At 41.3% G+C, this 71,622-nt stretch overlaps 2 protein-coding genes across 5 annotated transcripts; both read right to left on the bottom strand.

Moving 5' to 3' along the window:
- Positions 1-323: 323 nt before the first annotated feature.
- Positions 324-2,381, bottom strand: INSL3 (insulin like 3). Of its 2 annotated transcripts, none has more exons than XM_051972390.1 (2): positions 2,151-2,381; positions 324-860 (listed from the first exon to the last, which is right to left on the bottom strand). In XM_051972390.1, the coding sequence occupies exons 1-2, from the start codon at positions 2,317-2,319 to the stop codon at positions 619-621; spliced, it is 411 nt and encodes a 136-aa protein (XP_051828350.1). In that variant the 5' UTR covers positions 2,320-2,381; the 3' UTR covers positions 324-618. The 2 variants fall into 2 exon arrangements, with proteins under 2 accessions (XP_051828350.1, XP_051828352.1); XM_051972392.1 differs by lacking the exon at positions 2,151-2,381 and adding an exon at positions 1,974-2,096.
- Positions 2,382-31,159: 28,778 nt separating this feature from the next.
- JAK3 (Janus kinase 3) lies at positions 31,160-68,104 on the bottom strand. Of its 3 annotated transcripts, XM_051972382.1 has the most exons (26): positions 67,440-68,104; positions 66,926-67,037; positions 66,110-66,275; positions 65,606-65,802; positions 64,925-65,048; positions 63,856-63,967; positions 62,424-62,569; positions 51,288-51,582; positions 51,053-51,175; positions 48,522-48,679; positions 47,743-47,854; positions 47,063-47,249; positions 46,799-46,944; positions 46,410-46,541; positions 43,930-44,014; positions 43,636-43,763; positions 43,252-43,384; positions 42,915-43,066; positions 41,724-41,874; positions 40,331-40,470; positions 39,281-39,470; positions 37,074-37,198; positions 36,557-36,729; positions 34,101-34,218; positions 32,434-32,544; positions 31,160-32,232 (listed from the first exon to the last, which is right to left on the bottom strand). In XM_051972382.1, exons 4-26 carry the CDS (start codon positions 65,787-65,789, stop codon positions 32,125-32,127), a joined length of 3,333 nt encoding a protein of 1,110 aa, XP_051828342.1. In that variant the 5' UTR covers positions 65,790-65,802; positions 66,110-66,275; positions 66,926-67,037; positions 67,440-68,104; the 3' UTR covers positions 31,160-32,124. The 3 variants fall into 3 exon arrangements, with proteins under 3 accessions (XP_051828342.1, XP_051828341.1, XP_051828343.1); XM_051972381.1 differs by lacking the exon at positions 66,110-66,275; XM_051972383.1 differs by lacking the exons at positions 66,110-66,275; positions 67,440-68,104 and having other exon boundaries at positions 66,926-67,228.
- Positions 68,105-71,622: the final 3,518 nt, after the last annotated feature.

The raw sequence follows: 71,622 nt of genomic DNA, 5'->3' as shown, positions 1-71,622 counted from the left end.
CAGCTCCGCATAGGAAAAGGAACCCACTGTGGAGGCGGGAGACCCGTTTTAGAGGCCATTTTTGTGATTTTAAGTTCTTCCTTTACTTTGAGACGCACTCTCTTTATCTGTAAACGAGGGCCTTGGACTGTTCTGACCTGGGATGTTATCTTGGCTTTTCAGGGGCCTCATCTGCAAGCTGGGGGCTAAGAACGTTCCCAAAATCTCCACCCCCACATTAAAGGTTTTTCTTCTCCTTGAACTGGGAAGGACAATAATCCAACTTGCTGCTGCGAGAGAAAGCCAAAGTCTCCAGCCCATCCCCCAGCACAGCACAGACAAACAACCTTTTGCCAGTTTCTTAGGGGTTCTTCCCCCCGGGGACAATTACAGAGGACAAAATCTGGACATCTTAACTCACAATGTTAGAGCTCAGGCTTAGCGGAGGGAACCGGGCTTTCCTGGCTACAGGAACTACAGACCGGCCCGGGCGGGTTGCTCCAGGAAGACCGGGCCCACAGGCTTGAACCCAAATGTTAGTCCTTGGAGGGCTGAGATTGGCCCCAGGCTCTCTGCTCCCGTGGGAGCACTGGGAGAAGTCCATGGACTTCCGGGGCCTCAGTTTCCCAGTCCGGGAAACTAATGGGGGCAGAAGGCCAGCAGGTCTTGCTTGGTGCAGCCGTTGCTACAGCAGTGCTTGGCTGGGCTGGGGGCTCTTCGCCGGCGGGGGGCCCTCTGGATCCCCGAGGGAGGCTCCGGCTCCTCTGCATCCACAGCCAGGCCGGCTCTCGGCAGTAGCCCCACGTCCGACTCCTCACCCACGTTGGCATCCGGGGCCAATCCCCGGAAGGGTCTATTGTGGAGCCACTGAAGTATTTCTCCTGCGGGAGGGTGAGGAGACCAAGGACGTCAGCAAAATGTGTCTCCGCCCCCCCCCCCCCAATCCTCCCTCCCCAACTAAGGATCATCAATGTGGACACAGAAGCCCATGAATAATCTCTCTGAAATTCAATGTGGTACAGTATACTGTGATATAATGGGAAAGAACATTGGTTCTGGATTCAAATCTTGTTTTTTGGTTTGTTTATTGCTGAGGCAACTGGGGGTAAGTGACTTGCCCAGGGTCACACAGCCAGGAGTGTCTGAGGTGGGATTTGAACTCAGGTCCTACTGATTTCAGGGCTGGTGCTCTACCCACTGCGCCACCCAGCTGTCCCTCTGGATTCAAATCTTGACCTTGTTACTATCTGTTTGAGCCTGAGCAAGTCATTAACCTGTTTGGGGCCTCAGCCCCCTCCTTTATAAAATAACTGGATGACCTCTAAGATGTAAACCTCTAAATTCTATATTATCCATCATTAGCAACAATGTTATTAATATTGAAGTTAGTGATTACCAATATTTTATTAATTTATTATATTATGAATATTAACATTGATATTTATTATCTATTAATAATCAGCATTTGCTTGACTCTTTAAATTTTAGAAAGCACAACAATGGGGCGTGGGGATAACAGAGAGGGCTTCCTTGTTTGTTTTTCCTAGAAAAAGACACCAGGTTTGGAATCCAAAGACCTGGGTTTGAATTTCAGATCTGCCACAAGCTGTGTAATCTTGGGTAAACTGAGTCACTTTTTGGTTTTGTTTCCTCATCATTAAAATAAAGGTGTTGGACTCGATCAGGCATTCTTAACTTGGGGTTCCTGGACCTGCCTAGATTCCAGGAGTTAGTGAACTTGGACGGGGAAAAGTTGCGTCTTTATTTTCACTCACCTGTAACTGGAATTTGGCATTCCCTTCAATGACCATTTATTTAATCGTGATTCCCAGAAGGGGTCCCCAGGCTGGGACCCAAGAAAGGGTTAATGAAGCCCTGGCCTAGCTGGTCCCGTCCAATTCTAATCTGTGGTTTTATGAGGAGCAGACTGCGAGGTGGACCCAGATTATGGAAGGCCAAACCAGGCCCTCTTTCTATTATCCCATGATACTTACTTCCTATCCTCTGGGTCAGGGACCTAGTAAAGAACTGCAGAGCGATAGATGGACAAACAGACATAGTTGGAAACAGGTGTGAATAGACTGGAGACATGCTCATCAATCGCCTTAAAGATGCAGGGACCCAAACAGATGAGTAGCTGGGACCCCACCCACCCGGTCCCAAGGACTTACGGTCACCCCCGGTGCCCTGCCTTCCATCAGGGAGGGCCCAGCGGGGGCCGCCACAGGCCCTCACGAGGGCTCGGATGAAGTTGTGGGCACAGAGCTTCTGGGGTTCCTCCCTGGAGCATTCCCCAGCTGGCAGAAGCAGGAGCAGGAGGAAGGGCAGCAGGTGAGACATGGCGTGGACACGAGGTCAGAAGAGGCTGCTGTGGCTCCCTCCTCAAGTGAGACTGCTGAAGGGTATCTCCCTGCTCTTATAGCTTCCTTCTGCCCCTTCCCCCTCCCATCCTCTGCAGCTGCCGAGTCCCTGGGCATTTCTAGATCTGATTGGACTCAGTGCCCATGAAGCAGGAACAGGGAGCACCTTAGGGGCCAAGGGGAAGGCCAGGGGAACTGAGAGGCCCGGGAGAAGGGAATGAGGCAGGGAGATCTTGGAGGGGACCACAGAGAGTAAAAGGCTGGAGCAAAGGGATGACATGGGACCCCTGCCCGTGACGAGAGAAGGTCTCAAAGGCCCAGTGGTCACTCTTGTCCATACCTGAATGTCCCCTACGAGTGCTCCTCCAATCTCTACCTGAAGCTTTCCAGGGATGAGGAAGCCTCCCACCTGCATGTGGCCCAGGCCATTTTTTAATAGCTCTAAATATTCAGAAGATTTTTTTTTTTGCTTGTTTATTTTTGCTCAGGACAAATCTAAAGTTACATTTGCAATTTCTACCTCCAGCTCCTAATTCTGACCCCTGGTATCAAGCAGAACAAGTCAGAACCCACTTCACCTGTAAGCAACGAGCATTTATTAAGCACTTACTGTTTGCTGAGCCCTGTATCCTTGGGGATATATTTGCATATATATATATGTAAATATATGCAAAAAAGACAATCCCTGCCCTTATGTTCTAAAAGTAGGTGGATGACACAGTACATGGAGCCCTGACCCTGAAGAACTGGGTTCAAATCTAGCTTTAGACATTTATTAGTTGTTACCTACTGTATCCAAGGCCATCTCCAGTTGTCCTGACCCTGGGGGAAAGAGTAAAGCAAAAGTTTTGCACCAGCCCAAGTGTCATTTAAATCCAATTCTCTTGTAAATCAAGATAGCATCTTCCTGATGTCATCGGTCCTTTTGAAAAATGAGGGACAAATTGCAACAGCTGTGTGATCCTGGACGGTCATTTAAGTTCTATGTGTCTTAGTTTAAAATAGGGTTTAAAAAAACTTACAGTGTGAAGCCTAGAACTTCAGAAGCACAGCCAGGAGGGGAAGGAAGCCTGACCTGTCTTGGTCTCTTCTCAAGATGGAAGCACCAGGAGGAATTCACCAATGGAAAACGGGACTGATCGGGTTTGTTCTAGTGTGATGATGCTCCAGGGAAGGGCAGATGCTCCAGGGTGAGGGGGCCCAAGGGGGAAGGGAAGCTGCAGTTGAGCCAGGATACTAAAGACCCCAAAGTCACAAGCAGAGGAAGAGCCAGCAAGACAGACCTTTAAAGAAATCGATGTGAAAGCCGGAAGCCTTCTCTTCCCAAAGGCAAACATCCCCAGCTCCTGCCACCCATTCTCATATGATATTATTTGGGGCTTTTCATCATCTCGATCATCTTCCTCTGGACACTTTCCAGGTTATCAGTGTCAGTCCCAAATGGCAGTCAGAGTCACACAGTTAGTCAGCAAGCATTTATTAAGCACCTATTATGTGTCAGACACTGTTCTAAGTGCTGGGAATACAAATAAAGGCCAAAAAATCTTAAACAAACCCCACAATGCAACATTATAAAAATCTGTCTGTGCTCCTGAGTACTTCATAAGCTAATGAGAGATACAATGTGTAAACAGCTATATACAAACTCATGTGTAGATACAGATGGGAGGGGAGCAGACTCAGAAAGAAGGAACAGAGTTAAGAAAGTGGAGAGGGGGCAGTTAGATGGCAGAGTGGATAGAGTCAGGAACATCTGAATCAAATTTGGCCATAGACACTAACTGTGTGATTCTGGACAAGTCATTTAAGCCTGATTATTTCAAAAGAAAAGAGGGAGATGGTACTATAGCTGATACTTGAAGGAAGTCAGGAGAGCTAGGAAGAGAGGAAATGCTCCAGGCAGAGGGCATGGAGTATTGGGTTCAGGAATAGCGAGGAGGGCAACGTCACTGGATTGCAGAGTTCGGGAGTGAAACAAGATATAGAAAGACTGGAAGGAGAGGAAATGGCCAATTGATAAGGAACTTTCTGAACCATAGGATTTCCTTCTTTTTTTAAATATACATTTCCATTTTATTTAATTTATTAATGTTACAGGGTTCTTGCACTGCCAAAACCATGCCCAAGAATTCAAATAACTAAATAAAGCGCAATGGACAGTCTCATCTACCCATCTGACAGCATATTAAAACTTGATTAATGTGCATTTTGACAATTTCACAGTCTCTTTAAAAATGTTATAACAAGAATTGGGATTAAAAATCGACTTCAGTTCTTCAAATTTCTAGTACAATATACCATTAAATAACACTTCCACGTAATTATCAACCTGAGAATTTTCTATTTGACCCTGGAAGTAGAAGTGTATTGAATAAGGAGAGGGGGTGGTGATATGATATGGTAAGATGTGCATTTTGGGAAAGCCAAGTTGACAGCTAAGTAGAGGATAGATTGAGGGCTGAAGCTGGAGTTGAAAAAGATTTGAGTTCAAATCTAACCTCAAAGAGTTGCTAGGTGAAAGAACCTGGACAAGTCATCTAAACTTTTGTCTGCCTCTGTTTCCTCATCTGTAAAATGTGGTTAATAATAAAATCTACTCCATGAAATTATTGTGAGCATCAAATGAAATTTTTGCAAACATTGTAAATCTTAAAGTGTGATATAAATGCTATCTATGATGATGATGAAGGTGGTGTTGAGGATGAAGAGGATGAAGATGGATTCGAGTGGAAAGAGACTTCAGATAGAAAGGCTGACCAGAAGCTATGGCAATAGTCTTTTTTTGCTTATATTAGCATCTCCAGGGATACAGAGCTCAGCAAACAGTAAGTGCTTAATAAATGCTCATTGCTTACAGGTGGAAGTGGGTTCTGACTTGTTCTGCTTGATACCAGAGGTTAGAACTAGGAGCTGGAGGTGGAAATTGCAAATGTAACTTTAGGTTTGTCCTGAGCAAAAATAAACAAGCAAAAACAAAATCTTCTGAATATTTACAGCTATAAAAACAAAAAAGACAATCTCTATCCTTATGTTCTAAAGGTAGGTGGATGACACAGTAGATGGAGTGCATACCCTGAAGAACTGGGTTCAAATCTAGCTCCAGACATTTACTAGTTGTTTCCTACTGTATCCAAGGCCATCTCCAGTTGTCCTGACCCTGGGGGAAAGAGTAAAGCAGAAGCTTTGCACCAGCCCAAGTGTCATTTAAATCCAATTCACTTGTAAGTTAAGATAGCATCTTCCTGATATCATCGGTCCTCTTGAAAAATGAGGGACAAATTGCAACAGCTGTATGATTCCGAACTGTCATTTAAGTTCTATGTGTCTTAGTTTAAAATAGGGTTTAAAAAAAAGTTAAAAATAGGGATTGTTATGAGGATCAAATGAGAAAATATTAATGAAGTGCCCAGCACACAGTAGGTACTTTCTAAATGCTTATTCACTAAACAAAAAGAACATGATTTCTTAGTTCCAATTATTATCATAACAACACTCAAAATGTGATAGAATATATATGGTTTTGAAAATAGCAGAGATTTTTACCTCAGAAGTGGTCTTATTAAAATCACCAGAACAAATACGTACGCTTTTGTTCCTTTATAAGGTCTACACCAAAGAAAGAAACCTCAAAACAGGATAAAGAGTAGATGAATTCTGATTTTAGGCTCTTTCCTTTCGAAAAGATTGAAACTGGCCCATTAAGAGACCCCTCAGATGAGAATTCAAAAAGGAATAAGAATAAAAAGAAATTTGACATAAAAGTATGATCTTGCCCGATCATACTTTATCTCATTCTGTTTCCCAGGCCTCATTTTTCTAACTAGATAGGAGGTTTTCCCACAAAATGAAACCTGTATTTACTCTGTGATGACTGTCATGTTTTGGAGCTGCTATGTCCTTATTACTCAAATTACTTTTAATGGATTTTTAAAGTTTTGTGGAAGTCCCAAATAGGACTGACCGCAACCAAGGTGTAAAATTGTATATTGTAGAGCATTTATATCAATTACTTGAATTGTTATCTGGCACAGAATTATGTGCTATTTTCTACCAGGCTATATTATCTGATTTGCAGGTGCATTGGAAAATTTTAGGGCCATTCCTAATTCTTCCTATCCATTGTCTGTTGCATAAATTACTTGTCAAAAGTAGGAAAATATTTATAGCTGCTTTTCTGGTGGTGGCTAAGAATTGGAAGTTAAGGGGGTGCCCATCAACTGGGGAATGACTAAACAAGTTATGGTATATGTATATAATGGAATACTATTGTGCTATAAGAAATGATGAACAGGATAATTTCAGAAAAACTTGGAAAAACTTACATGAACTGATACAAAGTGAATTGAGCAGAACCAGGAGTTATACACAGTACCAGCAATATTATACGATGGAGGACTGTGAATAACTTAGCTATCCTCAGCAATATAATAATCCAAGACAATTCCAAAGGACTAATGATGAAGCATAATATTCCATTTCCAGAGAAAGAACTCATTGATTGAATACAGACTGAATTATGCTATTTTCACTTTATTTCTTTTATTCAAGTCTTGTACAAAATGACTAATATGGAGATATTTTACATGATTACACATGTGTAACATATCTGGTTACTTATCTCAGGGAAGGGGGTGGATACGGAGGGATAAAATTTGGAACTCAAAACTTTTTTAAAAAAAATATTAAGTGCTTTAACATGTAATTGGGGGAAAATACAATTATATATTAGGGAAAAGTACAGAACCAAAATAAAAATCTTAAAATAGAAACATTTCCAAAAAGAAAGAAATAAAGAAGGAAGGAAGGAAAGAAGAGAGGAAAGAAATTGAGGAAAATTCCCCCACCACAGGTGGGGAAATAAGGAAAGGCTTCATGAAGAAGATGGTACTTGATCTATCCAAGTGAGGGGAGAGAGCCTTCTATGAATAAGGGGAGGAGGGTCAGCTAGATTACACAGTGGATAAAGCACTGGCTCTCAGTCAGACAGACTTGACTTTGATCCCAGAGCCAGGTCCCTTTTCACTGTGCTATACTGGTCTCCTGCGAGCAATTCCTGGTGGAATTGTTCAGAACTTTAAATGTCAAGTCAAAGATTTTGGATGATGATGATGATGATGATGATGATGATGATGATGATGATGATGATGATGATGATTGTTGGAATCCTTACTAACTGCTAACTAATTAGAGTTGATCTAATCTTACAAGAAGATTTTGGCTAGAACCTGAAACAAGGTACTAAGTAGAACTAATTAATACAAGGCTTGTGTTCACACCTTTACTCATTGGAGTCCACAAGTATGCTAGCTTCACAAAGTACACTTTCTAACTTCAAGGGAGTCCACACCTCCCTTAAAGCTCTTTGGGCCAGAGAGCACTATGGGAATTCATAATCCCATTCTCTCAGAAGATTCACATATAAGGCGAGACAGCCATTCCAGAATACATTTTTTCCTCTTGGCTGGCTGGTGGCAGAGGAAGAGTTTACAGAGGAAGAAGCTACGAGTGGAAAGTTCAGTGGACAACCAGATTCATCTTCATCTCACACCACTGTAGTTGGTGCCTGGACTCCCTTGAAGTTAGAAAGTGTACTTTGTGAAGCTAGCATACCTGTGGACTCCAATGAGTAAAGGTGTGAACACAAGCCTTGTATTAATTAGTCCTACTTAGTACCTTGTTTCAGGTTCTAGCCAAAATCTTCTTGTAAGATTAGATCAACTCTAATTAGTTAGTAGTTAGTAAGGATTCCAACAGATGATGATAAATAGCTAGGATTTTTATATAGCACCTCTGTGCCAGGAACTATGGGAAGCACCTTACAAATATCATCTCATATCCAAGGGATGCTTATCAGCTGGGGAATAGCTGAACAATTTTCACTATAGGAAATGAGAAAGTGGTTGGAAAAACACAGCAAGATCTATAATGAACTGATGCAAAGTAAAGTAAGAAGAACTAGGAGATCGTTGTGCACATTAATAGCACTGTGATCAACTGTAAAAGCACTGATCAATACAATGATCCAAGACAATTTCAAAGGACTTATGCTGAAAAAATGCTATCCCCTTCCAGAGAGAGAACTGATAAACTCTTCAATAGAAGTGTAATTTTCTCACTTTATTTTTCCTGCTTTTAAAAATAATATGGTACATATTTTGCATGATTTCACATATATAATTGATTTTAAATTGGTTGCTTTCACAGTGGGTATGACAAGCAGGGGAGTGAGAGAGAGAATTTGGAACTCTCAACATTTTAAAAAGAAAGGATGCTTAAATTAAAAAAATCAATTAATTGTTTTATTTTTTCTGGTTATAGATATATTATTAAGTTTTTAAATGCATATTTTCATATGTAATAGTTTATTCACTCCTTAATTTATGGACAACCCCTCACATTACCATTTTTTACCGCCTGAAATATAGCCACAAATTAAATGCACATTTCTTTATAAATCATATTGGGAGAGAAAAATCAGTACAAAAGGGAAAAACCATGACAGAAAAACAAAACAAAACAGCAGAAAAAAAGTGAATATAGCATATGTCGATTTATATTCAATCTCCATAGTTATCTTTCTGGATGTAGATGATATTTTCTATGCAAAGTTTATTGGGATTGCCTTGAATCACTGAACTGCTGAAAAGAACCAAGTCTTTCATATTGATCATTGTAAATCTTGCTGTTACTGTGTACAATGTGTTCTTGGTTCTGCTTCAAAGACTTTCTAAAATCAATTTGTTCATCATTTTTATAGAACAATAATATTCCATTATTTTCATATACCATAGCTTCTTCAGTCATTCCCCAATGATGACATCTACTCATTTTCCACTTCTTTGCCACAATCAAAAGAGTAGCTACAAACATTTTTGTACATGTGGGTCTTTTCCCCTCCTTTATGATTCACTTGAGATACAGACCCAGTACTGACACTGTTGGATCAAAGGGTATGTATAATTTTACAGCCCTTTGGGCATAGTTCCACATTGCTCTCCAGAATAGTTGGATCATTTCACAGCTCCACCAACAATGCATTAGTGTCCCAGTTTTCTCACATTCCCTCCAACATTTATCAAATAAATAATATATTTCTCTTGATTCTCACAAGAATGCAGAAGGTAGGTGCTACTATCATCCCCATTTTACCAATTGGGAAAGATTAAGTGACTTGCCCAGTCACTTACACAGAGGCTGGATCTGAATTCAGGTTTTCCTGACTTTGTGCTGAGAGCCCTATCTTACTTTTTCACTTTTGGAGGCATGAAGCCATATATAACAGCCTGAGTGTCAAAGAAAAAAAAATTAAAACTAACATTGTGCTCTGTGATTTAGGTTTATGTCTGCTAAAAATAATTTTAATTTCAAAGGAAGGCCATGGCTTTTGCTCTTCTGACTTTCCTAAAGGGAAAAGTCTGGAGAAAGTTGTAGATTGGAGAAATATTATCTTAAATTTCTATAAAAACAAAAAAGGAGGTTTTTAACATATTTCCAGACAGGTGGAGCTGAGCTATTAACTGAGTCTAACTCCTCAACCGTTTCTGAAGCCATTTTAGACACTTTTCTCCATCTTGCCCAGTTAGGAGGTTCTATAGTGCATAGTGCCAGCCCTAGTCAGGCTGATTTCATCTTTCTGAGTTCAAATCCAGCCTCAGACACTTAGTAGCTGGGTGACTCTGGGCAAGTCTTTTCACCCTGTTTTAGTTTCTCCTCTGTAAAATGAGCTGGAGAAGGAAATGGCAAACCATTCCAATATCTGTGCCAAGAAAACCTCAAAGGGAGTCATGAAGAAATGGACATGACTGAAAAATGATTCAACAACAATAATAATACATTTGGGGAAAAGAGATTATAGAAATATATTTACCAATATTTTTTAAAGATCTTACATAACTTTTTATTGACTTCATTCCCCTGACCTACCAGTGATCCCATGATTTAAAAAAAAAAAAAAAAAAAAAAGGAACCCGATTATCTTGGTATGACCTGTTCTTGAAAAAAATAGCTGTCTTCTTGGAAACACTGTTTTAGTTGCTAGATGTATACTAATCTTCCTGGTAATGAAAAATTGTCGGAAGATTCCAAGAATTGCAGTCAAGGTCCACTACTTTACAATTTACAGTTTTCTAGGGGGAAAAAATCCACACAATATCTGTTCATTTTGAGTCTTATGGAGCATCTTTTAGAAAAACTATTTTTATCTATTTCTTTGTTTCTTTGATATATTTTTACATGAGTCGTTTCTTGATTACTTCTCTAACATTGAGATATTCCATTATAACAAAGAAAACCATTAAGGAAATATCTTTTTAAAAAACATTTTATATGTACTAAGTAGTTTTTCTTCTTTCTTTTTTAAAATTAAATTTTATTTATTTATTTTTGTATCAGTTGTTTTTCAAATATTATCTCATTTGAAACTGAAAAGAATGCCATTTTGCAAATGAGGAAGTTGAATAGAACAGGGTAAGTGACTTGCCCATGATCACAGGACTAGTAAAGGTCTGAGATGGGATTTAAATTTAGGTTTTCCTGATCCTGAGAGCAGCTAGGTAGCACAGTGGGCCTGGAATCAGGAGTTTCTGTTGTTTTTCAATTATTTTCAGCTGTGTCTGATTATTTTTTTAAATTTTTTTGTGCCAGTTGTTTTCCTTTTTCTTTTAATTAAATTTTCTTTCTTTCTTCCTTCCTCCCTCCCTCCCTGCTTTCCTCCCTTCCTTCAGTGAGGGATCAACACTGGGTTAAAGTCAAAAGGGAAAATGGAGAAAATTGTTAGATTTAACAATGAAGAGAATTCAGTACCTTGGAAGAGTTTGAAACATGCGAATGATGGGCTTGGAGCCAGGTTATGGAGAGTTAGAAGAGAATGAGAAAAGACCTACCCATGGTAGACAGTCTTCTCAAGGAGTTTAACTGACAAGGGACACAAGAAATACAGGACTACACGCAGACCCTGTTTTATTTTGCTACTCAAATATTGTAGTTTTGTTTTTTGTTTTTTACAAATGGAAGGTTTGTGCTAACCCTGCATTGAGTGAATCTGGTGATGACATTTTTCCAACAGCTCACATGGTGTCACATTTAGGTAATTCTTGCAATATTTTTAACTTTTTCACTGTTATTTTATCTATTTGTATGGTCTGGGATCGCTGATCTTTGATGTTATTGTTGTAATTATTTTGGGACACCATAAATCAAGCCCAAATAAGACAAAAAAGCTTAATTGATAAATGTTTGTATCCTCACTGCTTCAATGACCAGCTGTTCCCTATCTCTCCCCTTATCCTTGGGCCTCCCTATTCCCTGAGACCCAGAAATATTGAAGAATATTACATAACCTTAATTGATAAAGCAGTAGCAAGATTTGAGAAGACTGACTCCAAATTTTTTTGGGGATGGGGTGGAGGCAGTTTTGGGTTAAGTGACTTGTCCAAGGTCACACAGCTAGGAAGTATTAAGTGTCTGATTATAAATTCGAACTCAGGTCCTCCTGACTTCAGGGCTGGTGCTCTATCCATTGAGCCATCTAGCTGCCACTGAATGACTCCAAGTTTGAAAAAAGTTGTGCTATGGATAAAATGCTAGCAAATAGCACAGAGAAATCTATGATGAAAGGAAGAGTCAACTGATGTGGCAAATATCATTGTTGCCTTATTTTAAGAAACTGCCATAGTCACCCCAAACTTCAACAACTACCACCCTGATCAGTCAGCAACCATCAACATCAAGGCAAGACCCTCCTCTAGCAAAAGGATTACAACTTCACTAAAAGTGCAGATAATAGCACTTAAGTATTTTTAAAATTGTTAATGTACATTAACAATAATGTTGATTGTTATGTTATAATGTTAGTGTTAATAAGATAATCCTATTAATAGATTACTGCATAGTATAAACATAGCTTTTATATGTACTGAGAAATAAAAAAAAAATTGTGACTCATTTTATTGCTATATTTGATTTATTATCTGGAACTAAAACCACAATGTCACTGATTATACCTATGGTTATCAGAGAAGGAAGTATCAAGTGAAAGTTTTTATTTTTCCAGGGTTGGAGACATGGCACTGTTTGCACACAGTGGTGAAATAGCCAGTAGACAAAAGATTAAAAATTAGTCAGAATGGAGATAATACAGGGATAACCTTTGTAGGAGATAGGATCAATCTAAATTTTATCTTTTTCAAAGTTTTTTTTTTTTAAATATGGACTCATGCCAAATGCCATTTTTAATGCTAGCATACATTTTACGACTAGAAACAGTTTTACATGACATATTCCAGAAATGTTTTTATTTTAACTACACATTTTTTTCATTCAATTTTATGTTATTTTCAGTTCCAGATTTTTTCTGCCTGACCATTGAGAAGTCAAGAAATACAAAGCCCATGACAACTATCAACTATGAATTTCCATATTAGTCATGTGAAAAGAAGGAAGGAAGGAAAGAAGATAGGAAAAAAAAAAAGAAGGAAGATAGGAAAGAAGGAAGGAGGAAGAATGCATGGGAAAGAAGGAAGAAAGGAAGGAAGGAGGGAGGAAAGAAGGAAAAGAAAGGAAAAAAAGAACATACTTTAGTCTGTACTCTGAATCTATCAGCTTTCTACCTGGACATGGATAGAATGTTTCGTCATGAGTTCTTTGGTATTGTGATTGGTCATTGTATTTATCAAAGCTGATAAAGTCTTTCACAATTGGTTATCATTATAATATTACTATTACTATACAGAATATTCTCCTAGTTTTGCTCACTTTATGTTGTGTCGGTTCATATAAGTCTCCCCAAAATTTCTGAAACCATCCCTTACATCATTTTTTACAGTATAATAGTATTCAATAATATTCATTTATTATAACTGGTTCATCCATTCCCTAATTGATGGGTACACTCTCAGTGTCCAATTCTTTGCTACCACAAAAAAGCTACTATTAATATTTTTGTACATATGAATCCTTTCTCTTTTTCTTTGATTTTTCTGGGAAATAGACTGTGTAGCTGGGTCAAAGTCAAATAACTTTTTAGGCATAGTTCCAGATCATTTTCCAGAATGGTGAGGGTAGCTAAGGGATGCAATGGATGGAACATTCATCCTGGAGTGAGGAAGATGTGAATTCAAATGTTGCCTCAAACTCTTGACTCAATTTGCAACTTTACCAACAATGCATTGATATATCTATTTTCCCACATCCTTTCTAACATATATAATTTTACTTTTCCAGCACCTGAGCCAGTATGATTGATGTGAAATAGTCCCCCAAGTTGTTTAAATTGCATTTCTTTAATTATTAGTGATTTAAAGGATTTTTTCAGGATGACTGTTAGTATCTTTGATTTCTTCCTCTGCAAATTGCCTGTTCATATCCCTTGAGCATTTATCATTTGAGGACTGGCACTTAGTCTTATTTATTTGGCTCAGTTTCCTATATATTTGAGAAATGAGATCTTTATCATAGATTTCTTCCCAGTTTCTAGCTTTTCTTCTAATCCTAGTTGCATTGGTTTTATTTGTGCAAAAAAACTTTTTAAATTTTATGTAATCAAAAATTAAAGTTTTTTAAAAAAGTTTTTAATTAATTAAAAATTAAGTTCTAATTAAAATTTAAAAATTTAAGTTTAAAATATATTTTATGACTATATATTGCATTACAAAGTTACTCTGTGTCCCTTTTAGTACTTTTTTGTTTGTTTTCTTCTGTGTATTGGGGAGGCTTTTTAAAAATAAATTTTTATTGATATCTGTTGTTTTTATATTACCTATATTTCCTAATGCCTCCCCTTCTCTCTTTCCAGACAGTTATCCCTTATTAACAAAGAATAGAAAAGAGGAAGGGGGAAAGCAGTTCAGCAAAACTAAATCTTACAGTGTTGCACACCTCTTGTCTACCACTTTTGCAAAGAAGAGAGAGAGGTATCTTCTCTTCTCTTCTGTGAGGCAAAATTTGTCACTATAATTTTACAACTTCTGGTTTCTTTTTTTTTTTTTTAATTTGTATTTCAAAAAAGTATTTCCTGGATTTGCTCCCAGGGATCCATCCCTTATCAAAGATTTTATTTCTAAGCATAAGAAGGGGAGGGGTCTTAACAAAATTGATTTTTAATTGCATTTCTTTAATTATTAGTGATTGAAAAAAAATCTGATGTTTTATTTTCAAAGTTCCACTTCCAGGCCCCAACTTCCAGAATAATAATGATGATGATAATAGCAATCATAATAAAAACAATAGCAACAACAATAACAATAGTATTCACATGGCTCTTTCAGATTTGTAAAATGCTTGATTTATTAACTCATTTGATCTTGATAATTACTCCATGAAAAGTACTTCCCGTTGATGAAGAAACTGAGATAACAGAGATGTTAAGACGTCAAGGGTGGAGGATTGAAGATGAAACCAAGTGTTAGAACTTTCTGAGATTAGTAGCATAGTGTTGTTGTCTTTGGCGGGAAATTCATAGAAAGGGTGAATTTGTGTGTGTGTGGGGGAGAAAATAAGTTCTATTTTGTTGAGCTTGGGATTCCCATGAGATACTTAGTTCAAATTGTTCATTGGTCCTCATGAGAAGGCTATCACTAGAGAACTAGAGAACTAAATCTGAGAATAATCTACACAAAAATAATCATTGAACTCAAGTGGGTTAATGAGATTACCAAAGAAAATGGTATAGCGGAAAAAAGAGAAAAGGAACCAGGACATAGCCTTGGGTCATACTCACAATTGGGAAATAAGACTTGGATGATGATGCAGCAAAAGAGGCTGGGATAGACTGGTCAGATAGATCCAGAAAATATAAATCCAGAAAAGAGGGTAGCTAAGGGATGCAATGGATAGAACATTCATCCTGGAGTGAGGAAGATGTGAATTCAAATGTTGCCTCAAACTCTTGACATTTGTGCAACCCTGGGCTAGCTATTTAACCCCAATTGCCTTCCCCCAAAAAAGTTAACAATGAAAAAACCAAGAAAGGAACTTCTACCCAAGATGGCTGCCTGAATGGAGGCAGGTAACTGGGCTCCTGCCTACTGTACTTTAATATACAAACAAATAAAATCATACCCTGCTGAATAATGAACAAGAACTCAGAAACTATTAGTAAATGATTAAATTTTTTTTTATTTACAAAGTACATGCATGGGTAATTTTGTAAATGATTTTTTACACACAAAACACCAGCCAGAAGTCTAAAGGCAATAGGAAAGGGTGTTTCCAGAAAAACAATTTCAATACAATTGGACAAGGTTACAGAATAACTGGGCAGTGAGGTGGTACCCAGCGTGCACCAGGGGTGTGGAAATAACTAAGTTCAAAACTGACCTTAGTCACTTATGGGCTATGACCCAGGGCAAGTCACTCAACTCTATTTGACTCAGTTAAATGAGCTGGAGAAAGAAATGACAAAGTACGCCAGTATGGTTACCAAGAAACCCTCAAAAGGGGTCATGAAGAATCAGACATGACTTGAAATGGTTTCAACAATAGCAAAGGTATAACAGACAGTGCCTTCTGGGGAGAGAGAGAGAGAGAGAGAGAGAAAGAGAGAGAGAGAGAGAGAGAGAGAGAGAGAGAGAGAGAGAGAGAGATTGAGAGACAGAGACAAAGAGAGACAGAGACAGAGAGAGAGAGACAGAGGGAGAGAGAGAATGAGGGAAGAAAGGAGAGAGGGAGGGAGAGGAGGTGTAAGGGGAGAGGGAGACAGAGATAGAGACACACAGAGAGAAAATAGAAAGGTAGTAAAAGAGACAGAAAGAGGGGGAAGAGGAAGCAGAGATACAGAGACAGAGACACAGAGACACAGAGACAGAGAGAGACAGACACACAAAGAGAAACCATTGAGTCTTGTTAAAAGATGTACAAAAGGGAACAGAAAAGTGCAGAAGGAAGTACATATAAACAGAATACTTTTGAAAATAATGTATAGAATTAATCATGTGCCTTTAAAAAAAGCATTGTGAAATGGAGTTTTATGATTTCATCTAGAATCTTTTTGTGTTCTGCTGTGTTTATGGAAATTCTCACTTTTTTTGATGTTTCAGTCTAGAATTTATTTTTACTTTGAGAAAAAAAGAAAGAAAATGCGGAGAGGAGAAAATGTCCAGCAAGAAAGAGTGATCAACAATGTCAAATTATGGAGAGAAGTCAAGAAAGATGAGGACTGAGAAAGTGATTAGATTTGACAGTTAAGAAATTTTGAGAGCAGTTTCTGATGAGTAAAAAGGTCAGAAGTTCAGACTGCAAAAAGTGAAGAAGTGAGAGAGAGAGGAAAAAGAGCTGACAGGCTTTTCTTGAAGTTTAGCTAAGGAAGGAAGGAGAGATATGGGACAGCAGCCAGAAGGGATGAAAGGCATCCAGAAGATTTTTCAAGGATGTCAAGAGACTTGGGTGTGGTTGCAGGTAACAGGGAAGAAACTGTAGAAAGGGAGATACTGAAGAATGGGCAGAAAGAGGCTGATAATGGGGTCACCTCCTGGAGAAGATGAAAGGAAATAGAATCCAGGGTACCTGGAGAGGAGGTGAGTAGCAAGGACCACAGGGCAGGAGGAGGGCACTCTGGCCATTTTCTCAGCTTGGAGAACTGCCTTGCCCCTCCCCATCCCTCTTTTATCCCCTCAGTTATTGGGGATGACCAAATAAACTCTGCCATAGACTAAGGCTACCATTCTACTGCTTCAGGGTCCTAACTTTGCAAAGACTAAAATGTAGCCCAAATGTAGTCCATGGACGCCATTCCCTTGTGTGTGTTTGTCTCCACCATTAGAACATAATAATAAGCTCATTTAGGAGGCTGCGTTCCATATGGGGAACCATCAGTTACAGCAAATGGAGACGTTCTGAATAGGTTCGCTTACCTTGGCAGTGCACTTTCCAGGGACATCCACCTAGCTGATGAGATGGACATTCACATGGCCAGAGCTGGCTCAGTGCCGGGGAGGCTTCAAGGGAAAGTGGGGGAGAGGAAAGGTAGACTGAGGACCTCACAGACATGGGCTTCTTCTTTCAGTTAGTTCAGAGGAGGGGAAAGGCTTTATGTGGGAAATGAGAGGAGAATCTATACCCAGAGAGGAGACTTGGGAACTGAGGGAGGACCACAACATAGCATTTTTGCTTCTTTTGTTGTTTGCTCGAATTTTATTTTCTTTCTCATTTTTTCCTTTTTGATCTGATTTTTCTTGTACAGCAAGATAATTATGTAAACATGGATGCCTATATTAGATTTACATATATTTTTACCATGTTTGACATTTATTGGATTATTTGCCATCTGGAGAGGGGATGAGGTAAGGTGGGGGCGGAGGGGGCGGATTGGAACACAAGGTTTTGCGAGGGTCAGTGGTGAAAAATAAAAAATAAAAATAAAAAGCTCCAAAATAAATAAAATAAAATAATAACTTTAATTTTTAAAATATAATTCTTTTTTATTATAACTTTTTATTTACAAAGCATATGCATGGTTAATTTTTTTCAACATTGGCCCTTGTAAAACCTTCTGTTCCAAATTTTTCCCTCTTTCCCCATCCCCTCCCCTAGGTGGCAGGTAGTTATACATGTATACAATACATGTTAAATATGTTAAAATATATGAATAACAATTTTAAAATGTATATATAAAGAAAGAAAGAAAATAAAAAGATTCAATAAAAACTTTAAAAAAGGAATTAGAGGAGAGAATAAAGGAAAATAGAAGGTTAAAAAAGATCTTTTCAGGGAATCAGATGGAGAATCATTGAGGGAGTATTACTTTCACTTTGCTGTCCTGAAGGTCCAATGGACAGGAAAGAAATGAGAATGAGCATTTATAAGTTACCTGCTATGCACTAGACCTTGAGCTAAGCACCTTTTATACTTTTATAGTTATTATCAAATCCTTACAACATCTCCTTCCTCCTCCCCTGCAAATGTTACTATTTTACAGATGAGTAAAATGAAGCAAACAAAGATTAAATGATTTGCCAAGGGTCACACAGCTAATCTGAGGCTAGATTTGAACCCAAGGTCAGGTCCACCAGGGTGTGTATAATGGTGGGACCTGGAGATCAGGGATTTCTGAGGAAAGAATACAAGCAAAATAAAGTTATCATGTTATCGTCCAAGAGATTTAGTAAAAGCAAAAGTTAAGTTGTAAGGGCCACAAGCATTTATTGAGCACCTGTGTGCCAGACTAAGCACTGGAGATATATTAAAAAAGGCAAGAAACAGGCCTTGATTTCAAGGGTCTCACAGTCATAATGGGGTGGGGGGAAGAAGCAACCCATAAATACTTATTTTCAAATAAAATATTTAGAGGATAAACTGGAGAGAATTAACAAAGGAAAGGCAATGGCATTGCGAAGGATTAAAAAAGGCTTCTGGCAAAAGATAAGATCTTTATTTTATTTTATTTTTTATTTATTTTATATTTTTATTTTTTTAAATTTTATTTTTTATTATAGCTTTTTATATACAAAACATATGCATGGGTAATTTTTCAACATTGAGCCTTGCAAACATTTCTGTTCCAACTTTTCCCTTCCCTCCCTCCACCCCCTTCCCCTAGATGGCAGGTAATCCAATACATGTTAAATATGTTAAAGAATATGTTAAATACAATATATGCATATACATTTATACAATTATCTTGTTGCATAGGAAAGATTGGATTTAGAAAGAAGGTAAAAATAAACTGAGAAGAGAAAACAAAAATGCAAGCAAACAATAACAGAAAGAGTGGAAATGCTATGTTGTGGTCCATACTCATTTCCCAGTGTTCTTTCTCTGGGTGTAGCTGATTCTGTTTATTACAGATCAATTGGAACTGGTTTGAATCCTCTCATTGTTGAAGAGAGTCATGGAAGACAGGATTTTAAATGAGACTTAAGGAAGCCAGAGAAGACAAAGATAGAAATGAGGAGGGAGAACATTTTAGACATAGAAAAAGTCAGTGCAGAGGCAGGAGGGAGGAAATGGAGTGTAATGTATTCAGAATTTAGGAAAGTATTATTATGTAGCAGGGAGTGGCTTGGTGATACAGTGGATAGAGTACCAGCCCTGGAAGACCTAAATTCAAATGTGATCTCAGGCATTTACTAGCTGTATGACCCTGATCAAATCCCTTCACCCTGTTTGCCTCAGTTTCCTGGTCTGTAAAATGAGCTGGAGAAGGAAATGGCAAACTACTCGCTATCTCTGCCAAGAAAATCCCAAATGGGGTCACAACATGATGGAAAAACAACTATGTAAGAACACTGGAAAGGTTGAGGGGGATTGAGAAGAAGAGATATGGCCTTGAACTTCTCCTTCAACCCCCTTAAAAAAAAAAAAAAGGGAAGAGATCATATCATGTTCTCAGACTGGGTGACCATGGCAAAATGAGTAATCTTTGTCTGGCCAAGGTAAACAGAAAGAGATAGGACCGCATAGTGACGGCTTGGGAGCCCTTGGGGTGTGGGGGAAGGAAATTTAGTTTCAGCTAGGGAAGAATTTAGCTAGAGAGACTGTTACCAGCTGTAGTTAACTGGGATGGGGGAGGTTCCTGGCTCCCTCCCCACACCTGTGATTCACCCATCGTCCCAGACCCACACCCGCCTGGGTAACTAGCAGATGGGTGTTATTAGGGAGGCAAGGGCCTCTGGGGAGGAAGATAGGCAGTGTTCCTGAACCTCCTCTGCTGAGGTCCAGAATGTGGTCCATAGCTGGCCCTGACACCCACCGATAATGCTGAAGGCCAGGGAACATGGTGCCCTCCACAGAGTGGGAGAGTGAGAATTCCTTTGCAGGAGGGGGCATGAAGCCCCCTTATTCCTGGCCCTGGTTCTCCCCCCTCCATCAGGGCCTTCTCAGGGCCCCTTCTCTCCCTAGCCCCACAGTAGCCCCTCCTCTGCTTTCCCCCAGCTTCCAAGCCCCCCTAGCCTTTCCCTTGGAACTCGGTCCTTTCACAAGTCAGATCTCCCAGAAGCTGTATCTGGTTACTGGAAGGGGAAGAAGATGAGAAGAAAGGCAAATGAGGGGAAACAGAAGCCCCCTTCCCCTTGATCCCCAGGATTCCTGCAAAGCTTCCTTTGTCAGGACCCTGAAGACTTCATGTCTGCTGCCAAGCCATCGGTCAACAGACGCTTTTAAGTGCCTACTTGTGTTTGGGCACTGGCTACAACACTGGTACACAAGGAAAGGCAAAAACGGTCTGTGCCCCAGAAACTCATTCTACAGTGGTGGGGCCCGTGGGAAGAGCTTTGTTCAATAGGATAAATTGGAGGCGATCTCAGAGGGCATCAAGTCACTGATTGTTGTTCGGCCTTTTTTCTTGGAGTTGTCATGAAGTAGGTGATGTCACCTTTGAGCCTGGGGACTGGAAAGGCTTCTGGTGCGAGGTGGGACTGGCTGGGACTTGCAGGAAGCCAGCCAAGCCAGGAGATGAGGAGGGACAGCCAGGAGAAGTGCTCAGCTTGAGGCTCAGGCAGACTAAATGCAAGTTGGAGGTCCCCAGACCTCAGCCTCTGCTTTGCCCTGGGATTTTTCCCTCAGGAAGGCTTCTATTAGCCCTATTATCCCTCTATTCCAGTCCTTGGGGCGTTGAGGGCAGATTTTGAGCACTTTCGGGTATTTAACTTATATAGGGAACTTGCAGGTAAGGAAATTCTCTCTACCATTTCAGTTTCTCTCCCATTTATAGACCAGAATATTGTTATGGACTATTATATTATAGACCAGTGGTTCTCAAACTCTTTTTGTATCTTTACGGTATTAACAACTATTGAGAATATGTCCAAAGAGTTTTTGTTTATATGGGTTACATAATAGATATTTATCATAAATAGAAAAAAAAAGTTTTGAATTTGTAGACCTTCTGAAAGGATTTCAGAGACCCTCCAGGATTCACTGCACCACACTTTGAGAACCACTGTTATAGACTATTATTGCCTAGAACAGAGATGTCAAACATGGTGCCCTACACTCCTGAGTAAAGCTAGAACCAGATTGAAATATAGTTTAAAAAAAGAAAAAAAGAAATGTAATTGAAAAATACTTGACATAAACAAACAAGCAAATAATAAATGGATAAATGAATGAATGAATAGGTATGGCAGCTGAGCAAGCAGAATAAATATCAAAATATATGATAAAATAAATGAAAATACAATCTAACACAGATACTGTTGATCTGTGGTTTTCTAAGTCAATAAGTAGCCATTAGGTTCTGTTTCTATTTGATTTGGCACCACTGGCCTAGAACACCGAGATTAAGTAATTTGTCTAGGATCACCTAGCTAGTATGGGTCAGAGAAAAGATCTGGACCCTGAGTTTCTACCTCCCAAGCCAACTCTCTTATCTACTAATTACTAATTACTACCTTGCTTCCTTTCAGGAAGGATACCGGGATGTCATCTGTATTGAGATCATACTTGAACCCATGGGAATTGGTGAATCTATCAAGAAAAAGTGTTTGGAGAGAAGAGTTTCTGGGGTAGAGCTCCCAGAGAAAGCTAAAAATAAGAGTGGGGAACATATATGATGAGATTTCTGCAAAAGAGGCGGGAAAATATCTCAGGAAGGAGAAGAACCTTCTCTTTTTATGGGCAGACAGGTGGCTCAGGGGATAGAGTGCCAGACCTAGAGTCAGAAAAAGCTGAGTTCAAATCTCTATCCCTCTTACTGTTTGTGAGACCCTTATTATCTTTCTGCTTCAATTTCCTCATCTGTAAAATAGCACCTTTCTCATTGAGTTGTTGCCCAGTGGATCAATGAGATAATGCATGAAAAGTGCTTTGTTATAAAATAGGAGAGATCAAAGTCAGGAGAATGTGGGCTGAAGTGAGGAAAGAGAAGGATGCTGGGAAGCTAAGAAGGATGCTGCTCTTTGGAAACTGAGTGGATGCCCATCAATTGGGGAATGGCTGGATAAGTTATAGTGTATAAGGCTAATGAAATATTATCGTTCTATAAGAAATGATGAGCAGGCTGATTTCAGAAAAGCCTGAAAAAAACTCACATGAACTGAAGCTGAATGAATCATCATCATTTTTTTTTTGAGCAGAAACAAGAGAGGATTGTACACAGTAACAACAGCAACACAGTCAACTATAATAGACTTTGCTTTTCTCAGAAATAATTGACTTGAGATGGAAAATGCCATCTGCATCTAGAGAAAGAACTATGGAAACTGAATGTGGATTAAAGCATAGTATTTCACCTTTTTTTGTTTGTTTTTTCTTTCTCATGTTTTTTTCCCTTTTGGTTTATTTTTCTTGCGCAACATGACAAATATGGAAATATGTTTAAGAGGATTGCACATGTTCAACCTGTATCAGATTGCCTGCTGCTTCAGGGAGGAGGGAAATGGAGCAAGAAGGAAGAAAAAATCTGCAATACAAAATCTTACAGAAATGAATGTTGAAATCTATCTTTACATGTATTTGGGAAAGTAAAATATCATCACCTCCAATACTGACCAACCACTCCCAATGCAACTTTCTCTGATTTTCTATTTGTATTCCTGGTACTTGGCACCTTGTTCAGAACATAGTAAGTGCTTAATAAATGCTTTGTCATTCATTTGTGAATGGTTGTGACTAAGCCTTGCAAATAAAAGGAATTTAATACATGCTTATTAAATATGCTGAGCTGTTTAGCATTTTATATTCAAAATAGGAGCAAGAGAACTGTTACCCAACTCTCCTGATTCCTAAGGGCTCTTCCTACAGGGGTACTAGTATCTCTTGTCTTCTGAAGTTCATGTTCCTGGGACATTTCTTGTAAAGTTAGTCTTATTTTTCCCTTTGATCTCCATTGGGATATTGGCCATATGTATATGTCAGACAGTATTTGACACTATAGTCTTTCCAGGATCCTTATTTCAAATTAATCCAAATTCCACTTGCCATCTAGGGGAGGAATGAGAGGAAGAGGGGAAAATTTGGAACAGAAGATTTGAAAGGATCAACTTAAAAAAAATTATTCATGCATATGTTTTGTAAATACAAAGCTTTAATAAAATTTAAAAAAACCAAATTAGTCCAAATTTCTTCCTTAAGACTGGACAGGAGGATCAGTTAGGTGGTTCAGTGGAAACAGTGCCAGCTCTGAAATCAAGAGAACCTGAGTTCAAATCTGGCCTCAGACACTTACTAGCTGTGTAACCTTGGGAAAATCCTTAATCCCTATTGTCTGGATCCCCCTCAAAAAAAAGGGTTAGGCAGGAGGTCAAAATAGAGAAACCAGAGAAGTTCCTGAACCCACGGATCTTTACTATGCTTCCTGACTTTCCTAAAGATCAGATATCACTAGAATTTCTGTTATAGGTCCAAACCATTATTGTGATCTGTAGAATGCATAGATTTAATTTAATAATAATTTAATAGAATACATAGGTTATATTTTATATTTTAGAAATTAAAAATAAATGTTTACTATTAGCCATGTTATCTTTTGAAAGAGATTTTTTTCTGGGAAGATGTATATAAACTGATGTAAAGTGGAAGTGAAAAGAACCAGGAGAACATTGTATACAGCAATAGCAATACTGTATAATAATGTGAATGACTTAGCTATTTTCAGCAATATAATGCTCCAATTCCAAAGGACTCATGATGAAAAATGCTATCCACCTCCAGAGAAAGAACTGTTGTTGTCTGAATAAAGACTTTTAAAGCAAATTATTTTTCATTTTCTGTAACTTTTTCATTTTTTTTTCTTTTTCCCTTTGAGTATCTTTTTAAAAAAACTAATTTGGTAGTATGTTTTACATGATTGAACATGTATTTAATCTATAACAAATTGCTCATGGTCTCAGGAAGGAAGAGAGAAAATTTGGAACTCAATTTAAAAAATGATGTTAAAAATGATTTTAGATGTAACTGGAAGGAAATAAAGTATTATTAAAAAAGAGAGAAAGATCGTTTCATTCAGCAGCTGCTCTAGATACTAGCCACAATATGGAAGAAAGAAGGAACTCTAGTTTTAAAGATGTTTTTGTGGTGGGAAGTTGATGATGTGTTAAATAATTACAAAAGTGTCAGCTCAAAAAAAAAATCTGCGTATGTACGATCTAACTGTCCTATAGATTTAAATAATCACTTAATTTCCTAATCTGGTGGCCTTTCTTCAGTTCTTATCCCATTAAAAATATTTTTTATTTTTAATTTATAATATAAACAAGCATTTCTATTAAAAGTAAAAATTTTAAAAACCACAAATGAAACTACAAACCTATTATGTGTAACTTGCTATTCCTCTTAAATATATAATAAACTTACCATGTAAATTTCTTCCCCCCCTTTTTCTATCCTTTACTCACCCTAGAAATGCTTATCATTAGACATAAATATGCATATACATAAAATCATTCTTTACATACTTCTATTTAATAGTTATTTTTTCTGAATCGCAGATACCATTTCCTTTCATATGTCCTTTGTAGTTAATTTGAGTATTTATAATAGTCAAAATGACTTAGTAACTCAAAGTTCTTAAAATCATTTTTTAAAATTTTATACAATATTTTCTTGGTTTTCTATTCATTTCACTCTTCATTATTTCATGCAAATTTGCCCTTTAAAAAAAATCACCAAGCTCATTATTTCTTTTATTTTTTGGGGGGGTGGGGTGGGATGAGGAGGGGAAGCTCATTATTTCTTACAGCACACTAGTTCCACCACAATCACATACTTATTCAAGCCATTTCCCAACAGACAGGCATCCCGACAATTTCCAGTTCTCTGCCACTACAAAGAGACTTGCTATAAATATTGTATTTGTATAAATATCCTCATCCATCTTGACCACTCTGCTTCATCTGACAATGATGATTTCCCTCTCCTGGATCCTTCTGCCTAGATAATTTCTCTTCCTTCATTGTCTGGCAGCTTTTTCTCAGTATTTTGTTTTTATTTTTGTTTTTTTTTCTGGATCTTTATCCATATCACATCGTCTAATTAGCATTTTGATTTTAGGCAAGTCACTTAATCTCTGCCTGTATCAGTTTCCTCATCTATAAAAATGGGGATAAAGATAGCACCTACCTCCCAGAGTTGTGAGGGTCAAATGAAATCATATTTGTAAAGTGCTCTGCAAACTTTAAGGGGTTGTATAAATGCTAATTTTTCCCCTTCTTCTATACTTTCTCACTTGGACCTCACCAAATGCCATGATTTTAATTAACTCCCAAGACAATTCCCAGGTGTGTGTATACCTAAACTCTCTCTTGAACCACCTCACCAACTGCCCACTAAGCGTTTCAAACTGGATGATAGAAAGTCATCTACAAATCAAAGTACCCAAAACAGAATTCATTATCTTTCCCTCCAAAATCTCCTTTCTTCTGATCTTCATTATTTGTTAAGAAAACCCTGCCATCTTTCCAGTCACTCAGGTTTGCTACCTCAGTGTCCTGCTCAGCTCCTTATTCTTACTCATTCCTATGCAAGAATATTTAGTACTTTCTCCCTTCTCTATCCTCATGTGGCCACAATCCAGGTCTAGTCTCCTTCCCTCTTCAATCCATCTGCCACACAGGTGTCAAAGATATTTTCCTAAAACACAAATCTTATTATAATCTCTCTTTACTCAATAAATTTCAGTGACTCTGTTACTGTTATAGGATCAAATGTAGATTTGATCTCTACTCCGTTTGGCATTCGAAACCTTATATATGGGGTATGAGGCAAAATTAGTCTTACTTTCTCATTTTACAGATGAGGAAACTGAGGCACCGAGAGGCGATGACTTGCCGAGGGTTACAGAAATGCTGAGTGTCTGAGGTGGAATTTGAACCGAGGTCTTTTTATGGCAGTCTCCTTTGCTTCTTGTAAATAAAGTTCACTGCTTGCATTTTTGTTTTTCTTCCCGGGTTATTTATACCTTCTGAATCCAATTCTCCCTGTGCAATAAGAGAACTGTTAGGTTCTGCACACATATATTGTATCTAGAATATACTGTAACCTATTCAACATGTAAAGGACTGCTTGTCATCTGGGGGAGAGGGTGGAGGGAGGGAGGGGAAAAATCGGAACAGAAGTGAGTGCAAGGGATAATGCTGTAAAAAATTACCCTGGCATGGGTTCTGTCAATAAAAAGTTATTAAAAAAATAAATAAATAGAATTCACTACAATATATTGTCTTTCAAATACCTTCAATTTACTTTGTGTATTCATATTTTTTTGTGTTCCTTTGAATATAATGACACTCCTATAGAATGGAAGATCCTGCAGGGCAAGTGCGGTTTCAAACTTTACTTTTTATCCTAAAGCTGGATTTATCTACCTTCAAACCCAAGTAACTCCATCTTGGTTTTAAGAAATCAGTGGGGGCAGCTAGGTGGCGCAGTGGATAGAGCTTCATCCCTGAAGTCAGGAGAATCTGAATTCAAATCTGACCTCAGACATTTAATGCTTGCTTGCGCAAGTCACTTAACCCCAATTGTCTGAACTAAAAAAGGAAAAGAAAAAAAAGCAGTGGTTTGTTAAATCAACAAAATGTCTTGTAATGTTCACAATATATCCTGTGTTCATTTTGAATAGATGTTTCTTTGTATAGTTAATTGCCTGTACTATTTGATTGCTCTGTAGTAGTTGACACTGTTGATTGACTTTTCTTTTTGAATACTTTCTGCTCTCTTTGTTTTCTTGACTCCTGTCTATTAGTTCACCCCCTGCCTATCTTGTTCTCCTTTCTTTGCTTCTTCATCCATGTCATTCCCTTTAACCATAATTTCCATGTCTCTGATTCAATTCTTACCTGGCTTTAATCAGTGACTAGGTATTGCCTTTCAGTCAAACAGACCTGTTAAAGACTTTAAAAAGGTCAAATTTCCCATTCCATCCGGGGCTATAGCTGGCCACTGGACCCAAGTGGCTCTGGAGAATAAAGTGTGGGTTAAGTCTCTCACTTAAAAATCCAATTCACTTGCATGTAATCACATCATTTCCCTGATGTCATGTTTTTTGAAAACAAAGGACAAACAATAATAACGATAGTCTGTACTATAAGCCATTGACATCTTGCTTAAAATGTCTGTATCACATACCACCTATCTTGTAAGGGCGGATTTTTTTCCGTTTTAAAAAAATTTCTGTTAACTTTGGGTTTCTTTCTTTTTTTATTTTTCAAAACATATGCATGGACAATTCTTCAACCTTAGCTTTGCAAAACCTTGTGTTCCAATTTTCCCCCCTTCTCCCACACCCTCCCCTAAATGGCAAGTAATCCAACATATGTTAAACTTGATAAAAATATATGTTAAATCCAATATATGCTTACATATTTATTCAGTTATTATGCTGCACAAGTAAAATCAAATCAAAACAGAAAAAAATGAGAAATAAAATAAAATGCAAACAAACAACAACAAAAAGAATGAGAATGCTATGTTGTGAACCACACTCAGTTCCCAAAGTCCTCTTTCTGGGTGTAGATGGCTCTTTTCATCTTTAAACCATTGGAACTGATTTGGTTCATCTCATTGCTGAGGATGGCCATGCCCATCAGAATTGAGCATCATACAGTATTGTTGAAGTATATCATGATCTCCTGGTCCTGCTCATTTCACTCAGCATCAGTTCATGTAAGTCTCTCCAGACCTTTCTGAAATCATCCTGCTGATCATTTCTTAGGGAACATTAATATTCCATAACATTCTTTTACCACAATCTATTCAGCCGTTCTCCAATTGATGAGCATCCCTTCAGTTTCCAGTTTCTTGCCACTACAATAAGGGCTGGCAACTTTTTAAAATTCAACTAGGTGGCACAGAGAATAGAACTCTGGAACCGGAGTCAGGATGACCTGAGTCTAAACCTAGCTGTGTGACCCTGGGCAAGCCACTTAAATCTCTGTCAGCCTCAGTTTCCTTATTTGTAAAATGTAAAATGTAAAAAAAAAATCCAGATATTCATATGGATAATTTGTGTCTGACTTGTGGCAGAGCATTCTGAGCTCATATTGGTCTGATTAGCCAAAGTCAGACACGGTGTAACTTGATTCTGACTTAGAGATGCCATTTTGGTCCTCTTCAGAAAGAAGGACAACTGCTACTATTTCCAAATTAGCCTGTCCAGAATTCATCTGCAAATAGTTGTTTGCATGTTGTCTTCCATTAGACTGCAAGCTCTTTGGCTTTCTTTTTCTAGCTGTTAGATCCTAATAAATAGTAGACACTAAGATTATAAGCTCTTTGAAAGCAGGATCTGTCTTTTGCTTCTTTTTGCATTCCCAGCATCTAGCACAGCACCTGTCCCTTAATAAATGTTTATTGATTTTTGAATAAGTGCCAGGGAATATGCTCAAGAAGATATTAAACTGTGCAAGCCCTTTGACCCAGCAGTGTTTCTACTGGGCCTGTATCCCAAAGAGATCTTAAAGGAGAGAAAGGGACCCATATGTGTAAAAATGTTTGTGGCAGGTCTCTTTGTAGTGGCCAGAAACTGGAAACTGAGTGGATGCCCCTCAATTGGAGAATGGCTGAATAGATTGTGGTATATGAATGTGATGCAATATTATTGTTCTGTAAGAAACAATCAGCAGGATGATTTCAGAGATGCCTGGAGAGACTTACAGGAGCTGATGCTGAAGGAAATGAGCAGAATCAGGAGATCATACACATAAACAACAAGATTATATGATGATCAATTCTGATGGACGTGGCTCTTTTCAACAATGAGATGATTCAAACCAGTTCCAATTGTTCAGTAAAGAAGCGAGCCATCTACACCCAGAGACAGAGAACCATGGGAACTGACTGTGGTTCACAACATAGCATTCTCACTCTTTTTGTTGTTGTTTGCTTACATTTTTTTTTTTGCTTCTCTTTTTCTTCTTGTGTGGCATGATAATTGCATAAATATGTATACATATATTGGAATTAATATATTTCTACCATGTTTAAAATATATTGGATTACTTACCATTTAGAGGAGGGTGTGGGAGAAGGGGGAGGGAGGAACTGGAACACAGGGTTTTGCCAGGGCTAATTTTGAAGAATTGTCCACATATATGTTTTGAAAAATCAAAAGCTTTAATTTAAAAAAAAAAGTGCCAGGAACTATTGACTGAAAAGAAACCCTATAGGAAAATTGAGGTGAGTTTGTATTCAAATGTTGCTCTTTGTGCATCTCCCTTGCATTACAAATTTTAAAAAAAAATCTATTGACTAGATGATTGTTAATGAGTTTTTCTTTCAGGTGTCACTACAATCCACAGAATCTAAATAGCACATTGCCTGGCAAATAGCGGACCTTTTAATATGTGCTTGCTTGCTCATCGATAGATACTGGGATCTCTGAGGGTGGAACTATCATTTTTCACCCCCGTGTTTCTCACCGCTGAGCACCACAATCCTGCCCAAAGTTGGGGCTGAATGTTGGGCCATTGTTTGTCCACTGGCATTTTTGTTGTTGTAACTCCCAGGAGAAGCTACAACAAATTCCAACGACTACCTTGAGGTTGTTTCATTTGAGGATGAATCTGTAAACGAAATGTTAAACAAGCAAACAAAGGATCTAAAGAAGTTCCTAGGTATGGATCTCTTTCCCTTCCCCCACTGCCTCCCCTGGCATTTTCTGGTACATGGGAGGAACCTGAGAAACCAGAAAGTGCCATGTTCTTTCCTGGGTTCCCTCCCATTCCTTCCCGTGTTCTATGAATAATGTGGCTTGGATAGCTTATTGAAAGCAGCGAAAGAAGGCAGAGAAGGGATGTGTCCAAGGTTCTGAGCCGTACTAAGGCAGGAAGAGCGTTTCTGTCTCCAAATTCCCCATCAATCACTCCTGAGTTGGACCCTGGGCCTTTTGCTTATTATTAGTCATCGAAATTTCATCTGTGGCTCCCTCCCAAAGTAAAGAAAGTCTTTTGAAATATCTTGAGCTTTTCTTCTCAAAGGGCTTTATCCCTTTACAATGCACGCTGGTCTTCGAGTAGCTCTCGTCTGACCTGTTCGGGGCTCTGGGGATGTTTGTTTAGTATCTTCTGTCATCGGACCCTGGGAGGGGGGAGGAGAAGAGGATACTTCCTCCTTCTGGAGGGAATCTCATACAGGAGACACTTGGTCACCCCTCTGTCTCCTCTCCAGATTCTTCACCCTTACAAAGGGAGCCCTTTGATCTCAATGACTATCGGGAGGAATGGGGAATGAGACCCTCCGCCTTTCTAGATCTCACTATGGCTCTGACCCTTCTCCCTCTAAGGCCCCTGCTCCCCAAATAACAGGTTAGGAGTAAACCAAGCCGACATTAGCTCCCATTTCTGATGAACTTTATGATTTATAGCCTCCATGGGAGGCAGGCAGGGCAAAGATGTATCATCTGGAAGTTTGTTAGAAGGAAATGGTGGGAAAGGGGGCATTCTGGGCAGGAGATACAGCCTGTGCAAAGTCCAGGAATGTACAGGGAGTAACAAATAGAAGGGGAGCTAACTTGCTGAACATCACAAGGATAGTGAATAAACAGAGGTAGGATTGAAGTCCAAGCTTCCTGACTCCTAGACCAAGGCCTGATCATTCCCACCCTCACCCACCTCCCCAAGGTTCCTGTTATATAGAAAGGGGGGCTTCCAGTTTCAATGATCTTGTGATGAAGAGAGCAATCTGCACCCAGAGAGAGATGTGTGGCTCACAACATAGCATTTCACCTTTTTGTTGTCATTTGCTTGCATTTTGTTTTCTTTCTCATTTTTTTTTCTTTTTGATCTGATTTTCCTTGTGCAGCATGATAATGGTGGAAATATGTATGAAAGAATTGTCCATGTTTAATATATATTGGATTGCTTGCCATCTAGGGTAGAGGGTGAGGGGAAGGGAGGGAGAAAAGAAATTTGGAACACAGGGTTTTACACAAGTGAAGGTTAAAAACTGTCTATACATGTTTTTGAAAATAAAAAGCTTTATTAAAAATAGGATACACCCATAAAAAGAAAAGAATACTTCTGTAAACTTTGCCTAACTGTTTATCAATCTTTCAAGATCTGAGACAATTTAGAGGTCATTTAATCAAACTCATAGAGGAAGAATTGCCTCTAAAACAGCTGACACATCATCATCATCTGTCTGTCAGCCATTTAAGACACCTGCATCAACAGGGAGTTCGCTAACTCTCTTTGAAACAGTTTGGATACTGAACAAGCTACAAAGATCCACCCTTGTAACTGGAATGTCATTTAAGGAATTGAGGGGCCTGGAGGATGTTAGATGTATTTAAGGCAAACAGGACTGGTGGGAAACTTCTCTGGGGACACATGGTAGCCAATCAACAAGAGGTTAGCACAAGTAAGTGAGGAGGGCTGATGACCCAGATCCATGTGGGCAGAATAGGAATGTTTCAAAAGCAGACCCACCCTCAGTCTTCTCGTTAAATTTTATTTTAGTCTCCAAAGTGACAAAACTGAGCTTGGGAGTGGCAATGCCCTGTTAAAAGGTAGGTGGGGTAGGGTGGGACCCACATACTACCCAAACAGAGATCCCCTCTTGTCTCCTTTCAGGTCCAGTAGAGAGTGGAATTTCCCCAACAAGGAACCACAAGTGCTGAGCTTCTGTGGCCCATCTTAGGTTCCCTCGTCCCCTTTTTTGTCATTTGGGAGTTTGAAACAATCAGTCTGGCCCTTCAGCAAGATAAAAGGGAAAGAGGGAAGGAAGTTTTTCTCTTCTTAAGATTATTTAACTTCAAAATAAGAATTTTTAGGGTCAACCTGACCAGTGGAGAAATTGAGTTTAAGAGAATGGGAAAATAATTGCTCAAGATATGCTAAATCTATAGCAGAAACAGGATTTGAACCCAGGCCCTACAATTCCTAAATGGAAGACTTTTCCCCAATGCTCCCTCCACCAGCTGCTACCCTCTTCGCCCAGCCCACAAAGCATCAAGTCGGGGGCCCAGGGCACAGAAGGAGGGCCGGTCCTTGGGGTTGTAAGCCCAGCAGTTCCTCATGATCTCTCTAACCTGTATGGGTAGAAGAGACTGGGTTTAGCTTTATAGACAGACCTCTCCAAGAGGGGGCTCATCCTACACCCCCAGCTCCTCCTCAGCCCCCTCAAGGAGGGGGTCTCACTTCACCAGTGAGATAATACTTGAGCTGGTCTTTATGCTTTCTCAGCTCCTCCAGCCCAGGCCTTTGAGGGGGAGAGGGAGATTTTGGCTTACCTCTCCTGGGCAGTCAGGAGGAGTGGGCAGCCTCTTGCCCTCTGTGAGCAGTTCCAGGAGGTGGCAGAGGATGGGCATAGAACGGTCACAAGCCATCATTCGGAAAAACTCCTGGGTGAGGGAAGGAGAAGTTCAGGGGAGGGACAACTCAGAGAGAGGGGGGGAAGGGCAACATCCATCAGGAAGAGGGGGAAGATCTCACATGTGGTGAGAACCGATCAGTTCACATAGGTATTTCCCCTCTGAAGAAATATAGGTTGGCACCTTCTTGGCAACTGAAGTCAGAAAAAAGCCCAGGCTGGCCCTGAGGTGGGGGAATGGATGAATATAGGGACAAGGGGCTCTTAGATCAAAAAGACCGACTGAGTCCGCTCCATTCCTCAAGCCAAAACCAATCCCACCGAACAAGCTTTTAGCTGGAGACATCCTAATCTGGCGTGTCCCTGGGCACCAAGGTGTATGACAGGGCACAATCCTCTCCTTGGGCACAACCCAAGCCACTTTATGATTGTGGGGTAGGGAGCCAGGGTGCAGGGTCTGGGGTAGTGCTAAGATTTCCGGGGGGGGGGAATGGGGGACTCCCAAACGTTTTCCAAGCCAGCTGAGTGGGGCTGGTCAAGAAGGTGGTCTCCCTACCCCTCCCTCACCTTTCACCACCGAGTGACAATCTCTAGAGGGCGTCCTCTAAAGTCCGGAGTCATTCCCTTCAAGAAGCCTTCTCTGATCCCCTCATCCCTACCCCTCTTTCATGCTAATATTCACATTTCGATCAGAGTGATTGTTGCTCGAGTCACATTTCCAACAAGAAATCTGTGAGGGCCAGGACAGGACCTTATTTAGATTTATTTATTTGGATTTAGATTTTCAACTGAAAGCGAACTTGGAGATTCCTATAGTACAGTTTTTTAAAAACATTTTGAAAATGTTTCATATATATGCATGTATGTATGTATGTGTAGCCATACTCCTCAGTTTTTTCTTTATCAGACTTGGGATTTCTTTGGTGTAAGGAATTCCCGAGGAGTTCTACCAAGAGGCCGAGCAGCAGCTGTTCTGTGACTGAGAATTAGGGAGTTTCTTGGGCCCTTGCCCAGGGTCCCACAGCTAGTATGTGTCAGAGAGTATCTGAACCTAGGTTTCTGTGTAGTGAGCGGTTGGACGAAGTAGCCCCTCAGGTTCTTTCCAGATCTTGTGATTCTCAAGCACCCCACAGAAAGTAAGCAGCGTCCAGTATGAATATCTCTTTTACACTTAAGGAAACAGAAACATAGTGACAGGGATCTAAGGACAGGGATCCAGAGCCGGGTCATGAGATCCTGGATTTAGTTCTGGAGGGGATGCTGTGAACATTTTGCTCCAGCCCTCACTTTATACTTAATAAAAATGAAGTCCAGGGAGATGATGGTCTTAAAAGGGCCCTGGAGTCAAAAAGCACAGAGGGGACCTTCTACCAACAGAGGCAGAACTCTTTTCTCTCTCCAGCATCTGAAGGAGAAGGAAGACAGATGAGTGGCCAGTCCCAAAGGTCCACAAGGAAAGAACAGAAAGAAATATAAGGGGGAAGGACTGAGACAGGGTCAAGGTCAAGATGGAGGCAAGTGGTCTCATGTCCAGATTGTCTCTCAGCTTGGCAGGGGATGGGACAGGGAAGGAGGAAAGGTACTCACCTCTGAAGGGCTGTGGGTTTTGTCACTATATGTATAAAGCTCATAGAGGACCACACCAAAACTCCACACATCAGACTCCCTGGAGAAAATGTTGTCTGACAAGGACTCTGGGGCATACCTAGTCAGGCAGAAAGGAAAGGAGGAGAGAAAGGGAGAACAGTATTATAAGAGAGGGAGGAACACTGGGGCTCTGTCTCAGGGTGGACAATTTTATAGTGTTATTCCAGGATAAATTCCTTCTCCTGTTCATCCCAGAACACACTTCTTCCTCTTTCGGCAACTTTAGAACTCTGTGTCCACACAGTGTCCCCTATGACAGATGAGTCAATTCACAAATTCAGACATCACTTATTCTGAGCATAAAACTTGCTAGAAGGGCAGCTGGGTGGCACACTAGATAGAGCAACAGCCCTGAAGTCAGGAGGACCCAAGTTCAAATCTAGCCTCAAACACTTAATACTTCCATTTAACCCCAATTGCCTCAGCAAAAAAAAAAAAAAAAAAAAAAAATTGCTAGGTAAAGATCTGCAAAGGAAGACGAGAAAAGGAGGGAGTCTGATGGACAAGGAAAGGGATGTAGGAGATAAAAAGATGGAAAATGAAGAGAATCAGTTGTAGCTCACTCCCATAATAGAGCTGTTCATTTTGTAAGCCTTAAAGCTGTGTGACTTATTATAATCATCTTACTGCTACGTTACATATTATATACTTATTATAATATATAACTATATATTATATATGCATATAATATATTAATTATAGTCTCAACTGGGCCCTTGAAGCTGTTCAACAGAATTATCCCACCCTAATTAACTCCCTACAATCAAATGTTCCCCATCTTTTCTTCTTATTCTTGCCACCACCTCCCACCTCCATAGGTGGTCTAAAATCTGCAGGTCCTAGATTGCAACCATTTTCAGCCCCTGCCTGTTCTTCATACTTTCTCCACACCCAGCTTCAGAGAGAGCTGGGTTCATTGATTCTTGCCTCTATCGGGTCTACCAAGGGATCCATAACCACATCCTATCAGAAGCCACTTTTACCTACTTCCTCTCGCTTTCCAAGATTAGTCCCCTAGGTCAGGTCCTCATCACTATCTCCCCGAACTAATGCTGTCACCTCCTTCCAGAGGTGGATCTCCCTTCCCTTCCTTCACCTAGAATCATGTTCCAGATGTCTGAACCTGTCCCTCTTTAGATCAAAAATCTTCCAAAGCTCCCTGTTGCCTCCGGAATAAAGATTAAAAACCTTCCATTGGGTCCTAGAAGGTCTTCTACAAACCCCCTCAGGAAGTTTTCCGTGGAGGGCTGTTTGGGGTTAGAAGGAACTGGGGTCAAATCCTGCCCCTTCCACACTGTAACTTGGATAAACTTGGGCAAATCACCACCTCTCTAGGCTGGAGTTTTGTCAGCTGTAAAATGAGAAGATTGGGTGACCTCGGAGGCACTGTCTGCTGCTAAATCTATAATCCTTTTTCCAGACCGATCTCCTATTACTCCATCCCACTCACTTTGTGCTCCAGACAAATTGATTTCTCTGCCTCTGTACCTTTGTCCAGGCTTTCCCTGTTCCCTGAATGCTAACACTCGTAGGTGGCCCAGTAAACAGAAGGCTGGATTTGTAGTCAGGGAGAATTGAGTTGAAATTCAGCCTCAGTTACTTACTGGTTGTGTGATCCTAGATAAGCCATTTAACTGCCTTTAAGCTTCCCCAACTGTAAAATGGGGCTAATAATAACCCTACCCTTCCAGAGATGTGAGGATCAAATGAGATTCATATGTATATATATATGCCAATCTATTGGCAAATTATCTATTATCTAAGTATTATCTAAATTATCTAAAGTATTATCCAAGTCTTATCTAAATCTTAGTCACCATTTTTACTATAATTATTGTTTCCCTCAGTGAACTCCATCCTTTAAAGCCCAATTCCTACTGCTTCCTCTTTCAGAGAGCCTGCCCAAATAATGGTCCAAGCTCAGAGCCCAGTTATTTCTCTCTGCCCCACCCTAGTTCACAATTCTCTCTCCATAGCCTAGTTTAGCATCTGGCATTAAGTAAACCTTTACAAATTGCTAATGAATTAAAAGTTGTGTATTGATGTTGGATGTCCCTAGAGACTGGGAGCTCCATGAAAACAAGGGTCCAGTTCAGAGCTCAGGGCTTTATGACACATAGTAGGAACTTTAGAGATGTTTATTGTTTTGTGTGATTATTTCTTCCTTCTGGAGAAAGACCAATGGAACAGGAAGAAAGAGAGGAAGAGAAATGTATGTGTAAAGAGACAGAAATACAGGGTGAATGCACACACACACACACACACACACACACACACACACACACACATACCCTTTACTAAAAGCATCTCCCAAGACCACACCAGGCTCACCAGGGATAGAACAGTGGGAAGAACGGACCAGGAACGAGGTCGTATTGGAGGCCCCATATACCTACCAGAAGATGGGGCTCTGGCCAGGCTCTCTGACCACGTAGTATTCTTTGTCCTGGGGAAGAAGTTTGGCTAGACCAAAGTCTCCGATCTTTACGTGTCTCTCACTCTCCACCAAGATGTTCCTGTTGGCTAAGTCCCTGTGAACATATCGCTGAGATCCCAGGTACTCCATCCCCTAGAAAGAGGACTGAAGGTCAGGGAGGACCCCAGTGCTGATTCGATTACCCCCTGGCCCTGACCCCAAATCTTTAGAGCCAGTCTGTGACCCCTATACAGATCATGATCTCTTTACTCCAAGTAGAATCCTGATCTTTTCCCAAAACCCACCAGCCAAGGCCTGCAAGCATATTCTGGAGAAGGAACACCATAATCCTGAGTGATCCTTCCCAGTTCTGTCTGCTGACTTGACATTCAGCCCAGCCCAACTGACTCAAGGAAGATAGGAACCATTCTGTCCCCAGAGACCTCTCTGGTGCTGTCTCCACAGACCCTCCTCCCAGGCCCTCTGCCCCATGGAACCTTGCAAATCTGGGAAGCATAGAGGAGGAGGAAAGAAGGGTCTAGGTGGGCCCGGTGACGCTGCAGGTAATCCCGGAGGCAGCCATTGGGGAGGTATTCCATAACAAGACGCAGACTCTGTCGGCCTGGGTGGGAACAACAGCTGCTCATCAATCCTATCTATCTCTCCTAATTATCCCCATCCCTCATTCTCCTGCTTCCTCCTGCTCCCTTGGGAGAACTCCAGCATCAGAGAATGTGAGAACCTCAGAATCAGGAGATGGAAAGGGTTTTGGAGATCACTAAGTAGCGTAGAGTGGGATGGGAGTGAGAAAGCACAAAGCTGGGGTTTGAATCTAGGTGCTAACATTTACTGACTGTGAAGCTAATTACAACCTCTCCCTAAACTCAGCATTTTACAAATTAATTTTTTTTTCAAGTCTATTGGGATTAAGTGACTTGCCCAGAGTCACACAATTAGGAAGTATATCATAGGTCACATTTGAACTTAGGTCCTCCTGACTCAAGAGTCAGTACATATCCACTGGATTACTCAGCTGCCCCTAAACTCAGTATTTTCAGCTGCGTAACCGGGAGAGTCACAGAGATGCGAGGAAATAATTTTTGTAGCATTTTAAATGCCATAGACAAAGTAACTAGCTGTCCAGCACCTTGCTTCAGCCAGGTCTGCTTGAATAGCTGTTTCTCTCCTCACCTCTGCTCCTTAGAATCTGAACATCCACCAATGATCCTCCTAAGTGTCCTTTCCTGATTCCAGATTTCTCTTCCTTTATAAACAATATACTAATTATACTCCAGCTCTGTCATTTAAATTCTTTAAACTCCCTATCACTCCAAGCTGACAATCCATTTATTTCCTCCTCACAATTACTCTAGCCAAATTGGGCTATTTGCTGTTATCTCTCCATCACCTTCCACATGCTACCTCTATGCCTTTGCCTAAGCTGTATCCCCATGCCTGGAATGCTCACCTTCTTCACTTCTGCCTCTTGGCATCCCTCTCTCCCTTCAAGACTCATCATAAGTTAATACTTCCTCCTATCCAGATCCCCCACTTGTTAATGCTTCTTCCCCATAGAAGTTACTTTGCCTTTATTTTTACATAATTTCCTTATTTGTGTATATTTTGCATCTCTCCCTCCTACTCTACCCCCAGTGGAACATAAACTTCTTGAGGGCAGGGCTTGTTTCATTATTATCTTTGTAGCTCTAGTGTCTAGCACAGTGCCTTGACACACAGCGGGGATTTCACAAAGAAAATTTAGATAATAAATAATCTGAATTTAAATAATTTTTATTTTATTATTTATTATTAAATAATTTAAATAAAATTTAAATAATAAAATAATCTGAATAGACCGAGTCATCTGCTCTTCCCCTGGTGAACCTTCTGAGATATGGGCGGCCAGCTTCTCCCTCAATAGCTGTAGCAAGAGGGAGCACAAGCCCTGACAAGTGTTTTATAGTGAAAAGAGCCTGGATTAGGGTCCAGGTGACCTGGGGGAGAAGAGATCCTTTCCTTTCTCTGGGTCTCTAGTTCTTTATTTAAAAAAATGAATAACCAGTCTTTGGCAATGAGAGGATCTGATTCAGTTCCAATTGATCAGTGATGAACAGAACCAGCTTCATCCAGCAAAAGAACACTGGGAAATGAGTGTGGACTGCTTGCATTTTTGTTTTTCTTCCCAGGTTATTTTTACCTTTCTAAATCTGATTTTTCTTGTACAACAAGATAACTATAAATATGTACACATATATTGTATATAAGATATACTTTAACATATTTAACATGTATGAGACTGCCTGCCATCTGGGGAAGGGGGTGGAAGGAAGGAAGGGAAAAGTCGGAACAGAAGTGAGTGCAAGGGTCAATGTTGGAAAATTACCCATGCATTTGTTCTGTCAATAAAAAGCTATTTAAAAAAAGAAAAAGAAATAAGGGAGAAGGGATGAGCAGATGGGGAAGCAAAGGATGAGGGAAGAAGACAAGGGAGGGATCCATGGAGTGGAGGGAGGTTAAGGAATAGCAAGGCAAGTTATGGAACAGAATTGTCTCTTTTGTTTTGTATTCCTTTTCTGTTTTTCTTTTTTTCTTATTGTTTTTTTTTCAAATAAAATAAATAATAAAAAAAATGAATAGCCAGAGATTCCTTCTAACTCCACATCTGTGGATGGGATGCCCTTTTCCTCTCTCAGGCAGGACTCACCTGGACCGTAGCATACGCCTCGGTATTTGACTATGAAGTCACTGTGTAAAGCTTTCAGAATCTGCACCTCCCGTTGGAAGTCTCGCAGCTGCTGGGGACCACTATTCTGTAGCTGCTTGACAGCCACTAATGCTCCGGTGTTATCTCCCAGTGGGTCATAGCGACACAACTCCACACTGCCAAAGTTGCCCTATGGTTCAGATCAACCAACATTTATTAAATACCAACAATGTGTAGATACTGTGTTAGAGAAATAAAGAAAAAACAAAACAAAACATTTTCTGTTTTTATAGTTTAGATGGGAAGCAACACGTATATATTAATTTGCTAAAAGGAAAATGAAAGGAAAAAAAAGGACTTTATTTCCAATATGTTAAATGCTGGAGGTGCAAACAAAAAGAAAACAATCCCTGATCTCCAGAGGCTTACAATCTAACTAAGGGTTCATAAGATCAAAGTTCTAGAAGTGGGAGAGGCTTTTGAAATCATTTAAGATCGTGGTCCCACCCCATCATTTTTTTTTTACAGGAAACTGAGATTGACACACCCAAGATCAGACTTGAACTCAAGTCCTCAAATTACAGAAGTATTTAACCTTTCTACTATACTAAATTATTAACTTCTGGCCAAAGAGAATCTTGAGCCCTGACCCTTCAGTCTAAAAGTCTCTTGTATTACTAATTGAAGTTAGTTCAGGGAGATAATCAATAGAGATTTCAGCTATAGGGCACATAAGCAAAGTCCAGGAGGCATTAGGTATCATTGGGATGGATGACTGCCCAAGAAAGCAGCAGCTGGAGGGATCGGGAAGAGCCTAACCAGAGAGGTAGAGCACAGGCTAAGTAGGACATAACTAAAAGTAATCCTGGGTTCTTCACCTCCCTTTTTCTTTTCTTTTTGCTGAGAAAATTGGGGTTATGTGACTTGCCCAGGGTCACACAGCCAGGAAGGACTCGGGTCCTCCTGCCGGCACCTGAGGGCTGGTGCTCTATCCACTGTACTACCTAGCTACCCCCTTGCCTCCTTTTTCTATTCCATATGGTCCCTCACCTTGCCCAGCAGGGAGATATATTTAAGGTGTCTCTCCTCAAAGAGGGTGGGGTCCTGACCAGCCATCAGGTGAGTATTGCTCCAGAGTCCATCCCGAGCCGCCACTGCACTGGGTGAGAGATCTGAGAGGAGCTCATAATCTAGCAAAATAATAACAGGATCAACTCATATAATGTCTAAAGATTTGCAAAACACTGTAAAAAATGCTTTTATATCATTTTACTCAGAACCTCAGCGCTGGAAAAATATCTCAGCATTGCCTATCCCAGTCCTAATCTGAAACGGAAATTGCTCCTTCTATGTCAATCCCAACAAGTGATCATTCAATCTCTGTCCTTTTGCCCATGGGAAACTCACACCTCCTGCGAGTCAGAGTGCATTGTGATAGAGCTCTGATGGTTAGGAAGTTCTTTAAACTGAGTCCAATCCCCCCTTTGACTTCCCTGTTCGGGTTCCACTTTACAGAGTTGAAGCATTTTGAGCTGAAAGGACCTTTAGAGATAAAGTCAGATCCAGAGGGTCAAGGGACTTTTCAAGATCTCCCAGGAGAGGTAACAGAGCAGAGAACCCAGTTATCAACTCCAAACCACTGGGAGCCAGTTTTTGAAAACTTTAAGGCTATAGGACAGTGGTTCTCAAAGTATGGTCTAGAGAATCCTGGGGATCTCTGAAACCCTTTTAGAGGGTCTACAAATTCAAAAATAGTTTTTATTTCCAATATGGTAAATGTCTATAAATATAATCCAGACAAACAAAAAACGCTTTGGAGAGCTCCTCAATAATTTTTAATAGGATAAAGATACTGAAAACAAAAGTTTGAGAACCACTGCTATAGGATTTCCTATAGGCTACCCCTTCCTCCATTAACTTGAATGGTAACCCTCCAGTGCCCAAGGAGATGATCTACTTGTGCCCGGCACACAGCAAGTGCTTAATAAATGCTTGTTTCCTTCCATGAACCTCTACGTTTAGCTAGGTCTTTCCTTATGTGGCGGAAGCCTAGAGGTAAATCTCTGGGCCCATGTTTGAAGTCTTTTTGGTTTGGTAGAAACTTTTGGAACTCTGATTCCCCTGGCTAGGCCCAGTATCTCTGTACCACCAGTAGGCACAGAAGCTAAACTGGAGCCTGGGATCCAAGATAAGGAATAGTCCCATTCCTGTAAGTCCTACCAAACTCTCTTGCCACTCCCACTTCCCAGGGACATATTAATGCTGTTGACAGAACCCTTCCAGGAGGGAGAGGCTGCTTCCTTGACAGTTTGTCTGGCACAGGGCCCGACACACGATACAGGTGATTCACAAATGTATTATATAATGTAATAGGACCAGCTGTTTTCTGTGTGTCCCCTCCCATCCGGAGGCCTGTGCTGACGTCCAGCTCCCTATGAAATACCTGAGGTGATGAGGCTATTGAGATCCCGGATGATAGCGCGGAAGGAGGGCCGCAAGTGGGGGGTGTACTCCATGCACTGGCCAATCAGGGTGGCTAGCTCTGTCCATTTTAGGGCCGGCAGCTGCTGTTTCTCTTTGTAGAACTGGAGTTTCTGAAGGTGGAAGGGGGAGGGGGATGAAACAGGACCTCCAGGCTAAGGCCCCTATCTTGGTTATCATTTTAGAAAGGTGAGGAGAAGAGATAACCTTAGATTAGAGAAGGAATGTCAGAGAAGGGAGAGCTGAGAAGGCTCTTAAAACCCTGGATTGTTGAACTGCAGGGGACCCTTAAAACAGAATTTCAGAGGTGGGAGGGCTGTGAGAACATAGAATGTCAGACTTGGGTGGGGGCCTTTAAAACCCAGGATGTCAGAGCTTGGGGGGGGGGGCTCTTAGAACGCAGGATGTCAGGCTGGGAGGGCCCTTAGAACACATAATATCAAAGTTGGGAGGGTCCTTAGATCAAGAACATAAATTTGGAAAGGACCTTAAAACATAAAGTGTAAGAGCTGGGACAGATGTTAAACCATAAAGTATAGGAAAGGATCCTTAGAATGAAATTAGGGAAGAGAAAAGGGAAGGGAACAAGCATTTATTAAAGCATTTATTATATCTCAAACCCTGTGCTTTACAAATATTATCTCATTTGATCCTCACAATAACCCTAGGGGGGAGATATTATTATCTCCATTTTACAGTTGAGGAAACCGAGGCAGGCAAAAATAAAATGACTTGCTTAGTATCACACAGCTGGTAAGTGTCAGATCTTAGCAACTCATTTCTCTAACTATCCTAATTAGGAACTTTGTAATTTTTAATCTAATTAAGTGTCTACATATTGTCTTCCTTGATGGAAAATAAGCTCCTTAAAGGCAAGGACTATTTCATTTTTTGGTGTGTCTGCTACATAGTGGAGCTTCATTGATTGATTGACTATCAGAGCTGGGAGAGACCTTAAAAGCAAAGGATAATGGATATTAAAGCACAACTGGGAGGATTAAGAGGGATTTCAGATGTGTCCTTACACCCACCTTTCTCGTTTTAAATAAGGGGAAACTAAGGCAGCCTGGGATGGGGGAGAGGGGAGGGAAGACATTTGTCCGACACTTGAGAACCGATCAATGACAGGGCCTCCCAGTATCTCCCTCCTCACCTTGGCAGGCTCCAGGGTACTTAGGGGCATGGTGCCCCCACTGAATATCTCCCAGAGTGTTGCCCCAAAGCTCCACTTGTCAGACTCCAGGCTCAGCAGCTTGGCATCCCATAGACACTCGGGAGCCACCCAGGGGATCCGGTCAGTGAGCACTAAGGGGGAAGGATTGTTGAGTCTGCATCCAGCCCCCTGCCCCTCCTGATTTGGGGGTCAGTCATTGTCCACCCCCACCCCCCACCCCAACTGAACGTCCCTAACTCCCAGAAGGCACACCAGGAGAAAAAGAGCTGTGGCAAATCAGGTTCCAGGGCTGGACAGTCTCCTCCTTCACACTTACTCTCTTTGGTCAGCACGGTGGGACTGACCCCAGGATCACTGAGTTTGATGAAGGGGGGGCTTCCCCCGGCCCCCTCTCTCGCTAGGAGGACCTTCTTGGAGGAGATATTGCCATGGATGATGCCTTTGTCTTCCTGGATGGGAGGCAAAGACCAGGATAATGAATAGGTAGGGGAGGGACCCCTCCATCAGGTAGCTATCCACAGCTGGAAATTAAAGCTGGGTAGGGGATGAGGGAGACAGAAAGGGGGGGCAAGGAGGAGGGAGCGTGACTTCCCAGAGTGGGCACCCATCACATACAGTGGGATTGTCAGGGAGAACCACAAAGTCTTCCAGGCTGGAGGGAAGCTCAGCCCAGACCCTCCCACTCCATGCTTAGGCTCACCAGATAGTTGAGGGCATAAGAAAGTTGCTTGGCCACTTGGAGCTTCCAGCTGGCAGGGACCAGAGGGCCGCACTTCCGTAAATGGGTATCCAGTGCCCCCCACCTCACAAACTCCTGCACCATGATACCTGGAGAGGGGTTATGGGAGCAAGCGCGGCAGGCAGTGGGAGAAAGAATGGGAAAGGAGAGATGAGGGCTAGGGGAGGGAGGATGGGAGAGACTCTGAGGGGAATGGGAGAAGGCACAGAGCCCTGGGGTGAGGAAATGGGGGAAGGGGCAGAGCCCCTCACTCACTGTCTCCCGCCATGCAGACACCATGCAGCAGCACCAGATGCTGGTGGGACACTTGGCTCATGACGCTGGCAGCCTCCAGGAAGGACTGAGAGGGAGAAAGTGTGAAACCAAGGATGCCCCAGCCTCCGAGGGCGTCCCTCTTTCTCCCCCCATTCTGATCTAAGGGCCTGAGACCGCAAGCAGATATGGCCACATGGGAGGAAGGGGCATGAATCTGGGCAGAAACAGAGCCATGAGTCACTGTCATCAATTCAGAATGTGAACTGATGGGGTCATCTAGTTGCCCCTATCTCCAAACAGGAATATCCCCTCTGTGTCTCTCTATTTCTGTCTCTGTCTCTCCCTCTCCTCCATCTCTCTCTCTCTCTTTCTCTCTCTCTCTCTCTCTCTCTCTCTCTCTCTCTCTCTCTCACACACACACACACACACACACACACACATTTCCAATCATTCTGACAACCGGGTACTTTTCCCTCGGATCCGACCTAAACTCCTTCCTCTGGACCTTCTTGATAAAACAGATGTTGTCTGCCCAGAACCAGAAGATAAGTGGGTTATATGTTGAGAGACTATGTTGGGCCACAACCTAAGATGGGAGACCATCCCTGGAGAAGCCTGAGAGTTACTGAGATAGAGAACAACAGTCTGGGTCTCCCTCCACGGCTTCTGTGTGTAGGCTTCGGTGTCCAACTATATAGGACTTAGTGTTATAGGAACTTTTAGGAAGAAAGAGGGCAGTAGTGATGGGAAAGTCGTCAAGTGAAATGAGACTTCTAGACACTCATTTGGGACTCCTAGAATATAGAACATCAAAGTTTAAAGGGACTTTAGAACATAAAATAATCAAGAGCCCTGGAGAACCCAGGAGGTCAGAGCTGGGAGGGCCCTTAGAACCCAGGAGGTCAGAGCTGGGAGGGTCCTTAGAACCCAGGAGGTCAGAGCTGGGAGGGTCCTTAGAACCCAGGAGGTCAGGGCTGGGAGGGTCCTTAGAACCCAGGAGGTCAGGGCTGGGAGGGCCCTTAGAACCCAGGAGGTCAGAGCTGGGAGGGTCCTTAGAACCCAGGAGGTCAGGGCTGGGAGGGTCCTTAGAACCCAGGAGGTCAGGGCTGGGAGGGTCCTTAGAACCCAGGAGGTCAGGGCTGGGAGGGTCCTTAGAACCCAGGAGGTCAGGGCTGGGAGGGTCCTTAGAACCCAGGAGGTCAGGGCTGGGAGGGTCCTTAGAACCCAGGAGGTCAGGGCTGGGAGGGCCCTTAGAACCCAGGAGGTCAGGGCTGGGAGGGCCCTTAGAACCCAGGAGGTCAGAGTTGGGAGGGCCTTAGAACCCAGGATTATGGAGCTGGATAGTGCCTTATAGGCTCTCTATTTCATCTCCATCATTTTATAAAAGAGGAAGCATGCCTAAAGAAGAAAGAATATTTCTAAGATTATATAAGAAGTTAGAGCAGAATTGGAGCTAGAATCCAAATGTCATGATCCTCAACCCAGTTCTCTTTCTCCCAACTCTTCCTGCCTCCTCCTAGGATCCAAAGTAAGAAAGAAAAAGTTTTGATGAATAAGGGGCGATCGCTAGGAGAACCTCAGACCCCAGCATCTCCCGGTCTCCAAGTTGGAAGGGACTGCACAGTTCAAGCTGTACAAGATAAGGAATTTCCTTTCCAGCTTTGGATCATCTGGCTCACCTCATTCCCCTCTGATCCCTGTGGAAATCACCAGATCCGACTGAGTTTGCCAGGTTGTAGATGGCTCTCGGTGCCATCCCAGATGGGTGACCAGAGGGAGAACAGGCCTCTCACTTGCTAATGTCAGGCCCCCCTGGCAGCGCTTCCCCAGCTCCTGCTCCTTGCCTCATTTTCCCTGACCACGGCTGGCTGTCTTTCCCCTCCTGATGCCATCTGTGCATTCATACCCTCTGCTGCTGCCTCCTGAGAGCTCCCCCCTCACCAGGAAGAGGCTCCTCTCTTCCATGTAACCCCAAGAATCCAGGTTCTTGCTCCCTTCTTCCTCTGGGCTGAATTCTATCCTCCATCCTCCTGAAGGTCATGCTGACCTTCTCTCTCTGGAGCTCCATCTCTCCTTTATTTCTGTCTTGAAACTCCACCTTCATCCCCCCTCCCCCAGGAAGATTTTGTCCTTTCCAATTACGCAGGGAATAGTAGAGAAATGTTCTTTTCTAGGAAGGGGAATAGCCCACGGTGTAAGAACAGAGGGCAGTCCCTTGACCGTGGCATTTGTACAAACATCATGCACTTTTTGAAAGTCTCAGGGCTGCTGACCTTGCTTTTCATACTTACTGGAAGAGTTTGGCCTGGCAGGAGGCCCAGAGGAGATGCCCTGACAGGTCCTTGGCCACCCAAAGGGCAAGGAATGCTGGGATACGGGCCCAGCTGGCAGCCAGAGCTGCCTTATGGGTGTGGGCACAGGGGGCATGGAGGGCAGAGGCTCCGGGGGAATGGGAGCAGCGCCGGGCTGGGGACACTCACCTCGATGCAGTTCTGGTGCGTGCTGTCCATCACTTTGAGCAGAACCTCTATCTTGTGGGTCTCTCCATCCACATTGTCCAGGCGACTCCCACGGTAGATCTTGGTGAAGGAGCCGTGGCCCAGGTTCTCATGCTGGGGGGAGGGAGGAAAATAGGGAGGAGGGGTTGCCTTCATTAGGGTTGGGGAAGGGGGACAGGACTTGCTTCATGGAGCTGTGTAGGACCTAGGAAGTCATTCCTACTCCCATTTCCCAGATGAGGGAACTGAGGTTCTTCTCTTGGGAAGAGACTTGTACAAGGTCACTCAACAAGTCAAATCCTGGAGTCCAAGGCTCCTTGCACTGGTTCTGTCCCCCATTTTTTCCTCTGCCCCTGCTCCCTTGTTCTTACCCACTCTAGGCTGTCAGCAGGGATTTTGTGGAACATCATTTGGCTGAGTTGGCGCTGGGGCTGGGGCCAGGCCTGGGCTGCAGCTAGGGCCGGGGATGGGGGCAGCGGGTTGCAGTCCCTCCTTACTATGATCAGGTTGGACTTTTCTGTGGGTTGGGATTAAAAAGAGATGAAAGTCGGATACCTTCCCTCCTTCATCCCCAAATTCCAGCCTCAGGCTACAGAGAAGCAGGGGGTGGGGCAGGAGCCGGCAGCTTCACTCACCTTTGGGCCTGGGGGGATAGCAGCAGCTGAGGCTCAGAGCGGTCCCATCTACAAGGAGCCCACAGCCCCAGGAGGACTCCAGGAGCTGACGCAGGCTGCTATGGGGCTGGCTCAGCCCAGACAAGAAGAGGTTCCCCGACAGATCCCGATGGATCAGGCAGCCCTTGTAGTCTGGGCCCAGGGGCGTCTGGAAGGTCAGACAGGAGAACTGACTCTCTAGCTAGACTGGCTGGCCAAGGAGGGCCTAAGTGCTTTGGGACCTGGGAGGTCCTCCTTTATGGGAAGTGTCTGGGGACTTTGCTCATTTCAATACTATCTGACTCTTTAAGTGACCACATGGGAGTTTTTTTTGGCAAAGATACTGGAGTGGTTTGCCATTTCCTTCTCCTGCTCATTTTACAGATAGGGAAACTGAGGCAAACAGGATTACATGTGATTTGTTAGGGTTACATAGCTAAAAAATGTCTGAGGTTGGATCTGAAAACAGGAAGATTCATCTTCCACCCGTACCACCCAGGACTTAGTGAGCCCCCCAAAGCCTGTTGTCTATGGCTCCAGATGGTGGAACAAACAGCTGAGAAGGTAGAGAAAGATAACGTATAACAAGTCCCAGAGAACCCCAAATTATAGCTTCCCTGCTAGGCGAAGGGAAAGGACAGACAATGACCGTTGGGCCTGACCTGGATACAGACAGTGAGGAGGAAGCTGTCAAAATCCTGGGGGCTTTGCCGAAGGACATAGGACCCTGGAACAGACCCCCCCATTTTCAGTTTGTTCACGGCAAACTCGGATCTACACAGGTAGATAAATACACATGCAGAGAAATGGAGAGAAAAACAGGTGGAAAGATTTAGAGATACAAAGAGACTAGAGGTCATCATTTCCCTGTCCACCCTGGGACTTTTAAACCTGAAGGTGCCTACCCCTGGGACCCAGGTCCAACCCTCCACCTCCCCTCCAATTCCCTTGCTTCTGTACTCCTCCCAGAATAAGAACCTAAGATTTAAAGCTGGCAGCAATCTTAAAGGACATGTAATCAAATCCCTCATTTTCCAGATGAAGAAAATGAGAAAAGGAGAGGTAACTGTCCAAAATCACAAAGATATAGGAGATGGGGATAAGACCCATTTTCTTAACTTGAATTTTTTCCACTACATTCCATTGTCTCCCCCAGGATCAAGCTCAATGATAAAATTACTACCTTTGCCTGCCCTTTGGTAACCCAGATCTACCAAGTCCCAGGACCATCTTTGGTCCCTTAATGACCTCTGTCGACTTGTCATTGTTCTTCATTTCCATGGCCAACATTGGCCCAGGCCTGCCTTTGGTCACGAGGGGAGAATCCTACTGTTTTGTTTGTTATTTTGGCTTTTTTTAACAGACTTATGTAATCTCAGAAATGTTCACTGTGGCAGAGAGGGTTGAGCTCTGGGAAAGGGAGGGGGTGGTTGTTTCTCACTTGATGGGACCATGGCATTGGTTTTCAATGTTCTCCAAGAGCTGGGGAGGGGCCACCTCTTTGCAGAAGTAGTGGTGGGCATCGGTGGTGAGTCGGTAGTAGCCATCAACCAGAGAGATAAAGGACAGCGCCTCTCTTAGCGTTGGAAATTCAACCTCCTACAAATATAAAATATCAGTCATGGAAACTTAGGACCTAGAATATCAGAACTGGCCCTTAGGACACATGGTGTCAAAGCTGGCTGAACCCTCAGACCTCAGAGCATCAGAGTAAGAAGGGATCTTAGCAAGTAGAACATCTAAGCTGGGAAAACTTCTAGGATATAAAATCTATCTTTTCTTTCTCAGCGGATCATCCCTTCTCTTATCTCCATTCTCTCACTGATCTTCAATCTTTTATTATTATTATTAAAGCTTTTTATTTACAAAGCATATGCATGGGTAATTTTTCTAACATTGACCCTTGCAGAACCTTTTGTTCCAAATTTTCCCCTCCTTCCCCCATCCCCTTCCCTAGCCGGCAGGTACTCCAATACAGGTTAAATATGTTGAAATACATGTTAGATCCAATATATGCATACATATCTATACAGTTATCTTGTTGCACAAGAAAAATCAGATCAAGAAGGAAAAAAAAACTGGGAAAGAAAACAAAATGCAAGCAAACATCAACAGAAAGAGAATGCTATGTTGTGGTCCCTACTCAGCTCCCACAGTTCTCTCTCTGGCTGTCGATGGCTCTCTTCCTCACTGAGCAATTGGAACTGGTTTGAATCATCTCATTGTTGAAGAGAGCCACATTCATCAGGATTGATCATCATATAGTATTATTGTTGAAATATATGATGATCTCGTAGTTTTGCTCATTTCACTCAGCATCAGAACATGTAAGTCTCTCCAGGCCTCTCTAAAATCATCCTCCTGGTCATTTATTACAGAACAATAATATTCCATAACATTTATAGACCATAATTTATTCAGCCATTCTCCAATTGATGGGCATCCATTCTGTTTCTAGCCACTACAAACAGGGCTGCCACAAACATTTTTGCACATGTGGGTCCCTTTCCCTCCTTTAAGATCTCTTTGGGATAAAGCCCAATAGTAACACTGCTGGATCTAAGGATTTTATGCTCTGTTTAGCTAGGTACAGGTTTCCATTTCTTGTTGACAAACTAGGTAGTTAAGTAATTAGCTAACCTGTGCTTAGTTGTTTGCATATTGTCTCCTCAATTAAATTGTGAGTTCCCTAAGAATGGTAATTGTCTTTTGTTCTTCTTTGTACAGCCAGTTCTGCTCTAACTCAACTTACAAATTTCTAAAAATTGTCATGCTGTGCAAAATTAAACAACAAAAGCCATAAGACTTATGGGAAACCCGGGAGTAGGGACATAACTTCCAAAGCTTCATTTGTGACACATGAAGATCTTCAGTTGTTTTTCAGTTGTGCCCAACTCTGACCCCATTTTCTTGGCAAAGATTCTAGAGTAGTTTGCCATTTCCTTCTCCAGCTCCTTTTACAGATGAGGAAACCGAGGCAAACAGAATTAAATGACTTGCCAGACTAACACACCTAGTTCATGTCTGAGACTAGATTGGAAGTTTGAAAGGTGAGTCATCGACCCCACACCCAGCATTCTATCCACAAATCTAACTACTCCATAAAGAAGATAGGAATCTAATAAAAATGGTAGCATGGTATTATATAAGTTAAATATATACACACTGTATAAATAGTGGTAGTACCAATGGCCTTGGGCTGATATTCTCAGAACCTCTAATTCCATGGGGCCCCAGGATGGCTGTGATGGATGACAACCCCAGGAAGCTGGGGCAGTGAGAGCAGAAGGTAAGAAGGAGGAAGTATGAACTGAATGGGTTGGGACCAGCTGTCTTCCACCCACAGTTCCTATTGTACCAGAATAAACACACCTTGAAATAGACCTTAAGTTTGCTTGTGAAAACTGGAAGTGGGTGAAGAAAAAGTTATATAGCTTGTAAATTATTGTAAAGTGATGTCAAACCCTTGGTATATGCTTGATGTATGTGTGTGTGTGTGTGTGTGTGTGTGTGTGTGTGTGTGTGTTATTTATGCTCTGTTTAGCTAGGTACAGGTTTCCATTTCTTGTTGACAAATCTGAGCATCACTAAAGTCAAAATTTCAGGTTATGCTCAAATCCTTCCCTAATGTAACAGTTATGTTGGAACAAATTCATGTTTTCAAAACAAGTGTTATAACAGCACTGGACTATAGACCCCTTGTTCTGACATATAGTAGGTGTTTAATAAGTGTTAGTTGATTGACTATATATATATTTGATATAAAAATGGAGGATGATCCTAGAACAGAGAATGCCAGAGCTAGAAAAGCCAAAAAAGACTATCTAGTTCACCTTCTTCCCTGACATCTTCCAGATGAATAAAGAAAGAAGCAGAGCTCAGTGATAACATTCCCTCCCCTTCTCATCTCAGGCCACCTCTGTCTGCCCTGTGGTTCAGGAAGAGGGCAGCGCTGCCCACTGTGGTACCCACCAGGATCCTGTTGTCAGTCTTGGTAACAGTGACCAGCCGGTTCTCACTGAGATGACCGTCCCTGCAGGCCTGCTTGATGCCGATATCAACAATTTCAGGGAAATCGCAGAAAGGCTGGGGGCTCTGACCAGAGGAGAAATTGAGAGAAGCAAGGGAGAGTTAGGTGAAGGGCCTCTCTTCAGACCCATTCATTTCCCATCCCACCCAAAAGGTGAATGGGAACCAAGAGCAGTACCTCACTGCCCGCAGGGGTCCAGGAGATGCCGCTGTCCCCAGCCACGTGGATGAGACAGCGGGGGTCCTGGCCAGATGTAGCTCCTGGTGCCCGACCCGTGAAGGTCTCCAGAGTCCGGGTGGGTTTCAGCCTCTCCAGGTCCATGAGGTATTTAAGCATGATGGAGTACACATCTGCCTGGCAGGAAGCCACGCTCTGCAGGGCTCGGCGAACCATCTGACGATAACGCTTTCGAGTCATGAAGTTGAGGCTCTGGATCAAACGTCGGAAGCTTCCTGGGATACAGGTCTTATAGCTGCGGGAGGAGAAGTCATAGACTGATTTCATATACACACAGCTGGATCCATGTCCAGAAGTCTTATGAGGTATGTGTTGGGGAGTAGGGAGGAGAACTTCCTTTCTACCAAAGATCCTTGCTCCATCCTCTATTGCTGACTGGATGCTGACCCCATCCTTTCCTCCTCCACCGTCCATGGCCTTTGTTGTTCATCCCACATAGATGAGCAAGGACTCACTGGCTGATAGGACTTGGCCCTACCTTCTACTTTGATGCCCTTCAGATCCCTGAGCACTGCCAATGAACCCTAAGCCCCCCAGGACTTGCCTTCTTCCCTACCACTTCAATCTTAGGAAAGCTCAGAGACTACGAGCCTTTCCACAGATCTTCCAGATGAACCCTATTCTTTGTCTGGTATCCCCCAATTATAATGTAAGCTCCATGAAGGCCAGAAGTGTATTGCATTTCTATTTGTGTACCTAATAGTCAGCACAGTTTCTCACATGTGTAACCCAGCTCTCCAGTAAAATCTAAGGCATTTTGCCTGGGATTCTACTAATTGGTGGAGAGAAAGTTGATTTAATCCTGTGTGAAAGCTTTGGAGAAGAAAGATCTTTCACTTCTTTGAGAGACCCGTGTTATTCCAGACTATCTTTGGGACTGATTCCATAGAGAAGAAAGACAATCCCTTATAGGTATGTAGATAAATCTGGTTCCTTAACATGTCCTCAATTTCTAGCTTGCCTCCCTAGAAACTGCCAGGAATTTCCCTTTGGATGAGAACTAGGACCTCCATTTTAATTGATCTGAGATACCTTGTTTCCAGAGGGAGAACTCATTAGCTCTGTGTACTTTCTGGTATAATTTTATCTCTGTAAATTGTTCCATTTCTGTTTGTTGTTCTGCTTAGATAAATGGGTTTACTCACTGTTGATTCATAGTTATGACTTAAGCAACTATGTAACTAGCATCTGGTAGTATGTAACTAGTCATTTACATAACTAGCATCTGGTAGTAAGGATGGTGGGTGTGAGCTAAGGGTAACAACTAACACCTTAAGTTGCATCTTCCTTTGAAAGGATAATGATCAGAGAACCGAAGAACTTGGTGTTTCCTTAGACCAGAGCAGATATATTTAGGGGAGAATTTTCCTTTTGCTTCTTTGAGGTGGGAAGCTCAGGCTCCCATGAACATTCAAGTGTTCAACCTATCAGCATCTCTTTGCTGAACTGCCTGCCTATGTTTAGGCATCCCATGCAGATACATAGATCTTATATGAGCAGTACATATATTACACATAATACATGTTTAATAAATGCCTTTTTATTTATTCATCATATATGTGTTAGTAAACTGCATTTTATGAAGAACTTACTAAGAACCAGACACTGTGCTAATCACTGAGGATACAAAGAAAGTCAAAAATAATCTCTGCCCTCAGGGAGCTTACATTGTAAATACAAGTACTAAGTACATACAAGAGATAGATAGACAAACATGTAGACGTAGATACAGCAAATTAGTGAGAAAGTCTAAGAAAAGGCACTAGTATTGAGGAAGATTTTTAAAGATTTCTTGCAAATGGTGGAATTTTGGGTTGAGTCTTGAAGGAAGCCAGGGAAGTCAGGAGGTAGAGAAGAGCAAAGAAGAACAAGCATTTCAAACATAGCAGACAGTTAATGAAAAGGTACAAAGACGGAATATCATGTGTGAGGGGCTCTAAGGAGGCCAGTATTTACAAATAGTACAGTACATGGGAGAGGAATAAAGGGCAAGACTAGAAAGGAAGGAAGGTTTTCAATAGCAAATAGAGGATTTTAGATTGGATCCTAGAGATAATAGGGAATTGCTAGAGTTTACTAAATAGGGAAATGATCTAGTCAGAGAAAGTTTCTGATCAATGTTCTTTAGCTATATCACCTAGGCATCTGAGTAGAAAGTGGACACATTGGATTACTTGCCATCTAGGGGAGGAGATTGGGAGGTGTGTGTGTGTGTGTGTGTGTGTGTGTGTGTGTGTGTGTATGTGTATGGAATTGGAACATGAGGTTTTTCAAGGGTCAATGTTGAAAAAATTATCTTTGCATATGTCTTGAAAATGAAAAAAAACTTCAATAAAAAAATAAATGGTAGTGGGGAGGGACTTGAGGTGGGCAGACCCACCAGCTGCTCTTCCAATGATCCAGGTGTGAAGTAATGAGAGCCTGTACCAGAGGGGTGATAGTGTCAGAGGAAAGAAGGGGATGTATTTGGGAGATGTTATAAAGGCAAAAACTGACAGATATTAGTAATAGATTGAATATTGGGGAGAGAGGGAGGTGTTGAGAGAGAGAAAGAAACAGAGACGTGTCGGTTTCCAACCTGGGAGAATGGGAGGATGGTAGTGTTCTCAATAGATATAGGAAAGTTAAGGAGAGGGAAAGAGAGTGAGGTCACTTTTGAGCACTTTCCGAAGTTTCTGAAGACTGCAGGATATCCACCACAAAATGTCTAATAGGAAATTGGAGATATGAGAGTGGAGTTAAGCAAAAAGGTTTGGGCTAAATAAATAGATTGGAGAATTGTTAGCAGAAAGATGGTCATTAAAATCATGGGACTAATAAGATCACTCAGTGAAGTAGTAAAAAGGGAGAGAAGTGGACCCATAACAGAATCCTGTGGGGTATATAGAGTTAGAAAGCACTATCTGGAGGAGGATTCAGCAAAGGAGACAGAGATGGAACCATCAGAGAGATAGGAGGAAAACCAGGAAAGAACAGAGCTCTGAAACCTAGAGAAAAGAATATCAAGAAAGAGAGAATGATCCTTTGTGGCAAATGCTGCAGAGAATCAAGGAGAATGAAGACTGAGAAAAAGCCATTGGATCTGGCAACTAGGAGATCATTGGTAACTTTGCAGAGAGCAATTTAAATGGGATGATGGGGACAGAAATAGTACTGTTGACAGTTTAGAGGAGAGGAACTGAAGGTACCGTTTCATTACAATGTAATGAAGCACAGGGGACAGAATGTGTAGAAAGATGGGCTAGATAGATAACAATTCCTATGACAAAGATGGGAAGAGGGTGGTGGAACTAAGAATTGGTACAGCCATTCTAGACATCAGTTTGGAACTGACTCCCTCCTAAAATCACTAACTACATGCCCTGTGACCCAGCAATATGTTCTCCATACCTGGAATACCCCTCCTTCCTCAGCTCTGCCTACTGACCTCTCTGGCTTCATTCAGGTCTGCACTAAACTCCCATCTATAGGAAACTTTTCCTATCTTAATTCCAGTGCCTTCCCTCTGTGAATTATCTCCTATTTATCCTGAATATAGCCTTATTTTCTCTTCTAGAGTGATTGAGTGAGGCTGACAACTTTATGCAACTTTGCCTCACTTAAATCCAATTAACTAATGAGTCAAGATTTCACTCCATGATATCCCTGGTCCTCTTCAAAAATGAAGCACAAACAACAATTGTTTGCTTTTTGTCTTCCCCTATTAGATTATGACCTATTTAAGGGCTGGAACTGTCATTTTTCTCTTTTTAAGTTCCCTAGAACTTAGAACAGTGCCTGAACAATTGGAGGCACTTAATAAATGCTTATTTACCGATGATTACAGAGATTTTAAAGAGAGAAAAAAGACCCAAACGTACAAAAATATTTATTGTACTTCTTTTCTGAAATTGTAAAAGTAGAAATTATAAGTGCCCATAAATTGGGGAATGGCTGAAGAAGTTACGATAAATTAATATAATTGTGTTGCAAGCAATGATGAGTAAGATGGTTTCAAAGAAAACCCTGGGAAGACTTATAAGACCTGATGCAGAGTGAAGTGAGAAGAACCAGGAAAACAAATCATGCAATAATGACAACGACAATTTAATCAGCAAAATGACAAACCATGATTGTAAAAAACCATTAATGAAGAATGCTATCTGCCTCTAACATAACACAAAGCAGATAAACTAAGATGCAGAATGATAAGACATTTTTGGATATAGTCAATGTTTTGTTTGACTATGCATATTTGTTACAAGACTTTTCTTTTTCTTTTTTCTTGTTTTTCTAGTAGAGGGAGATCAGAGGGAAGGAAGAGAATGCTTATTAACTAAAAAAAAAAAAGATCATGGTGATATGTTAGTGAGCTGCAAGTTCAAAATGAGGGGAGAAAAATGATATTGTAGCCAAGAAAGCAAGAGAGGGATGTTCCCACTGTCATCAGCCCTGGTCCGACCTCACCTGCAATATCTCCATTTCAGGAAGTATTTTGAAAAACTGAAAGACTTCCAGAAGACAGAGCCTAAGATGAGGGTGAAGCCTGGAGACCATAACATAGAAGACTGGATGCAAGGAAAGGGGGAGGATGCTAAGTCTGTGGAAGATTTGGGATTGTCTTCAATTTGGAAAGATCTCTGGCTCTAGGTCTGCTTAGTACCTGTGTGAACTATGACAATTTTCTTAACTGGCTTCAACTTCCTACATATAAAATGAGAAGGTGAGACTAGATGAATACTAAAGTCCATTCTGGCTCTATATCCACGATTCTAAATTAAGCACATGTAAAAAATTTCTTCCAAGGTTAATTTGGTGATTTTTTAACAAAACACTTCCTAATCAATAGAACTCGCCCAGTATGGAATGTACTGCCTTGGGGAGGTATTGATTTCCCCATTCCTAGAGGCCGGCAAAGTGAGACCAGGAGTCATAAATGTTCTTTGAGAGCGTCCTATATTCAGGTCTGATTTGGGAAGGCAATTCTGAGATTCTGTGATTTCAATGTGCATATATATGTTCTAAATACGTGTACAATGTACATATATTATATGCTATATGGCATAACATATACCACATGTACTCAATACATGTGTAAATATTGTATACATATATAATATCAATTGGGCATTATATGTTATTGTGCATAATATAAACATGTACTGCATTATACATATTGTATATTTTATAGTAGGTAATTTGTGTTATATGTAATAACATATTGTCATATATAATTATATGTAACATTGACATGTAATATAGTATATACATGTATATATGCATACCTATATTATACATTACACACATATTATACATCAGAGAATACATATTATATATAGTATAACACATGCATTGTATATTATATAGTATATAGTATATGTTGTATGGCATATATATATTTATATATTTTATATTATAGAATGTATATTCTATTATGTGAACAAGATAATAATACACATGTGTCTATGTACACATAGTATATCATAGACATAGTCTATATTATGCATTATATAATTTATGTTATGTGTAATACAAGACATTTCTTATATATTCTATACTATATAATTTATGGTATGTATAATACAAGGCATTTCTTATATATTCTATACTATACAATTTATATATTATACACAATATACAGGAGAGTGTCATATAATATAACATATATGTGTTACATATCAATATATGTATATCTACTCATAGTATGCATATATTACACATTATGTAATTTATATCACACATATTATATGCTATATATAATACAATATATACACATGCATACATACATATATTACATGTTATCTATGGTTATTTATAATATAGTATCCACAACCATTTAATATACATATATGTTATAATATGCAGTGTATTGTGCAATATGGCACAGTTGGAGTCAAAAAGGCTTGGTTCAAACCCTCTGACACACATTAGCTCTGAAATCCTAGGCACGGCTTATGCTCTCAGTGCCCCTGGGCATTTTTCTAAGCCGCTGAGTGGCAGAGCACTTATAGATCTTCCTTGGTAGAGAAAGGATTTCCGCTCTGGAAACTCAATTGTGAATTGACTGGAAATTCCCTTCCCCAGTGCCCAAGAACAACTATTCAGGGACTTCAAATTGTAGACAATCGCTTGGGGCATTGGAAGTTGCCATCTGCCCAGGCCAAACAGCCAACATATGTAGGAGGAGAATTGTCTCTGGGTCTTCCCGATTGAGATCATGCTTCCAGCCATCACCATACTGAAACCATTTCGGGGAGGGGGGGGGGGCGGGAAGGGGAGACATACTTTAAATTCTGTTTCTCCATAGCTTTCAAGGATTTATTCTGAGATTCATCCGGGCATGGGAGTTAGGTTAAAAGCTCTAAGCTTTAGGTAGGGAACTCTCCACCCCAGTGGAATCTCAGACACTGATAAGACATGTCCTAGTTCTGTGAGGTGGGGAAATAGGGAAAGAACCTGGTGCTCATCCTTGGTAGAAATCTTTCATTTCTGCCTCTAAGTTCCTTCCTCTGGTGCCTTCTTTCTTTTTCCCTTTAAAAATAAAGACTCTAACTGACCACCAAGGTAAGGTAAAACAGAGAAAGAATGGACAGCAATAATGATAATAACCAACAGTTTAATTGAATACATAGTTAGGCATCTAGAAATATATGGAGCTCCATTTCCTCCTGGGGGAAGGATGGACAATCTGGCTCCCCAAGTCCATTACAGCTCTAAATCTGGGATCCTAAATTGAATATTTATAAAAGGTTTCTACATAGGCTAATTGGAAGGGATGATGCTTGTTGGATTATGGAAAGTTCACAGTTTTCCTAATCTCCACTCACCAGGGAGATGATTTGACTCTAAAACTATTGTCCCCAGGGACTGACAATCTATCATCTAAGGGGTCCTTAAACTATGGCCCGCGAGCCAGATGCGGCAGCTGAGGAGTTTATCCCCCTCACCCAGGACTATGAAGTTTCTTTATTTAAAGGCCCACAAAACAAAGGTTTTGTTTTTACTATAGTCCGGCCCTCCAACAGTCTGAGGGACAGTGAACTGGCCCCCTATTTAAAAAGTTTGAGGACCGCTGAAGGGGTAAGGGAGAGGAAGGAATATGTAGAATTGACTCTTAGAGCACCAAGTAGGAGGCAAAGAGGATGATGTTATGATTTGCAGTTCACGTAGCTAAAGTGGGCTGAATGAGCCCTCAGAATGAACAAAACCACCAAGGAAGTGAACTCTCTCCCTGCTCCTATCCTCCACTCCCAGGAGCTGTGTGGGGAACAGCTGCACACACAAACACTGTCTCTGTCTTTCTGTCTCTTTGTCTCTGTCTCTGTGTCTGTCTGTCTGTCTGTCTGTCTGTCTCTGTCTCTGTCTCTCTCTCTCTACTTTCTTTTCTTTTTTCTCTCTATGAAGAGAAAACTTCAGCCATGCTGGGCTATAGGACAGGGACCTTATAACTGACCCTTGAGTCATCCTTATGAACAGAACCTGAATTTACTTAGACCTTTGAATGGCTAGATCAAAGATGGTGATTTCTCACAACCCTCCCTTCCGCCTTCCTGAGAGAGGTGTGCCTATTCTCTCCCATCTCCGTTCTAAAGACTTTCTTTGTTTTCTGCTTCCTTTTTATTTTAAACTCTGTTTTCTAAGATAAATGTAGTTAATCATTACATCTCTGATTTGTGTAGTCCTTGCACAAACTCAGCTGAGACAGACAATAGAGGGAAAGCCTGAAAGAGAGAAATAGATTTTTGTTGTTTGTTTGTTTGTTTTGCTTTGTTTTAAATTTTAATACTGGAAAAATTTCTTTCTGCCTGAGAGCTTGAGCTGAACAAAAGAGAATGAGTTATTCATTTTTATAATCTCCCATAGCAGGGAGAAAGAAGATGTGAACCTGTACATTTCCAGACAAATGGCTAAAACTGATGTGAGAGGCTCTGCCTTGGTCATTCTTCCTTTCCATTTTCTTCCTATATCAGGTTTCAAAGGAAAACCATTCCTCCAGAGGGCAGGATTGAGAGAATGACTAAAGAGAAAAGTCCAAGCAAGAACAAAAGAAGTGCCTGGGAAGGGTTAATGTTGCTCAAACAAGAGAAGGATTCATTAAAGGGGAGTAGCCAACCCTTTATTCACTTAGCCTAGTAGTCAGTACACATATGGACACATACGCACAAATATACACATGGATGCACAAAATTATAATTGTAGACATGAGAAATCCATCCTTTTTCCAAACTTCTTGAAACCCTACATCTTAAAATAAAAAAGTGATTCTCTAGCAATGGGGAGACAATGTGATACAGTAGAATGTTCATGGGCTCTGAAGATGATGGGCTTGGGTTAACCCTGTTTGCTTTAATACACCGGAGAAGGAAATGGTAAATCACTCCATTTCTTTGCCAAGAAAATCTCTCAGACAGAATGGTTTATGGGATCACAAGTGAACAAAAACAACAATCTTATTTCATTTTATGGGGGATTTTTTTCCCAAGACTTTTATGTAGTGGATTACAGCCCAGTTTCTTAAACTGTGGTTTAAGACCTCACACAGTATCTCATAACTACCTGAATGTGGGAGGTCATGAAATTATGATTTATCAACAGCAAATGTTTAATTTGTAGACCTATTTTATATACCTGTAAACCTGGATTGAGTAAAAATTTCTTGGGCAAAAAGGGTTATGGAGTGGAAAAAGCTTAATAAGCTCTGGGATCAGAGCAAACCCTAATTGGATTAGAACAATTCTTTTCCTTCTTCCATGAGTCTCCTTTCTTTCCTCACATCTTTCTTTCCTCCCCATTTTTTGCCTTCACACTTTGGGACTTCAACATAGATAACAATGTTCTCTCCAATACCTCGACTTCCCAATTTTTCAGTCTCTTCCAGTCCCATGACTTACTTCACCTCAATTACATACTGAAATGCCTTTAACCTTGCCATTGCCCATGAGGATTCCCCTTCCTTGTTCACAAACTCCAAAATGCTTTTATCTGATCATAATCTTTTATTACTCCATATTTTCCCTCTGCCTTATGACCCTTAAACCTCTTCTGTCTTTCCCATGACATCCATGTCCTCCATAATTCAGTTCTTTCCCAGGCAATTACTCTATCCTGACTAAATTCTTCCCCCTTTTCCCAACCTGATCCTTTGATAAACCAGTTAAAAGTTACACCACAGTCTCTTCCAGATGTTCTTAATCTGGGGGTCTGAACTTGTTGAGTTTTTAAAGTCTTTTGATAGTGTATATCAATTGGTATCTTTTCTAATATCTGTATTTTATTGTATGCAGTTAAAGCATTTTTCTTCACCAAATTGCCAAGGTTGAGCTCCCACTTTCATCCTTTTGTCTTTGTTCTGTCTTTGATCATGTTATACCATCCGGGTTTATTTATTCCTACCATTTGTCTCTGTGCTCTAGGACAGAGAAGAAATTATGTTCACTGGGTCCATTATAAATGTGTTATTTAATCTCACTGGGGCTCTCACCACAGGAAGGCAACCCTTCTATTCCTTCCTAACTGACTCCCTATCCCACCATCCACAGCATCTGTTTGAAACATTCTTGCCCCTCTCTGGTTTTTGCCATGGTACTCTACCTTTTAGCCTCCTGTTGGAGAACCTTGCCTCATATATTACAATCTTGTTGTTAACCTTATCTCCTCATTCTCACTCTGCTTGCATATGCAGTCTGGTACCAAATCATGTCATTCCCACCCTCTCAACATCTTTTATACAAACTCTTCTCTGCACTCACATAGCCACCACCCTAGCTAGGTCACTGCCCCAGGCTGCTGGTGGGTCTCTCTGCCTAAGTCTCTTCCCATTGCAGGCCATCTGGGCTCAAGAGCTAAGAGGACTTTTCTAAAGCACAGATCTGCCCGTGTTACTCCCCCTCCCATTCAATAAGTGACTCTGTATTATCACTAAGATTTTTTTTAAGTCCTCCTTTATAAAGCTCTTTTATAACTTGGCCCCTTCCTATATTTCTAATATTCTTACACTTGACTCTCCTCCACATAGTCTATGATCCAACTGTATTATACTGGGCTCCTTGCTGTTCCTCACAAATGATGCTCCATCTCCCACCTTCATACTTTTGTAGTGGCTGTTCTGCATGCTGGGAATATTTCTCTCCTCACCTTTGCCTCTTAGCTCCCTGGCTTCCTATAAGATTCACCTGTTGAAGGTAGTCTTTGTGGCTCATCTTTCCCTTTCCTCTCCCATTCCCTTCTTAATGCCATCCCTTGAAGATTTCCTTCCATATATTCTGCATAATGTATCTGGTAAGGAAAATGTGAGTTCCTTGAGGACAGAAACAATGTTTTTGTCTTTCTTTATATCCCTAGAATTTAGGATAATGCCTGACACACAGCCAGTGTTTAATAAATGGCTGTTGATTGCTTCATTCCAGCTCCCCTATCTTTGTTAAAAGGCAGGGAGCTTATTGCAGTTGATTTGGACTGGAAAATGCCATCTCTATCCAGAGAGAGAACTATGGAGACTGAATGTGGATTGAAGCATTCTATTTTCACTTTTTGGTTTGCTTGCTTTTTTCTCATAGTTTTTCCCTTTTGGTCTGATTTTTCTTGCACAACATGACAAATATGTTTAAAATGGTTGTGTGTGTATATATATATACACACAACCATATATATATAACCTATATCAGATTACTTGCTGTCTTAGGGAGGGAGGAAGAAAAATTTGGAACACAAAGTCTTACAAAAATGAATATTGAAAACCATTTTTACAAGTAACTGGAAAAATAAAATGCTATTGAATTCAATAAATAAATAAAATTTCAGCATTGAGCTGAATGTAATAAGACCCCCCCCCCAAAAAAAAAGGCAAGGAGCTTCCTGAAGACCATGGGATCATGTCTCTCACCTCAATCTCTGGAGATCTGTATCTTCTTTCTGTCTCCTTTTCTGGGCCCTACTTCAGTCCCAGTTAAACTTATGATGGGGTATATGTATGAAGTAAGGGACAGAGAGCAGGCAAGCAGGGACAGATGCTAATATACTTTTTTAAGGAAGCATGCACAGGCTGGACCGCAACCTGTCCATTTCCCAGTCCTCCTTGGGGAGGGAGGGCATCCTCACCTGATTCTCCTGAGGATCTCCTTGGGGCATACACCCTGCTCCTGTGCCATCCGAGTCAGGTCCAACACTGCCAGGCTCAGACACTCTCCCTGCTCCTTTAGATTCAGCGTCAGATTCATCCTCCCACTAATGAAGTCACTTCGGGACTGTGGGAAGAAGCCCCTTTACTCTCCACAGGAGAATAAGGCAAACCAATATCCTCATGAATTCCTTCTCTGGTTCTGGAGTATTAGGGGATCTCCCCCTCTCCCCTCCCTCAACTCAGCCATTTACTCCCTATGTAACCGTGAGCTAATTATTTTCCTTCCTGGGGTCTCTGTTATCTCATCTGCAAAATAGAGGGCCTCTAAGGTCCCTTCCTCATTTTTATTTTAAGTGTCTTATGCCCCATCTGTAATAGCCACATGACCAGCCAGGGCATTAAGGCAGCCATAGCCTGTGGCCCAACTGGCCTGCAAAGTCCCCTTGTCCACCTTGACCGTGCTGTGGACAAACTCTATCTCCCCTACATGCTGGGACTGGGCCAAGAAGAAAAATGGGATCAGGTCTGGAGCCCTGAAATCCTCACTAGGAGCTGAAGTGATGACTTGGTTTTGTTGTTGCAGATGACAGTAATGGTGATTACTCACATTCTTAAGATTTGTGAAGTACTTCCTTATAATAAATTTATGAAGTTGGTGTTTTGAGTATTATTACACCCATTTTCAGAGAGGAAAACTGAAGAGCTTAATTGTATTCACACCAGAAATTTATTCTGATGCTTATCCTCTGCAGGCTTCTATTATAACCATAACTAGTGTAGAGCAATCAGGATTTTGTCCCAGAGAACTGATAAATGATGGAGTGATTTGCCCTAAACTGAGCGTCAAAATGATCAATCTTATATGATTATCAAGTGTCTCACTGTTCTAGGTCTTGCTCCATCTCCTGTCCTCCTCCCCTTCCCTCCCTTTTCTGGTGTGACTGTACCCAATTTAGCAGGCTGCCTGCTGGGATTGGGGACACTCACTCCCCTTAAGATCAGGGCAAGCACTCTCCCATAGCAACCGCTGGACCTCTGTTTCCTGGGAAGTCTCTATTCCGCTATATCTAGAGAATTTGTAATTTCTGTACAAGCACTTATATTTTATTTTTTTCTTTGATGAATTTCTCATTGATGAGTGAGCTTTTTTAAGGTTGTCAATCATATCTTAGCAGAACTAAATTCATTTCATGCAGGCAAGTGTTATATCTCTAATGGAGATTGAGCCCTGATTTTGGCCCCAAATCGGGCTACCTCATCATTGTGCCCAAGTCTACCAGGGGTCGTGGGGGAAGCAGCTTCTTCCCTGCTGAGAAATGCCTTTAGAGGTTTTCACCGATGTCCTTGGTACACAAGAGATGAGGGTTCATCTGACTTGTAGGGAGAAGGGTTTGGGGAGGAGGAACTGACCTGAGCAAAGAGATACTTAAGGACTGGGAGGTCCAGAATAGCATTGGCTCTGTCCTTCTGCAGTCCAAAGCGGTAACACTTCTCCAGGCCAAACCAGTTGGGAAAGAAAAAGCTGGTGGAAAAACGAGACAAATCCTGAGTCACGGAACAGGGAGGAACGGGATGCATCTGTTCTCCTGGACTGCTGATGTTGAGAGGGCTAGCAAAGGGGGCTCCTGCAGAGCACGTGGTACCCATCTGCAGAGGGGAGAACAGAAGCACCTCCTTTTATTAGAGGCCAGAGAAAGAAGAGGGGTTTCTCCAGAAACAATGCTTCTGCTTCTCTCTTGCACTGGGAGTCAAGAGACTCAGCTCTGCTGTGGATGATCTCGAGCTAGTCTCCTCGCCACCCTGGGCCCCTGCTTTCTCATCCCCAAAATGAGAGAGCTGAGCTTAACGATCCCTAAGGAACCTTCCAGTTTTGAAATCCTATGTCCCAAGACTCCTTATAATTCAGACATTCCATGATCTATCTATATTAAAGATTTAAAGCTTTATCTAGAGCTGGAGGATACTCTCTGTTTGTATCCTAAGGGTTCATCTCTGACTTTCTGGGCTCTAAGGACCCTTTAGCTCTGACATTCTGAGTTTTAAGAGCCCTTCCAATTCTGACTTGCTGGGTTCTAAGAGTCCTCCCATTCCACTTTTGACATTTTTGGGTTCCAAGGCCCTCCCAGCTCTGTTATTCTGTGTCCTAAGGGCTCTTCCATCCTACCTCTGACCTCCTGGTTCTAAGGACTCCTAGCTCTGACATCCTGGGTTCTAAGGGCCTCTCCCATTCTAGGTTCTAGAAGTTCTCCCAGCTCTGACATTCTGGGTTTTGTCTGTACCCCCTTCCCCCATCTCAAGAGTGTGTGTATCTTAGGATGTAAGCTAGTGGGTGATGTTTTGGCCTACATGACAGGCAAGGACCAGAGACAGGCGTGTATGATGGAAGCATCTGGGCAGATAGCATCTGGAGGAAACCTCAGCCCCTCCCCTCCCTCCCTCCTTCCCCTTCCCTTGCTCCGTCCCCACCCCAGCCCCATACCGGATCCTGTAAAGGAGCACTTGGATGGTAGAATCCTCCACCATGAAGATGTGGTTGGGTGGGAACCAGCAGGACAGGTCTTCCGTGGCCAGAGCAAACAGAGCATGGCACACAGGCAGGATCCCTGCAAGGGGCAAGAGTTGGCCCGCTCAGGCTGCAGGCTGGGGAGGGGAGGGAGGGCTACCTCTATCTCAGAACAATCTCAGAGGGGACAGGGCCGGGCAGGGGGAGATGGGCAGTGTTCATGATGGGATAAGGATACTGTGGAGTGATTGAGAGCCCAAGAAAAAAAATCAGGTGCTCAGGGGATGGATGGGGCAGGGAAATGGAGCCTCAGGAAGCCAACAAGCATTTATTGAGTGCCTACTGTGTGCTAAGCACTAGAGTAAGGAAAATGGGAGCTCAGTGAAGAGACAGACTTTAATGAGCATCCCAAGGCTTCAAGGGCTCAGTAAGGTCATGGGGGCTCAATGAGAAGAGAGTTCGGGGAAGGGGATAGTGAGGTAGACCTTCAATGGGGGAATGAAGCTCAATGGAGGTATGGAGTTTCTCTGAAGGGATGGGACCTTAATAAGGGGAATGGAGGCTCCATAGGGGACTCAATGAGGGATCACGATTTTCCTAGACCTGCTCCTGTTCCAAACTTGAATCCGCAGCCCTGATTCTTCTCCCTCAGCTCACCACAGGCCTTGGCAGCCTTCACGCAGAGCTCTTCAGCAGAGTATTCTCCGAAGGAGAAGGTGAGAATCTGTGGGGATCCTGAGCTCTGGGGACACAGGAACACTTGCAGAGAGCCAGACTCACTGGAGGACAGGCTGTAGGACCGCTGTTCAATCAGGGGGGTCTCTTCACCCAGAGGTGCCATGACAGCCTCAAGCCTGAGAGAAGGGAGAGCAGAGAACGGTGATACCCTCTGCTCTGGCCCCAGTGAGAGTCAACGATACTTGGTGGTAGGAAACCCAAGAGAAGAAGCGGGCCCACAGCCCCTCCTCTCACTTTGTGGGCACCGGGGATCAGCCACAGGCTTAGTCCATACTGCCAGTGGGTTCTAGGCCTCTGAGCCCCATCCTCCTCAGAAAGACATACCAGGAGGAGAAACATGGCCATCCCAGGGGGAGGACTTGGACAGCAAGCAAGAAGACAAGGGTTTGGAAACAAACTGGAAGAGCCAAGCTCGGTGCTCACCCCTGCCTATCCAGGAGTCACGCCCTGTCCCAGGAACACCACGTCTACTCCTCTGGGTCGGTCAAGTCTGATTGCTCATTCAGACCCCTAGGACACGCCCCAGCAGCCCAAGTCTAAGCCCCTAAAGTCTCCATCTGCCCTCAGTTACACCAGGTTTTAGGCTGGCCTAGAGATGAGTGGAGTAAAAAGCAGCAGTGAGGGTCGTAAGGAAGCAGCCTATAGAGGTAGGGAGGAGGATGAGGAGTTGGGGTGCAGGGAGTAAATAGCAAGAGGTGATAATTCTGAGCATCTGGGTCAGAGAGGTATGAGAAAGTTTGGAGGTCGAGTCTCATCCCCTCATTTTCGAGAAAAAGGAAAGGTTTTGCAAGGGTTAATGTTGAAAATTTATCTTTGGGCAGGTAGATGGTACAAAGGATAGAGCACCAGCTCTGAAGTCAGGAGGACCTGAGTTCAAAACCGGTCTCAGATACGTAACACTTCCTAGCTGTGTGACTCTGGGCAAGTCACTTAATCCCAACTGCCTCAGCAAAAAGATAAAAAAATAAAAAAACCAAAAAGAAAGAAAGAAAGAAAGAAAGAAAGAAAGAAAGAAAGAAAGAAAGAAAGAAAGAAAGAAAGAAAGAAGAAAGAAAGAAAGAAAAAGAAAAAAATTATCCATGCATATGTTTTGAAAATAAAAAAGCTTTAATAAAAAAGAAGGAAAGGCAACATAATCTATTTGAAATCCTTTAAGCTGTCAGGGCAAAGCCTCCTACAGTCCCCCGTATTACCAGGCGATCTCCCACCCCCATACTAAAGGGGCCCAAACCTGCTTACTTTCTCTCCGCAGACAAGGTGGAACATGCTCCAGATGGAGCTCCGCCACAGGAGGTCCTCTGCTAGGGCTGCCGGTCTAACCAGGACACAGAGTCCCTATGAACCTCACAACCTAACCGGGGACGAGGCACAGGGGAAAAACGGGATGTAAGGCTCAGTGAGGAGTTTCCCATTTCCTGAAACTAGAAGTAAAACTGAGGCCATGTGGATCGTGGTAGAGGGCCGCACTTGGAGCTGGAAGGAAGTGGATTTGGACCCTGATTCAGAGACTTCCTACCTGTGTTACATCAAGTAAATCAAGTAACCTCCCAAACCTCGGTTTCTGCATCCCTAAAATGAGAGAGACCTCCACCATCCCTTTTGGTTTGGAATCTCTAGTCATAAGACTGAGGGATTCCACTGCCCTCTAATAACTTTTGCTTTTGGTTTCAGGGTCCTCCTGCTCCTAGCTCTAGGCTGAATCTCCTTCCATCCCCAACATGGGGCCTAACCCAAGCCTCCCTGGGGCACCTACCTGGCTGAAGGTTCCCAGAAGGACTCGATCCCTATGGAGAAGGAAGCTGGGAATTGCTCGGTGAATTCCCCCTCATTGAGCATGAAGAATCCCCCCACCCTAGCTCCATGAGCTGTTTTCTTTTAGCCTCTGACTGGACTCCCCCTTCCCCCTTACAGATACTTGGTTTCCTGCCTTAAAGCTTTGACTTACAGAAAGTTTGTAGGGGGTGGGGGAGCATGTCTGAGAGGAAGCTGACCTCACAGAGAGCCACAGAGCATCAGAGCCGGAAGGCATCCTACACACGGCTAGTCCCACCTCCCCACCGAGCCAGGGGGAAACCGAGACCCACAGAAAAGGTGCTTGCCGAGGATGGAGTGAGTCAGGAGCAGAATGAAGAACAGGCCTGGGGTTTTGGACCCCAGAGAGTCCCAGGGATACTGATTTGCCATTGGAGAACCTGGGAATAAGTACTGCTGGGTCCCAGAGCTGACAGGAACCGTGGAAGTCTCTTGCTTTCACTTCCTTCCTTTGCAAGTGAGGAAGATCAGGTCTAAAAACCTTCTGTGACAAGCTAAAATTACACAAGTATTCAGTGTCAAAGCCAGGACTTCAATCTGGGTCCTTCAACAGCAGAGATGTTTGAATTAAATTGAAATCAGGACTAGAAGAGAGACTGTGGAATAGAGTGTGTAATATATTTTTTACCATGTTTAACATATACTGAATTGCTTGCCATCTTTGGGAAGGGGTGGGGAGAAAGGGGGGAAATCAGAACACAAGGTTTTGCAAGGGTCAATGGTGAAAAATTATCCTTGCATATGTTTTGAAAATAAAAAGCTTCAATTAAAAAAAAAGAGTAGAGCAAAAGAGCCGGCCACATGTCATCTCATTTCTGACATATTCACTGTATCACTTGATGTCCATGAACCTCTTTTCTTATCTAAAAGAGGATTGAGAATAACTGTCTTGCTTACCAGGTAAAGCTCAAATGAGGCTATGTGAGTAACAATAAAAATGCTCCAAAGACAAATCAGTAGTCTGCTATTGCTTATCAATATTTAATATCCTATTGACTACTGAAGTGGAGGATAGACTTTTACAATTAAATAGACTATCATGGTGAAATTTCATCTGCTATAGTCTCGCCAAAAATATTTGAGGGCAATTCCAGTGGGAGTCAAGATGATGAGAGTTGTCCATAACCTGTCTTGATCCTTTATGGCTATAATTTCTTTGATTATAGGTCTCTATATCGGGAATATTTATCACTGAATATTTAGTATGGTGATATCTATTTAATTTTTTACTTAAATAACTTTTATTGTTTTCTGTTTCTGGTTACACATGTACATTAATGTTTTAAATACACATTTCTTTAGAAATCATGTTAGGAGAGAAAAATCAGAATAAAAGGGAAAACCACAATAGAAAACAAACCAAAAAAAAAAAAAAAACCAGAAGAAAAAAGAAAAACAAAGTGAACATGGATTGTGTTAATTTACATTCATTCTTCCTAGTTCTCTTTCTGGATGCAGATGGCATTTTTTATCCAAAGTTTATTGGGATTGCCTTGGATCACTGAACAATCTTGCTATTGCTGTGTATACCGTATTCCTGGTTCTACTTGTTTTGCTCAGTATTGGTTCTTGTAAATCTTTCCAGGACTTTCTAAAATCAATTTTTCATCATTTTTTATAAAAAATAATATTCCATTACTTTCACACGCCATAATTTATTCAGCCATTTCCCAATTGATAGCATCTATTCATTTTCCAATTCTTTGTTACCACAAAATGAGCTGCTACAAATATTTTTACACATGTCGGTCCTTTTCCCTTCTTTATGATTTCCTTGGGATACAGACCCAGTAGAGACATGCTGAATCAAAGGATATGTACAGTTTTATAGTCCTTTTGGCATAGTTCCAAATTGCTCTCCAGAATGGCTGGATCATTTCACAATTCCACCAACAATGCATTAGTGTCCCAGCTTTCCCATATCCCTCCAATATTTATCATTATCTTTTCCTGTTATCTTAACCAATCTGAGATGTGTGAAGTAGTACCTCAGAATTGTTTTAATTTGCATCTCTCTGATCAATAGTAATTTAGAGCATTTTTTCATGTGATTATAGATGGCTTTAACTTTATCATCTAAAAATTATCTGTTCATATCCTTTCACCATTTATCAATTGAGAGATGACTTTTATTCTAAAAATTTGACACATTCTTTATATAGTTTAGAAATAAGGCATTGGCTGTAAATTTTTCTCCCAGCTTTTGTACTTCCCTTTTAATCTTGTTCATGTTGGTTTTGTTTGTGCAAATCCTTTTTAATTTAATGCAATCAAAATTGTCCATTTTTCATTTTACAATATTCTCTAGTTCTTCTTGGTCATAAATTCCTCCCTTCTCCAAAAGATCTGATAGATAAACTATCCCTTGGTCTCCTAATTTGCTTATGGTATTAGTTTTTATGCTCAAATTATGTACCCATTTTGACCTTATTTTGGTATAGGGTGTGAGATCTAGGTCTATGCTGAGTTTCTGACATACTATTTTCCAGTTTTCCAGCAATTTTTGTTTTTTTTTTCTTTTTGAATGCAAGAAAGACTGATTTTACATCTTGCAAGGATGTAGTTAGTAGATACATTTTTGAAACTCTAAAGGCAGTTTTTTGAAATAGTGAGTTCTTATCCCAGAAGCTATAGTTTTAAAAAATACTAAATTATTATAGTAATTGATTATTGTATCTTGTGGTGATACCTATGTTAAAAAAATTGTTCTTAAATTTTTATGAATCAACATTAAGTTTGAACAATTGCAGGATATAATTCTGTTTGTTATTGAGTGCAGGTTCCAATAAAGTTTATCTGCTAAATTTTTAAGAATATGTTACAAGTTTGTATTTGTAGTAAGGGAATTTGTTGATAGTTTAGAAAAGGCAGTGAGCTTCTAGTTATCATTCTGTTTTTTGTGTTTTGTGTTTTGTTTTTGTTTTTTTGGTGAAGTAATTGGGATCAAGTGAGGCCAGATTTGAACTTAGAGACATTGAGGAAAAACTAAAAAAAAATTAAATTAAAAACCATCCAAGCAAAACAAAAAGATTATGAAAAAAGCTATTGGATTAGAAAAGAAGATACAGAGCCTTAAAGATGAAAATAACTCATTGAAAATTAGAATTGAGCAAGAGGAAGCCAATGAAGCTATAAGAGGTCAAGAAATAAAATAGAATGTAAAGAATGAAAAAATAGAACAGAATGTGATACATCTTATGAGAAAAATAGATCTGGAAAACAGATTAAGAAAAGAAACTATGAAAATAATTGGACTACTTGAAAGCTATGAGCAAAAAAAGATCCTTGACATGATAATGCAAGAAATAATCTGAAAAAATTGCCCTGGATTAATAGAACATGAGGGGAAAGTAGAAATAGAAAAAAACCTATCGATAACCACTTCAAAGAGATCTCTTATGGAAAATACATAGGCATATTATTACCAAATTTCTAAATTCCTAAATCAAAGAGAAAATTTTGCCAAAAAAATTCAAATATGAGGGAGCTGCCATTAGAATTGTTTAGGACTTAGCAGCAGCCACAATAGAACACCCCAGGTCCTGGAATCTTTTATATCAGCAATCAAAAGAATTAGGCCTGTGGCCAAAAGTATCATATCCAGCAAAATCTTCTATAATGTAGAATGAAAAGAAATAGACATTCAAAAAACTTGCAGATTTTCAGGACTTTCTTTCAACCAAACCCAAATTCAATAGAAAATTTATCATATAAGAGTCTAAAGTTTCTTTCAAGGAACTTTACATGGACAAATTGTTTATTTTTTTTTACACAGAAATGTATGCCATTTATTTAAGATTGACATCAATAATTGGGTAGCTCAAAAGAAAGATTTATACAAATGAGATGTAGAGGAAGAATAGAACCAGAGGCAGTAGAGGGGGAAGAAAGGCTCTTCGTTTTGAAAACCTACTTATATCATGAAAGGTATGGCATCCTCCAAAATCTATAAAGAAATAAGAAGCAGGGATAGGAAAGAAAAACACAAACAAAACAAAAAGAAAAGAAAAAAGACATTTTCAGTTAAATTAGAAAAATACATGGTATTTATCTATTGTCAGCTGTGATGTTCTTCTCTAAAATATAATGTTCTCTGGGAGCAGGTTTCTTGGGGGGCTTCTGGA

Source organism: Antechinus flavipes, chromosome 1, assembly GCF_016432865.1.
Source record: "Antechinus flavipes isolate AdamAnt ecotype Samford, QLD, Australia chromosome 1, AdamAnt_v2, whole genome shotgun sequence".
In the NCBI taxonomy this organism is placed as follows: domain Eukaryota; kingdom Metazoa; phylum Chordata; class Mammalia; order Dasyuromorphia; family Dasyuridae; genus Antechinus; species Antechinus flavipes.
This window is presented reverse-complemented; position numbering and strand designations above follow the sequence as displayed.

Excerpts from the sequence above, each read along its gene's own strand:
- INSL3 (XM_051972390.1), bottom strand. The coding sequence starts at position 2,319 with ATGTCTCACCTGCTGCCCTTCCTCCTGCTCCTGCTTCTGCCAGCTGGG. Across the intron at positions 861-2,150 it reads GCAGGGCACCGGGGGTGACC|GAGAAATACTTCAGTGGCTC; the intron begins GTAAGTCCTTGG and ends ACCCTCCCGCAG.
- JAK3 (XM_051972382.1), bottom strand. The coding sequence starts at position 65,789 with ATGGCACCTCTGGGTGAAGAGACCCCCCTGATTGAACAGCGGTCCTAC. Across the intron at positions 63,968-64,924 it reads GTGCTCCTTTACAGGATCCG|CTTTTTCTTTCCCAACTGGT; the intron begins GTATGGGGCTGG and ends TTTTTCCACCAG. Across the intron at positions 43,764-43,929 it reads TGTCTGCATGGCGGGAGACA|GTATCATGGTGCAGGAGTTT; the intron begins GTGAGTGAGGGG and ends ACCCCTCTCCAG.